Genomic DNA, 72,089 nt, shown 5'->3' on the forward strand with positions numbered 1-72,089 from the left:
CCAAAGTCCTTGAATGGCAAAAATGATTCTCTAAGAGAAGAAGAAGAAGGATTGGCAATTGTACATGTACAAGCATATTTGAACATATGTGAAGACTGCCCAGCTAAAACTGGTCGATTATACTCAGAATAGTAATTATATTTCAAAATCAAGGTTGATGATAAAATAGGGAGGATGTAGTCAAAATGCTCAAAGATTAAATATCTGTCAGCAGCAGCATCAGTTATCTGTAGTGCCTGATAAGAAATATCTTGTACTAATTTCAGGAGTTTGCAAAGTATTACAAATGTTAAGTACCTGTTATTCTGGATGTTTGAGTTGTAAACTGTTAGACTAGGAAAACATAAACCTCCTTTTAACATTATCCAGTTCAAAGATGGTAGCTAAGAGAAAGTCAGATTCCATACTGAGAGCAATTGAAAATAGGCAAGAAGAGGATGGAACAGGGATATTTATTGAAAAATATAAACCAAGATTGGAGGTATATTGAAATATAGGGGATTACAAAGAATTCTGAAAGCATTTGGCCAAAATTCTTAGAAAGGGTGTTAAAAGACTGGAATATGTTAAAATATTGATTGAAGGAAGGACATCAGAGGCAAACAATAAGAGACTGATTATGAGGATTAATACAGCTATGATAATTAGCAAGACAAATTTAAGACAGAAACAAATCCACGTTTGGCAAAAGGCATTTGAGTGGGTAGTAATGGAGGAAATATGGTATGAAATATGTAAGTACCCTAATCTAGTGACCAAGTCAAGGAAATTTTGAATATTTGCATAGAAATGACTGCACAAGTAGTTTTATACTCTAGACAGAATGTATAAAATGTTTTCAGGGCTAAGTCAAATCTGTTGGAGATACAGTCTGAATCAAAAAGGGGATTAGCAACATATCTTCCTGAAATGTGACAAGCTGGATATATTTCATGAGACGTTGCAGACTTTACTTTAGAAGCTAGTAGGGTATGAAGAGCAACTCCAAGAAACAGACTTTTATTTAAGTTGAGATGGTCACCTTCAAAAACCCTTATATATATTAAGACATTAGTAACCTTATTACTGATTGTGGCAAAAAGGCCATAACCAAAAAGTGGAAAAATACATGAGCCTAATACAGAAGAAGTGATATAGTTAATGAATAGCTTGAACTGAATCTAAATAATACTCAGCTAAGTTACATAAGAGTAACTTGGTGCACTGGCACTAATTACAAAGGGAGGAAATATGCATTTTGAGGGGTATCAGTATTAAACGGATTAGATTACCCAACTACTGAATTCATTTCCCAAGCTATGGAAGAAATAAGTGAGTCTAGGTTGCAACTGTATTAGAGAATCAGAAAGAATAGGTGGTGCCTAGTTGGTTTGGAAGGGGGGATGTTTTTTTCCAGTTACATGGTGGATGTAAAATGTGAAATTATGCAATGTGACCCTTGGTACCAGGATGGGCCTGCTGTTTAATCAAATAAAATAAAGTCTAAGTAATGTACATTGAGATTAGTAGTAAATACTCAGGCCAGCTACCAAGGAAGAAGTAGGCCATTGCACGAGGACTGCATAGAATGTTGGTGACTGATGCATTTTAATAAAAGAGCTGATAAAAAGGCACCAGTAACCAAGAGTTATCAAACGTGCAGTTTTTATTTTATGATTAACTACAGACAGTGGTGTAGATTCTTTCATACAAAACCTAGTGTACTGAAATAACTTTCTAAGCAAAAGAAAATCATACTGTGTACTGTTTGATTTTTAAAGTCCCAGAACCCCCATAAAATGGGCAGCAGTTACTTCCGAAACAGTCCAGTAATTCATTTCTGAACTGGCAAGAAGCAAGGATCAAAATCCATAATATATGGATGTTCTACCGTAAAGTCTCTTTCTTCTAAATTCCTTCATAATATGATGTACAGACCTCAGAATAATCCAGAGTGATTATCCTGGAGCAGGCTAAACCAAATGCAAGTGCTTTTGAAGGGACAAGCCCTCCCCTACAACTCCCCTTGTGGGTGCTGTGTCCCCATACCCTCTGCTAATTATATATGCCAACTCCAGGATTGTACAATTCCTGGAGAAAGGGAATACTTTCATCCTATCCAGGGATGGTTGATCTCACACACCTGCTGACCATCTGTTTCAGTCAACCAAATGGAGTTGACCACACAGAAACTGATATAGCTGGCCATTCGACCAGTTGCCCTAAACTAATATATATCTTGTACAAGTAATTGGGAATACAGTTCATTGAATGGCAACTGATTGAACACAATTTGTTGATCAGCAGCCTATTGCAAAAGCAAAAAAAAGAATAATTTTTTTTTGCAGGGAGCAAACCCTCCCGCCTGTACCCTGTGCTAATTATATATACCAACTCCAAGCTCACACTACAATGGGGAAATGATACATTCCCCAGTCCTCACTGTACTATGATCTTGCACAGAACAATTTCCGTCATTTTCAATCAGCTTATTTTTGATCAGTTGTGCTGTCATTCTTCCAGGTTCAACAAGTTGCTGTTTGACAATTTGTTGGCAACCTATATATATATATATATATATATATATATATATATATATATATATACAAATCTACATCTATATCTATATCTATATATGTGTGTGTTTGTGTGTGTGCATGTGTATAAGGGTTTATTGTATTCTGTATTATTGCACTATTTATTTTCACCTCCCAGACCAATAAAAACGATTTATCTAACCTGATTTAGTAAAACTCCCTTGCAAGTGCTACCACTGATCCTATTGAGGGTCAAGTCTTACCTTCCAGATGCTAGGACTCAGTAAAGTGAGATCACTGAATCAGGTCTTGATAGATATTTTACTATCAATTAAAAACTAATGGAAGGCAGTTTAATAATGAATGGTAACTGTATATATATATATATATATATATATATATATATATATATATATATATATATATATATATAGACTTAATTTCACTGAAAGCTCATTTCACTGAAGCTCAGTTGCCTGCGTACAATTCATTGAAAGCTCACTTCACTGAAAACTCATTTGACTGAAACTCATTTAGTTGAAAGTTATATATGGCCTTTTCCCCACTGTAGTGCGATCCTGGAGTTAGTATATAAAGTAAAGGGGGGGGTGTGGGGGGGGCGCAGCCCTATGCCCCCCACATAGTTTGGTTATATATTGCATTCTGGAAAGATTTATTCATTGGACTTGTAAGTATCCATGTCTATGGTTAAAAACATTTAGGATTGCACTACAGTGGGGAAAAGGCCATATATAACTTTCAACGAAATGAGTTTCAGTGAAATGAGCTTTCAGTGAAATGAAGTAGACCCATATATATATATATATATATATATATATATATATATATATATATATATATATATGTGTGTGTGTGTGTGTGTGTGTGTGTGTGTGTGTGTTTTGTGTATGTGTGTGTGTGTGTGTGTGTGTGTGTGTGTGTGTGTGTGTGTGTGTGTGTGTGTATATATATATATATATATATATATATATATATATATAATCTTCATAATGCTTTAGTCAGTTACACATTATATATAAAGTACTGCACAATTCTCCGCAGTTATTTTGTTGCATCAGGGGCATTTCTGCATTATGCCCACCGCAGTCTGTCTTAGATTTCCACATGCAGCTTTGGACACCAAAATTATGGTCTTGAATTTCTACATATAGTTCTCCTTTCCAGATTCAGCACAGAACTTTTTCTATTGCATTTCCATATGTATATACATTTACACCTTTACCATAACAGTCGTGTACAAAGCTGAGCATTTTTGAATTTTCCATGTAGCTGTACATTTCTCAAGTCTGCATATAACTTTTCCATTGCTGTGAATTTCCATATTGCACAAAAATATAGCATAATGCAGAAAATAAGTTTATTGGAGTCTCTGTCTCTCTGTCTTCCCATCTTCATTCTATTTCTTTTCTCTCATTCACTTTCTCACCACATACCTCAGCTCTGTAGTTAAAAAGTGCCCACTATTTCTAAGCATTATTTCTGCATAAAGAATATACAATTATTGTACAACAGTATCTTTACAAACTAGGACAGAGAAGAAGCACAACTAATAGAGCTGAAACTTGCAATAATGTCTGTTTATACTAACAGCCCAAACATATAACTCATTAGCAAGATACCTGCCTCCTGGGTAAAGAAAAATGTAAAGCTACTTTATCAAAACTACCTTATGCTTCTGAATCGTTTATATTTGTCCTTGCTCCTAATCTGAAAACAAGATGATCTGATGTTATCCTTTGTCATCATTCATCACCATAGGGTCTAGGATCCGACATCAAATCTGAGCCATCAACCTTCAACAGATGGATCCAAGGCTCTAGCTCCTCCCCCTCCCATAATGCTCTGCTGTCCCATAACTCCCAGATCTTGTTTGCTGTGCTTCCTCTGCAGATGCATCTTCCTGGCTCTAGTTAGATAAGTGAATTTTTCCTTTTCTTGTACCTTAGGTCAGGTAGTTTTCTCTAGCATATTTTTTTCTAGTGTAGTTTGGGTTTGTTAGCTTTCCTGTAGTTTTAATTCCTCTCCTCTCTTAGCTTAGTTTAGGTTCTTTGTGTGTGTTGGGTTTGGGTACCCTTTCTTCATAGCTATTAGGGTGTAGTGTTTTAGTGCTTACTGTTTGAGTGTTTGAGTGTTGTAGTTTATGATTATGTCTGATAAGCCTGCTGGCTTTAAAAAGTGCTCCTTGTGCGGTTGGAAAATACCTTATTCCGACATGCACGAGGAGAGTATGCATTGCTTGGGCACCCCACACCTGGTGGTTGAATGTGACCTTTGTGATGCATTTAACCCCAGGGCTTTGGCAGAGCACCGTAACAAGCTCCTTCTAAAGGGTGTGGCTCAGGGGGGGCCTTTTGTTTCCCCCTCAAAGGCTTCCTCTTCCGATCCAAAGTGGAAAACCCCTTCTCTCCAGTCAGCTCTCTCCAAGACACCTTGTCTGTCAGATCCTAAGCCTTCGGATATGATTTCAGCCCAGTTCGTCTCAGACCTGAGCTCTTTGGACCTGAGAGCTGCAGAGCAGTCTGTCAGATCCAGGTCCTCTCTGGATCAGAGGTCCTTGGATCTGATCAAGGTTATGCCAGCCTCAGAACCGACCAGTTCATAGGATCCAACTGCTGAGTTGACTTAGCTTTTGGATCCAACAAGACTGTCAGATCTGATTACACTTTTGGAAGATGCTGCCATCCCTTCATCCTCTAAATAGAGGTCTCAGTTGGCTCTAAGACATCCGATCCATTCCCCAGTACCTGGCAGTAGGTCAGGGAGGTCTCCCTCCAAGTACACTCACTCCTGTTCCACCTCCAGATCTTCTAGGAGTCTTTTGCCCTCAGACATGGACAGGATAATGAGGAGCTTCCTCAAGGTCCAAATAGAGTTGGGGCTCCTGGCTTTTCCTGCCCATCTGGCCAGGGGAGTCTCACCCTTCCCGGTTTCTCTTTCTCCTTATGCAATCCTGGTGGCCGCGGATTCTAGGGACCAGGATTTCTGTGTCAGATTCTGGTGAGGCAGATTATTCCCCCTTTCTTGACCCCATTGGGATCCCAAGCTTAATCTGCTCCCCCTCCCTTGGAACAGGGTCAGCCCCATACTGGAGTGGTTGATGCCAGCTCCACGGCAGGGGATCTGGTACCATTTACTCAGACTGGACCCTTACCCTCATTTTTTTGGCTTTCGATAGTTCCAGGCCAGTATCATCTAGGGGCCACAGTGCTGTTTCCGGACATGCTCCTTCTCCCCAGGGGACTTCTCCCTCAGACTGGGGGGGGGGTGGGCCCACTTCTAGCCCCTTGGCTCTCTGGGTGGTAGAGAGAACATTCCCCCAGGTCTGGAGTTCCCTCTGCTGCATCTCCAGGCCCCTCTCTGTACTTCAGTCAGTGAGGCCTCCCATCCTGTCTAGGGTCAGCCCTCCCAATTGAGCCTTCAGGGGGTTTCTTTCCCTCTGGGAGTCCCTGTCCCTTCCAAGTCCTCCCTGGACCCCTGCAATGGAGTAGGTTCATTATAAGAGAAAGTGCAGGAGTTACTTGGACTCCTCCACAGAGCCTCTCACTGAGGATACGGACCTTGAGGAAGGAGATGGGTTCCCCCAGATCTCTGCCAGACAATGTCTCCTTTGGAGACATCCTTGAGCTTTTAAAACAAAAGGGCAGATGGTCTCCCCAACCCCTATCTTTGGAGGAGTCCATATTTCTAAAGGCCTTCAGAACAGACCCCTCTACCTCTTGGGTGTCCGCTTTGCTGATGAGTTAGTGGATCTGATCGCCAGCAAGGTCTGGAGGAAGCAGACATGATGGAGCCTGTTCCAAAAAGGGGTGATAAGTTTCTGAGCACTCGTGCAGACTGTTCTTTCTGGAGGAAAGGAGTTCCAGTCTATGCCATCATGGTTATTGCCACCACAAAAAAGGAGCTAGCAGAACAGAGCTCAATGGTCCAGCTCCAAACAGGGAGTCCCGGGTGACAGACCATTTTGGGAAACTGGTGAATGCTTCAGCTACATTTGGACTGAGCATGACAAATTATTTGGCACATTTTATTTGTCTCCAAAGGGATTTGGTCCAAGAGCTTTCAACTTCTCTCACAGAGTTGTTGCCGGTGAGGACTTCAAGAAGGTGTCTCCCAAGCTATTCGCTCTGACTTCCCTTGTGAATTCCTCGATGAGGTTAGTTTCAATGTGGTGGAAGCTACCTCTCAGGCAGCTGGCACAGGCATTGCTTTGAGGTGTCATGTCTGGTTGTGTTTAAGCAGGTTCACAGAACCCTTCAAGGCATCCTTTACCAATGCCCCTTTTGATAGTTCCACTCTTTTTGGACCATCTGTGTAGGACACTTTAACTCACAATGAGCAGGAAGGGAAGACTCTGTCTGCAGTTGGGATCAAGCTTTCTGCTCCCCAGAGGTACTTCTCTAAGACCCAAATGAGAACTAGGAAGATGTGATTCCGTAACACAGTCTCCCTTTCAGGATGCACCTGATGAATCCTCTTCCAGAGGCAAGGGGAGAGGTTTCAATGGATGCCGATGATGCCCTCGAGGCAGTGGGGATCCACAAAATCAGGGCTACAGGGAACCTTTCTCTGAGCAGCCCTACCAGTGCTCCTGAAGCATTGTGTGACTGCTCTGTCCTGGAGGCAGTTGGGGGTCGAATTTCCCCTACCCCCATAAGCCTGGACGAGAATCACTTCAGATCAGTGAGTGTTAAGTATCGTTTCCAGGAGCTATTTCATTCCCTTTTCAGAACCCCCCTCCAGTAAGGTATTATCTCCCAGATGTTCCACCCAGTCAAAGGGAACTGGCGTTTAAAAAAGGTCAACAACTTCTTCTAAAGAGAGCAATCAAAGAGGTCCCAGCAGGAGAAAGAGGATCCAGCACTTATTCTTGCTTCTTTTTAGTGCCAAAAAAGATGGGGGCCTACATCCTATTCTGGATCTCAGTGAGCTCAATCTTTCATTGAAGAAGTCAAAGTTCTGGATGGTCCCTTCTCAGTCCATTCTGCCACTTTTGTGCAAGGATGATTGGATGTGTTCGGTGGAACTCCAGGATGCTTACTATCACATCAAAATAGACAGGCATTCCAAGAGATGTCTTTGCTTCTGGCTGGGAGACAATAATTACCAGTTCAGAGCCCTACCCTTTGGTCTCACCACAGCCCCCCAGGTATTTGCTAAATATATGGCAGTGGTAGTGGCTCACCTGTGACTGCAGGGGTTCCAGGTCTTTCCGTACCTTGACAATTGGGTCCTCATGGCTCCTTCGAGGCATCGACTGATACAGACAGTTCATTATGTTCTCTCCCACTTCTGTCATTTGGGGATAACTGTCAACCTATGATTTTTAAAAACACAAAGAAAGAACTCACAATCTCTAGGAGGTTGAGGGGCCACATCTATGAGCATTCTCGAGATATTAAAAAACATAAAAGTGCCAATGCCCTTTATAGACATTTAGTTTTTAATATGGAACATTCTTTTGGTTTTCTTATTATAAAAAAAATTAATAAGGATGTGCCATGTGCTGGGTAGGGCTGTGGAAGAATATCTTGATATTTATGAATTAAAATACCAAATTAGGTTAAACGCAACCCAGTACACTGGTTTAAATGAAGCACTATCAATTAATCCTGTATTAAGGATGAAGCACATTAACTCTAGATGAGTTTTTATTGGTTAATTGAATGTAATGTGTTTTATTGGGGGATATATTAATGCAGTGAGTGGTTTTGTAATTTGAGTTCTGAAGAAGTTCTGTCTTGGAATGAAAGTACTAAACTCTTTGTATTTTAATAAAGTATTTTTTTTCTCGTGTAGTCCATGGTGAATTGCTGCTTGATTGATTGGACTTCTACTGGTGTCTTCATGCTGCCTAGCTGGTTTTCCTATGGATAATTGTCAACCTGGTGAAATCCAATCTGATCCCCACTCAACAGTTGGAATTTACAGGGGTTCACTTAGACTCTGTTTCAGAGATTGCAGCCTTATCCTTGTGCAGAATTCAGTTGATACGAGATTAGGTCTCACAGATTTTAAATCAGTCATGCCCCTCAGTTCATCTGGTTCTTCGGGCTCTTGGGTCCATGGCCTCAGCCATTCATCTTGTTCCCCTGGCCAGGTACCACATGAGAGTGCTGCAATGGACATTAGCTGTCTAATGGTCAGCTCTGCTTCATCCCCGTCTATGACCATAAAACTGATGCCCATGTGCAGATGTCACCTCCAGTTGTGGCTTCAGTCTCAGGATCTCTCTCTAGGGAGGCCTTTGTTCTCTCCCACTGCACATGGCTACAGTGACCACGGTTACCTGCCTGTTGTGGTGGGGGGCATTTTCAGGGGAAGACTGTCCAAGGCATGTGGTCCCCATTAGAGACAAGTAGAGACCAAGCTGCATATAAATGATCTAGAGATGAGAGCAGTTCTTCTATCATTGCAAGCCTTCCAGGACTGCCTCCGTCTAGAGATGACTGCAATTCAGACAGACAACATGGCACTCATCTGGCACATCAACAAAGACCGGGAACATGTTCTTACCAATTATGCAGAGAGGCCATGAGAGTGTGTGAATGGGCAATATCCTTCTGCTTCTTCTTTATTGCAATGCTCATACCTGGGAGTTCCAACATGTGGCCGACCAGCTCAGCAGATCTAACTTGAGTTCTCACGAATGATGGTGAAGCAGATTTTCGACTGTTGGGGTCAGCCAGGTTGCAACATTTTTACCTCCCCAGCCAACCGTAAATGCCACAGGTACTTCACCCTGATCCCCCTTCAGGGTAGTTATAACTGGCCTCCGGGTCTCATTTATGCCTATCCTCCTGTTCCCTTAATACCCAAGGTTCTGCAAAAAGTGTATCACCTGAGGACATCCCTTATCCTAATTGCCCCTTTCTGGCTTTGTCAGCTGTGGTTCCCCTTCAACAGGTCTCATCTGAAGTACCCACCTTGGCTATTGGATCTCCGTCAGGATCTGATTTCCCATCCGTCGGGGCTTCCTCTCCCAAACCTTCGGACCCTTCATCTAACTGCATGGTTTCTCCAGTTCCATTGATCATAAAGCAGTCCAGACTAGCTTCCCCCATTAAACATATAATTCTGGCTTCCCAGAAACCCTCCACTAGAAAGGTATACAGTGGTAAGTGGAGAGGATTCTCTATCTGGGCTAAGAGCAGGAATCTGGATCCCTTTTCTGCTTCTGTTTCTGATATACCTTTGTGCTTGTCCTCCCTTTTTCAAGCGGGAGCAGGTTTTTCACTATTAAGCTTCAGTCTGTGCCTATTTCCAACTTTCATGAGAGCTCTGAGTCTCTTTTTTCATCTAGGCTTTGTAAAGCCTTTATGAAAGTTTTTTTTCTGCTTTGACCACCAATTAAGGACCCTTCCTCTCCTTGGAACCTCACGCTGGCTCTGCAATCTCTGACAAGGAGTCCTTTTGAGCCTGCTAGTTCCTGTGATATCAAGTTTCTGCCTTGGAAGAGGGCCTTTCTGATGGCTATTACATCAGCTAGGAGGGTCTCAGAACTGCAAGCTCTCACCTTACTCCTCCTTACATGATTTTTCACAAGGACAGGGTCTCTCTTAGAATATAGCCCTCCTTCTTGCCCAGGATTGCCTCTGAATCATTTCTAAATCAATGTATTCAGCTTCCAGTATTCTTTTCCAACTATTCCAACAGAGGGGAGTATATCCTTCATACCTTGGACATTCACCGACAGTTACTGTTCTACTTGCATAGAACAAAAGGTTTTCATAAGTCAGAACAGCTTTTTGTGGCTTTTTCTCCTAACAGATGTGGCCTTCCAGTTTCTAAGGCCACTATTCCTAATTGGATATCTAGCTGCATCTCTACAGTCTATGACATTAACCACCTTGAGGTTCCAGGAAAAGTCAAAGCTCATTCTGCTAGGTCTGTGGCAACCTCTTTGGCCTTTGTAGCAAGATTTTCTATTGATGGCTTTTGTGCTGCTGCCACTTGGTCTAATCCTCACACCTTTATATCTCATTACAAGCTGGATTTGATTTCTAGAAGCAGGGCTTCCTTTGGCTCCACTTTGTTCCGGCATGTCCTTCCTTGAGGCCTCCCAGGAAACATGGTAGCTGGGGACTCTGGCCCTATGGTGATGAATGATGACATAGATAACATCAGATAAAGAGTTATGTACTTGTCATAACTTGGTATCTATGTTATCCTATGTGATCATTCATCACATTTCTCACCCGCTACCCCCTTGCCTTGTTGGATTTCGGAGGAAGTGGAGTGGTTTCCTTCCACCTTGCAGGAGTAGCCTTTAGGAATATGGGTACTTATGTATTATCGCAACCAGATTTGGAAGTTGTGCTACTTCGTAATGTTATGCCAAAAGATGTTTATCCTGCACTGACAAGGTTTATTTAAAGTCCAAATCACTGTCCTATCACCTCTGTTCTGGCGAAATTCCACCTTCCGGGTTCTGTCATTTACTAACATAACAGAGACTAAGAATTGGTTAAGGCATACAGTTCCAGCTTGCCTCTAACACCAGGTACTCAGACTTTTCATTAATGTGTTTATTTATGTGTGTATATGTAAAGCTTTTATTTTGCTGTGGCTCTATGTAGGGCTGAAATAAGGCACGGAACTTGTTTATCTTCTGTGCTTTCATGTCTTATTTGTAAAGATTTTTTTTTTTTGTGGTTTTACAGCACTGCAATCTTGACTAAGAGGCTTTGGCTCAACACAGGCTAGAAACCCCTTGTTTTATCATGCCCAGTCAAATGTAATTCATTACATTACTTGCTTCTGTCCTGTGCTGCAGGTTATCCAGAAACTAACTGTAATGGACACATTTGACAGGGCTATTATTTCCCGTTAAGTGACACAAACATGCTTACAAAAGGTGTGTTTCCATAGCTGGTTTGTATTCAAAAGAAAGTTACAGGAAAACATTGAATAAAGTGCCATGAGCGTGTCCTGCTCCTATCGGACATCAAATTAATGTAGTTTGCATTACACCGCTCTGAGATTAAACAAACAGAAGCAGCAGAAAAAGTAAAGGGACTGCTGTCTTTTGAACTCATCAGCCTCCGCTCTTCAATACATTTTTTTGCAGAAGTGTACAAATTTAAAATTTGAGTAGTGGTCTTAGAATAACATGTTACAGTGTCCTGCACTCATTTCGATTCTAGGATGCGAATTTTGCAACCGCGAAAATCTGATTGCGATAATACATAAGTACTGGAATATGTAAGCAAACTCGATCTGGGGGTTAGAGGACAGCAGGGAATTATGGGAGAGGGAGAGCTAGAGCCTTGGATCTGTCTGTTGAAGGTTGCTGGCTCAAATCCGATGTCGGATCCTAGACCCTATGGTGATAAATGATGACATAGGATAACACAAATGCCAAGTTATGGTAAGTACATATCTCTTTATATCCAACAGAAATTAAATGTTATGCAAAGTGCTACAAATTTTTTAAAGAACAAAACATTAGCAAATATTACAAAAACTGTATCACAAAAATGGAATTTCCTGTAAATTATTGACTGGGTCTGTAAAAGGCGTAGTGGAAGACTAGGCCTGAGATCTGCTCATTTCATCTGAACTGTATTTGCATTTCATCTCTACAAGGCAATGTGATTCTGTGGGTATATTTTGACACACCTTTTTTTGACACACTGCAACCATGCCTCTCAACTGTGTAGATTTTCTCAAAATGTTCAGATTTGTTCTTCATATTTTTGGTATATTTCGCATAAAATTGTGGATTTGATGTTGTTTTCATTTGTTCCTCAGGAAAACATTGGTTCAGATCCGACCATTGGATCCAACTTGGCCACTTTCTACAGATTCTAGGATCTGAATATCGAGCTTCTCCCTTATCCAGAATGCTCCTGACCATCACAATATGTCAGATCTCATTTATCGCTCTTCAAGATGGTTGAGATTTTGACTTCTCAAGCTCCTTTCAGGTTGTGAGTATGTTTTTTGTTACTTAAATCTAAAATATTTTTCTTTTCTATTTAGCTATCTCTCTCTCTCTCTCTCTCTCTCTATATATATATATATATATATATATATGTATAATCCCCCCTTACCCTTATATTGCTACTTTTTTGGTAATTCTTTCATATACCATCATTGGTAGTTTATTCTTTCTTCTTACACCTGCAGGCATATTTCTTAACTACCATTGTTGGTAGTTCTTTTCTCTCCTTCTCCTTACTTATTTAAAAAAATTGGTCTCTTCCCATAAAGTTTCTAATAAAAAGTTTACAGGAGTAAATTGAGGAGATTTGCTATTTGGGCTAATCAGAAGCACTTATATCCCTTCACTGCTCTAATTATAGCAGTTCTAGACTTCCTTGCTTTGATTTGGCTGGAGTTTTCATTTAGTTTTTACAGATTATTTATTAGATAAAAAAATGTCTGTGGGTATACCATGTCACATGTGTTAGGGTTGCCACCTTTTCAAATGGGCAAAGTGGGACATTTTTGGTACAAACATCAGATTTCACAGGCCGACACATACCCACGGTCAGTACAAAAGTTAGAACTTAAATTTCTTGCCTAAATAAAAGCTTATTCTTGTAGCATTTTAGTTGCTTATTCTGTTTCTTATAACATTTGGGTATTTTAGATACAGAATAACTGTTTTATGTAACTATTACATAAAATATAGGAAATAATTTTGTCCTAAAATCTCAGGACATTTGCCATTTTTTACAATTTTTTGTCAGGACACAACTGCCCAAAGAGGGACTGTCCCTCGCAAAGTGGGACAGGTGGTAACCCTAACATGTGTAGATACTCCAACCAGTTGATGAGTAGTTAAAATCTCCAAGAATGACAGAGTTCTTATTTATGGAAGTTCATACGTGATGTTTAGAAACTTAACATGAACTTCAGTGACCAAGGAAGGTGTCCTGGATCAGGCAATAAACTGACAGTTGATTTTGTTGAGTATAATTTGAAGTTCAGTAAGTTCCATTTCTGGGCCTCTCAGAATCTGGCTAGAAATGGTATGGTCTCTGACAGATATTTATATGCTTCTACAGTTGCCATTGAGTCTGAAGGCAAGGTAGGTGATAAATACAGCTATGGAGAGAGCGGTTTCTGGCATTTAAACAATTTTTACATGATTACACATATATGGATGTCCTCCAACTGAAGGAGTTCCTCAAGGTTTGGCAGCCTGTGGTTTAGGATTCTGGCACTGGGCATAGCCATCTTAATTTGATCCTGTTTTAAGACTGATATATTTGCTAAATTGGAATGTTCATTAACTGAACTTTGCCTAAAAAGGTACTATGGTAGCAGCTAGGGTTTCATTTCCTTTAACCTGGTATTTCAGAAAACTTTTGTTCTTTAAAAGAATAGAAGGTAAAATTATGTTGGATCTTTCATGGCTTGAAAGCCCAGAGATCCCCACTGATGAGGGAAGTTCAGGGTTAACAGATTTTGAATGTCCAGATAAATGAGGTTTGAGATAACCTGATAAGAAGGGATATTTCAAAGCTGCACAGCTTAGGCTCAACTATATAACACAAGCAGTAAGCTACAATTCAGTGTAGAAAGGGATGATGATTAAATGGGGGGGGGGGGGAATTCAAAGAATAAGGAGAGTGTCGTATTTTGGATCCAGAACCTTAAGGAAAATAACAACAGTCATCCAGAGTATTCTATTCATTAAAATACCAGAAAGTATTCTAAGAACAATCCAACATGAGAAAGGCAAAAGGAAATTTTGACATAGGGAGACTTCATTTAGGGGTGCAGAGAATAAGCAAGACAGGGATGGAATTTACTGGAGAAAACTGGCAAAGGAACCTATATATTGGGAGGGAATACCTAGAAAGGGAATGGTAATAGAATGGGAGGAGGCTAGACACTGCCTTTTCTATCAGGGATTAATATCAGAGTATAGCTAAAGAGAAAGGGATAGGGGAATATTAAGAGACATACCTGTTCTGGTGTTGTTCTGTCAATCTAAAACAGAAGCTGCTGTTAGAAAAGGGATAATTAGCAGGGCATATAAAATATTGTATGATGACCATACAAATCAATCAAATGATGCTAGAAAAGATTGGCAAGAAAAATTGGATAAACAATTCACAAGAAAATAATGGGGGACAAATGTATGGCTCCCAACTATGCAACAAAGTCTAGGAGATTAAGGATTTTTCTTAGACATTTTGTTCCCCAAGCAGACTTTAAAGAATGTTTTTCCTCAGGTAGATGGCAAATATTGAAGATGTGTTGGGAAAGGAAGAAATAACTGAGAACATATATTTTGGGAGTCTAATGAGTTGGCAGACTTTGAAAATTCCCTACAGAGTACTCTGTCAGAAATATTGGGTAAGCAAATAGGAGTAATTAAGGAAATGATTCGTCTTAGCTGGGACACTGGATCTGAATTGCCTAGACATAGTAAGACCTTATTAAGTTTAATTCTGGTAGCTGCCAAAAAAAAAAAAAAAACAATCACTAGAAAATGGATCTAAACTAACTGTATATGAAGTACTGAATATTGTAACAGAGATAAATGAACTGGAAGTGGGATCCTTAGAAAAGGGTAGGAGCAAATTACACAGAAAAAAAATTAAAATTGTGGAAACAATATGTGCAGAATAATGTTTTGGAGGAGTGAGGTTTAAGGAAAGGCAGGAAATTAGAAATTGATGTAATGTTGGACTGATAATAGTTATACAAAGGAACACATGTGATGTATAATGTTTATAACTGAGAACATGTTGTTATGGTTTGTTTTCTTTTATATAAATGCATGTTTGCCTATGTCTTAAGTGATAATTTAGTGAGGTTTGAGATAATATGCTGTATAATTTTACATATGAGGCCACTGAGACCAATGGGGTTCTAGTTACCAAGGTCTGTTGTTCGGTCACCATTGTGCAATAACATTAGAATGGCTGTTTTCCAGGCTTCAGAAATGTAACTAGTGAGATGGCTCTGCTTAAAGAAGTTAAGCAGGGAGTCAGATAGGCCATATTTGGCATTGATAGTCAGATAACTTAGTCTGTTATTTGAGCTCATAAATGAGGTGTTCTTATCTTTTGAGAGGGGTGACTGAGCTTATTACATAGTAACTAAATGGGATAGCTGTGACTGAGGAATCTGTGGAACAGCATTAACTGTGGATGGAATATAATTTACAGTAAATTATCTGCTAGGGTATTAGCTATTTCCTTTGGGTGAGAGCGGGTAGTATTATTGTGGATTAGCTCTGATCATTGTTGGGTTCTTAAATTCCTAACATCGTTAAAGAAAGAAGGAAAGATTTGTGGTTATTCTTAGCTTTAGTAGCTGGCTTAAGTTCATATTCAGCTTTGAGCTACCCAATGGTTCCCTTAAGCTGTTTATCAGTTTGATTGAGTGTCCTCTTAAGGTAAGTAGAATGAGACTTCTTATAAGCATTAAATAATTCATTTATTTTGGTATGCAATTTATATACACAAGCATTCCACCTTAAGGGTTTGTTTTTAAAATTCTCAGTGGAGAGGGACCGCTTTATATCAATACTACTATTTAATTTGGAGTAGACTTCAGAGGCACAGGCAGCAGCTTTAAAACTGCATCTGTCAATAGAGGATTAGAGCAGAATTTATTTAGGTCATAAAGTAACTGAAGAGAGTTTGCTTTTGAGAAGTCCCTAATCATAGAGCTATTAGCAGGGATGTACCACCGGTTTTAAATGAAAAGATCGACGATTTATTGTTTGATTTAACGATACAGAGGTGTGCAACAAGTGACCATATGAACGAGGCTATGATCAGTGGTATTGGGACACCTAGTAGGGTGGTTAAATAACTGCATAAGAGTATTAGCACTTATGATGTCAAGGCATGTTAGGTATGCAAACCACTGGCAGTGCGGGTCAGCCAATTTATTGATGAAGAGTTGAAGTTCCCCAACAGAAAGGAGTTTGTTTTTAATGGGCATTTCAGTTATGGTGTTAAGATAATCATCATCCTCAGAAGAGGAAATGGGTGTTTTATAGCAAGCTACTATTAAAATAATAGTACATTTATTCAAGCTCACAATAACAGGGTATGTCCAACTTACGTAGACAGTACAGTGTATATTTAATCTCTTCATCCCCCATCATAAGACTGTAGGACTATGAATCACTGATCCCTTCCATTCCTGCTCTCTTTTACTTGAACCCCGGAGAGCATCACCATTTCCTTTGAGCAGAACAGACTGTGAAATTATGTCTATGGCCATCACTGTATCCTCAAACATGACTATACTAGTAGGAAAATACCATCAGCAGTACTGAATAAGTCAACTGAAACTTCAAGTTCTTCTTTTTGTACTGCTGGATGATATCATAAAGCTGAACTTGATTTTTTATCATTTGAACCAAACAGTCATTATCAAAAAATATTCTCCTTTTACCCAAATAACAAACCTTTCATGTTTCTAGAATTGTGGCAAACCATGTTATTTAACATACACTGGCAGGACGATCACCAAATTATTTAGAAAAAAAACACAATTAAATCCAAATATGGTAGTGATAGTCTTTTTGCACATTCTAATTTTATACAGTCTACTGACCACCCAAAGCAGTTAGTCAATGCCTTTCTCACATATGACAATTCAAACATTTTTCCTCTTATGGGACTCTGATCAAACATAAACTCCTTCTTTGAGCCTTATCCTCCCACTCAAGTAGCTAGGTTACAAAAGCCACCAATTTCATCTGTTGCTCAGTGATTTCCTCCATCAGCAGCCTGGTTTCAGCTGCAAAGACAGTACATAAAGATAAAAAAATATTACCTGAAACTCCAGCAAGCCCAACATCAAAACCCACAAAAATTCTGGACAGGTATAAATAGCCTACTCCATCCAGGGCACTCCAAAACTCCTACCCCATCTAATTTGACTCAGAATTATCCCAGCCAAATTGCCAATACTTTTAACAAATGTTTCTCTGAAACAGTCCAATCCTTAGCAAATACCTTATCTCCTGCCAGCGTCTCTAACACATGCTCTCTAACCAATATACTTCCTGCCTTACAACTGCAGCCTGTTCCAACAGCTCTCATCCATACCCTACTTCATAAACTAAAACAATGTACACCTTCAGCTGACCTCCTACCAGCTGAATTTCTGCAAATTGCAGCTGATGTACTTGCTTATCCTATCTCCATATTAATAAATAGAACCATTACAGAAGGTTCTATCCCATCTGTCTGGAAAGTCTCACATATTATCCCATTACATAAGGGAGGTAACTCAACTGAACTCTCTAACTTACATCCCATAGCTCTACTTTCTCCTTTAGCAAAAATCATGGAAAGATACATTCATCGGCAACTGCTTGATCATCTCCTACAAAATAACTTATTAGCTGACTGCCAGCATGGCTTCAGGCCATTTCATACTACCACAACCACGCTCTTATCCTTTTCAGACTGTATTAATAAAAATCGTAATAACAACTTGCTCTCCTCAGCTCTCTTTTTAGACCTCTCCAAAGCCTTTGACATGGTGAATCATCACCTAATGTTAGATACACTTAAATCACTTTCAGTAGACACTCAGACAATCAAATGATTTAAGTCCTATCTAGAAAACAGACAACAAGCAGTTCTCTGGGACAATAACCTATCGCCCCAGATCCCTATCTCCCTAGGAGTACCGCAGGGCTCTATTCTGGGACCCCTCCTCTTTTCCATTTTCATTAATGATCTGAAAACATCTCTTCCTCAAACCACCTGCATACAATATGCTGATGACTCTACATTAATCTGTGCTGCAGCGTCTCATGCTGAACTGCAGTCTAGCACCCAAAAAGCATTTACTTTAGTTGAAAACTGGTTCTACAAATGCTGTCTGCTCCTAAACCCTAAAAAAACAAAATTCCTACTATTCACCCCCACCCTAAAGTCTCCCCCCATCAATTTCTCAGTAGTATCAAATAATGGCACTGTAATAGTACCTGATACAACAACTAAACCTTTAGGCGTAACAATCGATCACAATCTTAGTTTTGACTCTCACATAAACTTAACCATTAAATCAGTCAATAGAAAACTTGGTTTCCTTTATAGGCTAAAAACCTTCCTTACACCTTCTACCAGGACTACTATAGCCCAAACACACCTAATTTTGACCCTTCTCTATGCCTCACCAATTTACACTAACCTATCCAAAAATAATCTAAATAAGCTGGCCACCTCTTATAATAACATTGCCGGATTTGCTACTGGTTCCCCATTCCGGATTCACCATTGCCAAAATCTGAAAAAGCTAGGATGTTTGGAACTGCAAAACCAGCTTCTTCTTCAACAACTAACTTTAACTCATAAGATCTTTTATCATCCTACAAATACTACCATACTCTTTAGCCTTATTAGCCCATATAAAAATCTGGCAACCCTACACTCAGCTAATAAGTTACTAGTAGCCACCCTTAAACCTAACAACACATCTGGAGACTGTCTATTTGCTAATACCATTGGAAACTCTTGGAACAAGCTTCCTAATAAACTAATATCTGTGACATCCACACCATTTTTCAAGAAGCAACTAAGAACCTTCCTAACTTCACAATGGCTATGCCAATGTACAAATCCTGACTGATATTTCCTCTTTTTAACTACCACCTTCACATGACCATAACATTCATCTCTGATGCAAAAAAAAAATATATATATCTGTATATATTTTGTTCTAATATGATCAACTTATACATGTATATATGTTTCTTTCTAATTTTGTCTAAGCTTCTCACATGTAAATCCTGGTATATGTAACCTATATGTACTTGCATATTCATGTAATTTTGTTTCCTCTTAGATTATATAAATCTACTTAAATGGATTTCTATGTTTAATTAATTTTTAAATATTATCCTTTTATGTCTTATACTTACAGATTTGTGTTAATTTGTATAATGCTGTAGTGGAGCTTTTCTCCCCGGGCCTCTACTGAAAATGGACATATATCCAGTTAGACTAGCCCGGTCAATAAATGTAAAATAAAATAAACAAATAAATAAATAAATAAATAAATAAATGCAGTCTTTTCAACTTCATTTGTGTCCAAGATCACTACAAACTTCACCAGTTTACTGTTTATTTTTCACAATCCTAACAAAGCTGCTACGAGTGACACCTCTGTCCCTACCACAAGGGCCATAGTATCCTATCCTTCCACTACAATAGTAGCCTCTGAATTTCAGTTTCATATGTGCCAGTGATTTACTAAGGACAATTTGGTAATTCTTTCTTTTTAAAAAATATACATCAAGCCCAGATCAACCAGGCCTATCCAACTTTACTAAAATATAAGTACCAAAGAAATAACTAACTACATAAATAAATTGCTAGTACTCGACAACTTTGTTATATTAACCACAGAATGCCTAGAGATGATGCCTTTCCACAGGAAGCAACGTAAGATCACTCATTACTACATTTTTGTCACCTGAAATATTTACCAAGTGATGCTGTTTCTTTGCTGTGCCAGTTTAGATAACAATAACATTTAATGTACACAGTTTTATGTTAAACTTTCTGTCTTCCGTATCGCTCATCTGTACAGAGTTTCGCAGAATGTCCAGATTTTTGCCTCATATTTTTTGGTCCATTGTTCATAAAATTGTGGTTTTCTGGCAAATTAATGGCAAATCATTTAAGATTGAAGTTAGAAAATAATGGCAGACATTTGAGTTTCAGGCTTCATGCCATTCAGAAAATGCATGCTAATGCAAAGACTGTTATTTTATCAACTTTCTAAGTCTGTAAAAGTAATATTTAAAAATTGTCCCTATTTTTGGGCCTTTGTTCCACTTTTATTTATGTCTTTGTCCAGATTTCTTGCTCTAAGAGGTTGAGAGGTATAATGTCTTCTCTTTTGAGGTCCTGAAAGTGTGCACTAAAAACTGCAGAGGACTTGCTCATGGTTTTATTTCTGTAGTACAGACAGAAAGTGGACGTCTTTTACAGTTTAGCATTGATGCTATTTGCATTTTACTGTTGTGTTTTATGTAATTTCCCCTGTAAACCTTGTACTGAAGAATTAGTTGAAGAAAAGCATTCTATAAATTTTAAGATTTGGTGAACAGATATAGTGACAAACTTGATTGTACTAAGAAGTTGGCATTGGCTATGCAAAGTCTTGTTGCCTACTGGTAATTTTATTTTACCATTTGTAATCTAAATAACCAGGTGGATTTGTTTAGGCTAATTTATGCTTAATCCCATATAAACTCTTGAGATTCTAATGAAGTTCCATTTAGAGATTAGTATTTATGATGTTATAGTATAGAAGATTCTCAAAAAATGTTACTAATTCAGCAATAGATGCAGGGCAGATCTGGGAAAATGTAAATGAGTGATGACTCCATACATTTTTTCAAGCAGCGTAATTAGTGACAGTATTGTGTCTGAAGAGAAGAAAATTAAACTAGTGCATTAAGCATGTTTCTGAGAGGTCTCTATTGCTTTAAAAATATATAATGTTAGGGTGTGTGTGGTTACACTGAGATTTACTCCTGCCTGGCTTTGTTTCAAGCCTGGCATGAATTAATCCAAACATGAGCCATATCCATATTTGGTACATTTCTCATACGCCATGACTTTTGCTTTGTTACTTTATTTTGATACTTTATGTTTTATTATTTGTTTATATGTATGTGCAATAAAATAGTTGTCAGTGTCACTGTTTCTAAATAAATTGTGTATAAAGTGCATCATTTCAGGGTGATTCACAATTGCCTACCAAATGAGGTTTTAGTGGCTATTGTTCATGCATTGGTATTATATCTACTGAACTGATGCAATGGCTTTTACGTAGAGCTGGCATTTACAGAACTTGGGTGACACCAGCTGGTGCAGAACTCCATGAGCAGATTGAGTTCAGATATTTCACATTATGAACTTATTATAGCAGTTTTTCATAATCAGCACTGGTTACCTTTTGCATGGCAAATTCAGGCTAAGGTCCTTGTATCTGTATATCTAGCCCTATTCATTGTGGGTATCAATCACTTTATGGAGCTCCTGTTCCATTACAGACTGCACTTTGCCCTCAGTTCAGCGAATGAAGAGCTGATGGTCATTCCCGTGGTGTGATTACAAACATCTGGATAGCCCTTCAGGCTCTGATCATCTAGCAGAAACATTCTGTAGGATTCTTTAGAAGGTCACAAAAGACCTAACTTAATAAATCTTTATTTGAATAAAATGATGGGAATTATGGTACCGTTTTCTGACCGTGAAAAGAACTGGCTTAGTTAGTGTAACTAATATGATTTAATTGAGTTAATGTTACTTATTTTAACTATTATGATGTCTATTATCTGTTTAGTTTGTAAGACATAGGGCCTGATTCCAAAAACTTGCTCTCAGTGTACGTGACCACTTACACTGAGAGCAGGCTTTTGCCTCCACTGGAAGCCTGTTTATACATACACCTTGCAACAAAGTAAATCACTTACACTGAGAGCAAGTTTTTTCAGATTCAGGGCAGATTTACACTGAGAGCAACTCTTTTCAAATCTGGCCCATGAAGTTGAAGTCAAAGCTGGATTTAAATATATAAAAATCCATCTACTCTGTCAGTCATCTATAAGTCATCCATCCATTTATCCAACTTCTAAACCACTTGATTGGTTAAGTCCACACAGGTAGCAGGCTGGGCAGATCTGACAAAACTTCTGTATCCAAAGCAACACTCCCCACCTTCCATTGCTGGACCTTTGTGGGCTACCTATCCCTACCAACAGTCTCCTTCTCCTGCTGTTGGATCTCAGTTGGGCAACCTATCCCTAGCAACAGCAGCTGGCAACCGTTGATGTCTGTGCTTGGATTACCTTTCCGTAGCAGGAGTGTCCAACTCCACTGGGGTTATAAGGCAAGTAAGAGATGTGATCTCTCCAGTATATCTTGAGTCTGACCAGAAGCCCCCTTCCAGTTCACTATGTTTGGTACACCTCCCAGGGGACATCCACACCAGACCACTTCAAATGATTTTTCTTAGCCTAGAGGAGCAAAATGTCTGCTTCAAGATATTCTGGGATTGTTCATCTTCTCATTCTGTCACAGAAAGGGAGCTCAACAAATCTGCAAAGTGGCCTCATTTCCACCACCTGTATCCATGATCTCGCCCTTTCAGTCAGTATTCAAAGCCTGTGGTTATAGGTAGTAACGGGACCTAGATTTACCACTAAACTGAGAGCTTCATTCTACAGGTCAGGTCTCACTTCTCCATCACAGTGCAGTGCCATACCTGCAGTGCTGCACTACACCCTTGTACTGATTATTATCTTGAGCCTCTTCCCTATTGAACAAGACTCAGGATATTTAAACGCTTCCACCTGAGGTATCTCCTGTCCATTCAACCACAGAGAGAAGTACTGTTTTTTTCCCAACAGAGAACTATAACTTTTGATTTGGAGGTACTGATTTTCATCTCATCTACTTTGCACTCAGGAGAAAACCACTCCACTGCACACTAGCAATTTTCATCTAGCTAAGAGGGCAACACTGCCTGCAAACAGCAATGATGCAGTCCTTATGTCACCAAACTATATATGCTCCTTACCTATGCTGCACCTTGATGTCCTGTCCATGGAAATTATGCCTTGGTGAAGTCCTGTGCTCACCTTGAGCAAATCTGACTTGAAGCCTAGAATGGGGTGTGGTTCTTGATCTATAAGTACAAGATTCTAAATGACACAAAGTAGTGGCCTTTTTTAGGCTAATAAGTGACGTGTGACATACTGGTGAACATCTGCAGAGCTGATCTACTGTTTAAAATAAAATAGTATTATGATAAATTAAAAATTTAGTTCATATAAAGTATAAGGCCAATATCCACTCCAACCTAGCTTTCAATTTCCATTAGTATTTCACAAGAGTAATCTGGTCCCTTATTCTTTACAATCTTTCTTAATGATATGGTACAGTAGGGTCTATATTAGAACATCGAAGTGTCAGGTCTTTGAATGTTCTAATATCGACACCTAGTAACCGAAAGCTGAAAATAGCGAATTTTTAGATAACCGAATTCTTTCCTAGGGGAAAGAATTTGGTTGTCCGTTATTGTCGCTTCGCTATTTTCAGCTCTGTGGTGGAAAGGTACGGTCAGGTTCAGGTAAGTGTGCGACTGTGTGGACGTGAGGGTTAGAGTGGGATAGGTGAGTTAGGGTTAGGGCGCAGGTCAGGTAAGTGTGCGAATGTTTGGACATGAGGGTTAGGGTGGGATAGGTGAGTTAGGGTTAGGGCACGGGTGAAGTGTGTGTGCAATAGTGACGGACCTTAGGGTTAGGGTTAGGGTTTGGGTTAAGGTAAGTGGGTAGATAGTGGTGTATGTACAGTTTAGTGTAGGTTTAGATGTAAGAATTTATGTTGTATGTGTGTGGATTGCTGTGTGTTTGGTGTGTTTATGTTGTGTGTATGTGTTTTGGAACAGCAAATTTTTTCCCTAGGAAAAAATTCGATGTTCTAAATTTTCAGTCTTATCGGTTTTCGGTTACTAGGTGTCGATATTAGAACATTCGCAGACCTGAAACATGGATGTTCTAATACAGACCCATACAGTACTATGGCCCAGCTGTTCACGTACAGTATGCTGATGAGTCAGTATTCTTTTCTTCAGCTCTAAGAAAGTTACTATAAAAGGTACAGTCCAGGTTCACCCTGGTCTGATGCTATATGCTTCAAAGACAAAGACCATATTTTTTTTTCATTCAAGTCTTGTGATGGGAGTCCTAACTTTTGACAAGTCATACGTACCTGAATTTTATTTCCCCTGCTACAACACCATGAAGATGGAAAGCCTGAAATTATTTTGAACTAATTGGTTACATTGTGAGGCTGCCAGTGTGAGAGCTTTGGTTTTCCATCCTTTTATGGGTTTTCTCTTTTCCGTGTGGTTATGTGACCATAGAGTTAGTAAGTAAGGGGGTGTGCGGGCAGAGTCCCTCATGGAGTGCATTGTTTGACATGTTTGAATTGGTCAGTTAATTAATTAGTTTTCATGCCAGCTATCATAGTGGATTATCTTGTGAGGTGCCCAAATTCTTTAAATTGTCAACTTCTTAGGGTATTCTTTACTGAGGTCTGATTTACACTCAGGCTGTTTACATGTGTTCTTAGAATAATGCAAGACAAATTCACTTTTATGTAGGAGTTCTATAACACTGTCAGTTTTGATTTTTTCTGTGAAGGCTAAAGACAAAACAAACAAACAAACAAAAAAGAACCAAATGATTCTTATTTGCAGAAAATGCAATAAAAATCTGCAGTGCATATATCTCATAAAACAGCTTCCTGATATAATGGCTGAGGGGAGCCTCTGAGCTACTCCACATTGCCTGACTTAGCTACTTTGCTGTGCTGAAAGGCTCCATCACTGAAAGTAAATTTTCTGAAGTGTGATATTCTGTCAGTACAAAACAAAAAGCAAAAATACCACTGTTCATTAGATTCTCTCTCTATCTCTAGCTAGAAATGAAAATTTTAACACCCTACTTCAGTGATTATGTCCCTTTGGGATAAAAGGAAGAATATTTCTTATTCTTGAATGGAAAGCTATGTCAGAGCAAGCAGTGAGGTATCTCTGCTGTGGATATAACAGGAATACAGCTACATGCCTTAGCAGCAGGTATAAAATTGTTTTTTTCTTACACTAAGCCTTGTTTTACTGGTCAGTAATGGAAGATGGCAAAGACAGCAATACTTCTTAAACGAAACATGTAATGACTAGATAGCTAGTAATAGGTGAGAAAACATTATAGCAATAACCCATGCCTGGGTGTGGGTAATGTGGGATTTACCCACGGTTGGCGTGGTTTGGTCCCGAGGGCGAAGCCTGAGGGACCAAACAAAGACAACCGTGGGTAAATCCTGCATTACCCAGACCCAGAAGTGGGTTATTGCTATTATACTATGACATTATTTAAGAAAAGAAATAATTACTTTTCTTAAATAATGGCATTGTATAATGCCTCTTTGCTGCCCTTCCACAGCTGGCTGGTATCCGCGACAGTTCTGATTTACTGCGCATGCCTACGCAGTACATCAGAGCTGTGGCCAAAAGCAATGGAGAAAGCAAGATCTCCATTGCTTTTTACTGTCTCGCTATGTTAAACCCATTTAACATAGCGAAACAGTAAAAAACAACGGAGATCTTGTTTTCTCTGTTGCTTTTTTTTTTTTTAAACCTGTCTCGCTATGTTAAATGGGTTTAACATAGCGAGACAGCTTTAAAATAAGCAACAGAGATCTCCATTGCTTTTTTTTAAACCTGTGTCGCTATGTTAAACTCCTTTAACATAGCAGGACAGTGTTTAAAAAAAAGACTTATACTAATGAAAAAAGTCCGGGCGACCGGACCTTTTTCCATTAGTATAAGTCGATTTACAATGTGCATGCTGGCCAATCAGCGTGCACATTTTGGAATATTAATGGGGGGTCATGGTATAATATGTAATATTAAATTATATAGTATTAAATTATGTAATATTAAATTATGTAATATTAAATTATGAGAGACTTCAGACTGAAACCAAGATGTACTTTATAAACAACTGCTTTCATGCCTGATGGGGGTAAATTATACTTATGCTGCTAATGCATATCCTGAAGCAAAAATGCAGCCCAATGGCTTTTTCGGGTTGGTTTTAGCACTACCATGTGAAAAGTATATGTTGATAAAGTATATGATTATACAACATTAAACACATAATTAAATAATTAGTTTAACCAAAGTGATTGACTCAAGACATTGTAGTAGAAACAGGATTACAGTCTATAAAACATTATATAGATTAGCTTCATGCTAAAGTTTAAAAATTACCTTCTATGTAAGACATCAGAAGTTGTTGCTATAGAAACGTTTAGCATCTTATCAGTGGAAACAATGCAATATCAGCTGGACACAAAGCAGCAAAGTAGGTTGAGGCTGTAAAGGAAATATCAGTTAATTAATCTCTTGTTTGGATGGAATCCTAAGGATCACTTTTTGAAAAGCCAGAATTCAGAAGATCAGTATTGATACCTTTGTACCTTTGCACTGTTACCTGAGATTGTCTCCATACACACAAAACGGGAGGGGAGACCTTTTGTAAACAGTGCAGTGTTTACTTGTTATGTTAATATTTGGGCAAATTTCAATTTCAAATTTCAGTTTCAGATTAAAATTTCAATTTCAGTCAGTGCTGAACTGAATCATAACAACTCTTTTTTGTTTCAAATTTCTAATTTTTTTTTTTTTTACAAGTAACAAGCATTCCATTCAATGGAGAAATTTCAGAATAGAAACAGTAAAAGAAAACATTCATGTGATACACATTGCTCTGTATATATAAATCATGTTTCTTTTGCCTTCTGGTTGTTTCAGAAGTTATTTAATCCTGCACTCTGCTTTACCATCTGTCCTGTTGAATTAACAAAACAGTCCCATCTAGGCAGTGTGCACTCATGGGATGAGTGCAGAAGGAAGTTAATGCATCATTACAGCATTTATTTTCCATTTTAGTGCTGGAGTCGATCGAAGACAGGAGAGTGTATCTACATTGTCATGCAGCTTACTTTCTTTAAAGCATGTTTACCCCTTCTGCCTGATGATTGGAACCTCTTTTCTGTGTCTAGCTCTTTGAGATTTGGACCCTGCTGTTTCCCAGATCAAAGGCCATGTGAAGGTGCCTTATAAAAAATTAAGATACCAAGTGAGGCAATCAGAAAATGCTAGTGCTTCTCTGAAGCTCCTGTCTTTTCTTCTCCTTAGGGGCTCTCATTTTACTAAATATAGTGCATATAAACAAATCAGTTAAAATTTAGCAGATTATTTTCTGAGGAGAAAATAAATCAGATTACTCTTATTTAAAAAAGTATTTTAACTATTTGCTATGTCAAGCATACAATATATTATTCAGAAACATGAAGATATCTTTTGGCAGGCTTGGCAAGAGCACAGAATAGCATATGTTCATCTGTAAATTATATTTATTACTAGTAGTACAGTGCCCAGACCACGCCTGCATTACCCATGTTTCAAAGTGTAGCAGAACACTAAAGATTCACAAGATTACTTTGCTTTCTTCCAGATACATGGCCATTGCAACTGTAATGGTAATGCACTTCAGAAAGCAACGGGTTGAATAAATTCCTTTGCTAAAGCAGCTGATTCTATTAATTAAAAAGAAAGAAAAACATTACACAGTGGCTTGCCTCTTGTCCATGCCATCTTAGAGAAGTAGAGACAAAGCAGCTGTAGCCTATATGAGTGCATTCCAGGCCAGAATTTCACCAGCCTGCTGAGCTCTGTAGTACTGTTTATCCAGGGATGGATCAGGCTTGGGAACTGCATACATATCTATATCTTGTGCTGTAGCCCACTACAGATCAAAGGAAGCCAGTTCGTTAAAACAAGAATTCAGTGAATCCATTTTAAAGAGCTCTGTTTCATCAAAAAATTATGAACTGGAGAAAACACCCCAGGGGTGGTTTTAGCTAAAATGTGTCTCTAAACAGAGATCAAAGCAGGGTCCCCTATAACGAAATACTGTACTAGTAGCACGGTGTCATGTTATAAGTACATACAATTACTATTAAGATATTTGTGACTGACTAGGCATTGAATGAATACCTAAATTATAGCACACAACAAAAAGGGCTCAGTGCAGAGCAGCAATACTGACCATCTGGATTTCTATAAAAGATTTGCACCTGAATATGAGAGATCATGTTGTCTGATGCTACTTTAAGACTCCAAATGGTATCCTCAGATGGGCCATACAGAATCCCTTCTGTAATACATTTGTGAACACAGTTTACTCTACCTATGAATAGAGTCATCCCCGTATGTTGAGAAACTTTCAAATCAATTAAATAAAAATGAATAAAAAAGATGCTGCAGGAAATGTTCTAGATTCCTTTGTGTTGAGCCATGCCCTGCCATGGGAAAGTGGTGCTGATGCCTACATGAAGAATATGTATCCGTATAACTTGCTTTGCCTCTTCCATAAAATATGTATAATTTAGAGGTTTTTGTCCAAACACATCTGCAGATGCTGTTAGTCCACAGAAGAAAACATGGTCACAATTTGTGTAAGGGTGATTAGTTAGCCACACCTATATTCGAGTTACATATCTTAACCATTGTCTTCCTTACACAGTGCACAGACTGGTACAAAGAGAATCATGCAGCTCTTAATGAACCACTACAAGTTTATTTTCTACTATATATACCACAAAATAATCACTGGTCCTGCAACTATGCTTTCTGTTACTTAGCTTCTCAATGAGAACAGCTCATAGATTCATAGATTAGTACTAGGCTAACTGCCCTTGCGAGCCACTTTAAGCCTAGCCAATTATCCCCTGTGAGATTCAAACCCTGTACCTTGTGTTTGTAAGGCAAACACCTTAACCATTAGGCCACCCTCCTACCCTTGTGTTACAACTGTACATTTCACTGCCCAGTCTTGAACCCAGAACCCTGTGCACTACAGTCAGAACAACATACCACTAAGCTAAATCAGCTGCTGATTCACATCATAAAAATCTTTAAGGACTGCAAGATATTTCATTGTACTTAGATGTAATCCTGAAGTCATGCTTTGTAACACACCATGATTACCTATTAATATTCATAACAACTGCTAAACTAAATATTAGAGAATTTCTGAGGACATTGATTTTGAATATGGTCAAGAACATAATCAACAGCCAGCCAGGTCATATAAATATGATATACTTGCATGCAACATGTTTCATAAGCAGTGATGCAATATAACCACTCAGTAATAATTTAAACTGTACTGAGAGGTAGTTTCTCCTTCATAGTAACTGTGATTATGCTTTATGGGAATTTGTGAGGATCTGACTAACCAAAGCCTTGGCGTGATTCATAGAGGCAGACTGTGCTTAGACGTAGTCAGTTTAGGCAGTTTAAGAAAAATTTACGCAAATGAGACAGTAATGAAATTTAAATGAGAAATGCCTTAACATCTTGAGACAAACTTATGTAAATTAGATCTTTCCTGCTTGTTTCTGATTCACAGTCACTTTTTAAGTGCCTTTGTTTAAGCTTGCTCACGCTCAACTGCTGATTATGAAAATGGCTGAAATCAATCGCCTGTTCAGAATCAAAAGTTTAAATTTGCATATAACCATACTAGTTTTAATCCACTTTATGAACTTACAGACAGCTCAAAAGCTTGAGAGTGTGTCTTTGCAGCTCTTCACTTTCTCATAGTCAGTGCTGTTATCTGGCATTCGGCCTATTTGCATATATGTTTAGTAGTGATTCTCGCTGCTTGGCCTTTTGCACATACAAACCCTGGGACTATAAATGCTACCTTTAGACTTAATAATATAGCTTAATGATACTTTGCAGCTCATATGATGTACACATCTATTTCAATGCTTTTATAGGTCTATATGGAGCACTACTGTAATTTCACAGCCTAAATCTGGAAGTCCTGCAATTCTGGAAAGGAGCATTTTAAAAATGTTTCTCTTGTTGGTATTCTGCTGTGATATCTAAAAACCTCTAAATGTATTACATCTGACAGTACTGTATCACATAACAGGGAGCAAATCCCATACTATCTTTTTACAGTTTTAGAAGTCAAAACCTGTGAGAGGCACATATCTGCTGCCTCTTGTATTGATCTAAATGTTATAACTATATGTTTATCTATATTTCTACCAGTTATAGCTTATTTACATCTGTAATGTCGGCTACATTTGTCTATGGCTTTGCCTGCAGTAGAAAAGATTCCATGTTGGATCGGTCCACAATCAGTCAAAAGGTTAAAAGAAACATTAATCTCTTAATTGTGGGAAGGAAGTAAGGAAGGAATGAAGTGGCCCTTCAACTGTTAATGGATCACAACCAAAATTAAAAACAAATAAATGTATTTTTCATAAGGGAGATAGTGTGGGCTCCTTATACAATATAATCTGTGCCACAGGAATTTTTGCTTTACCATATTACACATAATTGTAATACTTCTTAAAATGAGAGTTACATGCTTGGTTGGTAATTGGCAGATCGTAAGACAAACTGCAAACTAAAATGTCATATGTCAATTAACTGTAGAACAACAGGGACTGACTTAGATTAAGAAATCTAGAAGCAGCCACTGCTATGTCACTGCTGATGGGTAGCTGAAGTCGATTGCCAGCAGATCTAACTGAAGAAGAAATGACTTTCAAAGTGGCGCAGCATTCACACTCTCTACAGTTGCACTGCACACTACAGCACTATGTAGGCCAAGTGACATGCACATCATCTTCTTCAGCATTGCATACTCACACAACTCTCAAGAGAGACACAACAAGTAATTAAAATAACTGAATAGCAAACATTTTGGAATACATTCATCTAAAGAAAGCTAATGCAAAAGCAAGCATGGCTTCTTACTGCTTAAAAACTCACTAAAAAGGAAATGCTAGACTGGAGATTTTTATCATAATGTGTAAAGTCAGACAAGTCTAGAAAATAAAATGCTTGCAATATCTCATTCAATAGTTATTTTTGATTCATACCACTCCTATTTTGCAGACTTCAGTCCATACCAGATAAATCTTGTTTTACAGGCCAGCTTATATTCACATGTATTTCCGAGTGATGACTATAGAAAGTCTTCTCTTAATATGAAATGGAATGTGATCTGCAGTTTCCCATGAACATAACATGAATGCATATTTCAGCATGTTCTATGTAAACCTGTCTTTTTTATGTATTCTTTTCAAAGTATCAGCTACAACAATTGTTAAAATAATTTATCTATAGGAATTTTATTGATCAGTAACAGAGCATAGCTTCTTTTTAACAAGTACACGAAAAAGGTGTGGTATGGTGACATTAATCTTTCCACTGTGAAGCAATGAACTTGCATTTTTACACTCTTTGCAACAAGAGCTAAATGCTGATAAGTTTATATTACTATTTTCTCAATTTATATTTCAACTGTCTACCGAAGGCTTCTGATATTTCCATATAGTGTGTGGCACACATGAATTATTAAAGTGACTATAGCATCGTCTCTTTGCATGGAAAAAGGGGCTGTGTAGGAGATTAATGTGTGTGTGTGTCTGTGTGTGTGTGTGTGTGTGTGTGTGTGTGTGTGTGTGTGTTTGTGTGTATACATACATGGATCTACCTGACTTTGTCAAAATCTCATATTATAGAATCTCAGTTTGTTGAGCCTCAAAATCTCGAACTCCCACTTCATCGAAGCAGTGGAACAATGAAGATCTTCCTGGGGTAAGTAACCACTTACCCAAAAGAAACAAAACTCAAACAGCACCATCTGTAACCCACCCAGGTGGGGAGCTATGCCCCCACACCCCCCTTACTAAATATATCAATTCTAAGATTGCACTACAGTTGGGAAAAGTGCAAAGTTCACTGTCTCACACAACAGGTTACTTACCTGGGAAGATCTTCGTTGTTCCACTGCTTCGATGAAGTGGGAGTTTGATATTTTGAGTGTCGACAAACTGAGATTCGATAATATGGGATTTCAACAAAGTCAGGTAGACCCACATACACACATGTGGGTACCATCCTCTTTGTTGCACACCTGGTAGTTGAAAGCTGGCTGATCATAAAACATTGGCTAAGGCACTCTTACTGATATGCAGTCAAAGCTTATTGGACAAAAGTGGCAGTTAAACCAGTACATTTATGGGAAGCTCCTTAAGACTATTTTATTTTACTTTATTTTACTTTGAATTTGTTAACCTGCATAGAGCACTGATACTGTTGGACCTGTTTCACTCTCAGCCCGGGGTAAAAACAATAGATATATGCCATTATATAAAGAGTGACAAAATGCTGTATATGCATATATTATACACAGAGTGAATATCAGAGTTGGCTTGAAGGTGCAAAATCAATAGATAAATAGCATTATATACAGAGTGACTGACAAAACACAGTATGTACATTCATTGTATGCAGAGTGACAGTTAGATATGTCAGGCTAAAAATAACAATAAAAAGTAGAGTCACAAAGGGAGGAATGGTAGGAAGAGCTTAAGTTATATAACCTGAGAGACAGCAGTTGCATTTTACTGTTGTTATTTAGACTATTATTCCACTTATCTAAACCAGTTAGTGGCCACAGCCAGAGCAGGCCACTATGTCTTTTAAAGCTCATTCAAGAATTGTTTTAATCATGGGTTGGTTATGTGGCCTTTTAAATACTTTGTGGGGAAAAGGGTGCCCTACAAATTGTGACTGGAATGGCAAAATATAAAATGAAAGAATGAGCTAAGTTCCTTAATGTGAGGAGTTCCTATGGCTTAATAATTATTTACGTTGTAGGAAAGATACCTCATTCACACTGTGGCTAGTCGGGCCAAATTTAACATCAAAAGAGTGGCAAAATATTCTGAAACCTGTGACTAGTATGGCCAAAATTAAATTGTTACTAAAGAATAGTGCCCTATGCCCAATGCCAGGAAAAGTTGACCATTGTCTAGTGCAGTGTGGTCATTATGGTCAAAAGTGTTATTTATTTTTCAAGTTATCAGGGTATTTAGAAAAGTTTAACCAATATGAATAAATGGACATCTGAAGTGCTTCATAGCCCTGTGACTGCAGCAGTTTCATAACAGGCTAATATGGCAATGTGTCGTTTTCTAGACATCCTTTGGGAGAGAGCAGTATTGTATTAGTATACATAGGTGGCAACATAACCCATAATGCATTGCAAGTGGAGGGTAAGGGATATCTGGTTTCATAAAGTGCTAGCAGGTATAAAAGTCAGTGTCTCCTCCTCCTCATGTGCTCAGTATAATTTAAGATGTAAGAGCTGATGTAGGGTCTGGTATAGTTCACGCTGAGTAAACAGGGCTTGATGTACAGAGTGATAAACATTAACTGTACTAAATGCACATAGCAAAATGTGTCATTTCTGCTCCCTGTGTGGTTATTGTTCAAGTAATTCCAATATGGCTTATTGATACAGCTGTCTATTCTAGCAATTTTGTACTACATTCTTTCTTTCTGAAGCAGGAAAGTTTTTATATGCCAGATTGTACTAAATGTCTGTGGGTAGAAGCATCTGCCAGTTAGTGCAGAGGATTAAAGTTATGAGATGTTAATGAGCTGCTTCCTGTCATCCATGTTTGATTCTCTCCACCCCCATTTGCCTGCCACGTACCTCTGAGCATGTCACTTAACTAGGGCTCTTCTCCTCAACTGTTTCTCGGACCACATGCCTACCAATGAATCTATGAACATATGAAATCTTCTTAACACTGGTAGTACACACATCAGAATTGCTTCCTTGATGACAAATGGACTCTAGCCAACTACTTAACAGTTCCCATTGTGTAGGTTTGCACATTGTGACAGATACCAGAAGTACCATATCTGATAGGAGCTAGTGACAAGACAGACAGTTGTTGTTCACATCAGAGGGTTGCCATGTTCTTTACCAAGAAAGCTGCAATGTTAGTGAGGAAACATCAAAAAAATCATTCGATGATACAAAGATAGCATGTCAGAGTGAAATGCCTACTGTCGATTTTGTTAACTTGTGTACAACACCTAAATACAGTTGTTGAAAAAGGTTCTACTATTATTTACCAGTATGTATGGCTTCATTTGCTCACAGACTGATACAAGTTAGTGACTCCCTTAGACTAGGCTTGACTTCAAGTTTTTGCCCGTATCAAATCTTTGATTGAGGATGTGCCACCTGAGGTCAGAATCTTGGCTGAACCCACTGAAGTCTTAATCACGAATACAACAGAATAACCAAAACAGTGCAGCTCCTTTTGGTTGGAACAAGATGTGTCTCTCAATACTTAGATCAAACTGTAGCAGATAACAAGTGTTAATACTCAAATTCTTTTGCCTCAGGTTGCAGCAGACCTAGGGAATCAGCATACGTACGGGTGTTTTTTCTTCTGATACTACAACTGTTACATGTTATAAAAGATAAGAAGCTAGGCACAGCTCCTGGAAGACCACGACAAATTGATAGTGACCAGATTGATAAAAGCTGGACATATTATTTATGATCTTACTACATATTGCTGAAGCCAGTCAAGCTTTCTAGAAGTGTATGCATTTTCTTGCATCCTTACTAGGCAGACCACAAGTGCCCTTAGTATGGGGCTATTGGCCATCCTGTTTGGCAACAGTGAATATTTGAAAGAGATCTACCTCATTTTTCTGATGATCTGAATATTTTTCTAGCCTTGAATTTTCAAGCTTATGAATTCTGTGTGGCTTCTCATTGGTAAAATCGTCATTAAGGAGCCACTTCCCAGCAAGATGATAAAAACAATGGCTGCTGTTTACCACATTCAGATCTTTGCACAAAGACTACATGGTAAGAAACTTTGGTCTCTGCTTCCACTCACTCACCATCTTCCTTCACAGTGAAGAGCCTGTGGTGACTACATCCAACCTTGATCCCAATACTGCAGGAGCTCTACCACAAGACCCAACTCAAAAACATTTTCACTGAGAATTTTGTCATTCTGCAATAGCCTAGGGTCACTACATCCAACCCTGACTCCAGATGGGGTAGGAGCTCTGCAAATCCATAGTCTCTTGCTCTGATTCACTGTGGTCTTTCTTCCATCCCTAGGAATAAATATTAACTTTATTACCTCAATTCAATATTACAGTTTAGTAGAGTTTTTCTCTTTCCTTTCCTTTCAAAGCCTGTGGTCACTACATCCAACCATGACGCTGCTACTCCAAGAGCTGTGCCACAAGGTCAAACTCCCAAAAGTTTTCACTGAGAATTCTGTCATTGTGCACTGTAAGCACATTTAACATAATGAGCATTGCTGTATATTAACTTGAGCTAGTCAAATATGTGTCGGCACAGTGCTGTAAAGTAGCTGTGACATTCCCCCATAAGAAGTAGTCCTTCCACTCTAAGGACCACTTACTAAGCTGGATACTGTCCTTTCTCTTGACTAACAGATCAAACTGTTTATGCCAGTTGCTTAGTTTCCCATTTCCTGATTTCTGTATTCAGTAAATGAAAGAAAATCTGTTCTATTTTGTGCCTCCTTGTTAATTGCTTTGTACTGGCTATAAATTGATTACTCTCTGTAATAACTGTGCTGAGGGTGGGAGGGTCACTATAGTAGAATGCATTACAAATCTCACTTCACTTTGGTCTGCACTTCCACTCAGTCACCATCTTCCTTACAGTGCAGGTATGTGTCACATGTTACTATATTTCTTTTTGTTCTAAGACTGTTCAGAACAATGAAAAGACCTTTGTAGTCTCTTTTATTTGTATCGGTTTCATTCAAGTCAGATAAGATTTATGCATGTTGAGCATGTGGCCTTTAACAAGTATGTATGTAATATCATTTGCTGGTGGTTTGGTATGTGAAGCACTCTACTGATGAACTAGTTAATGCAATGAATGCTTACTAAGTGAGTGTTTTATATTGTGCTTATCAGTATAGTGCTATGTTAGGATAATTTGCTGTATACAACTCTATACCCTGTATTATTGTGGTTCTCTATCAGTATACCTTTATTGTGGTTCTCTATCACTATACCTTTATTGTGGTTCTCTGTCACTATACCTTTATTGTGGTTCTCTGTCAGTATACCTTTTTTGTGGTTCTCCATCACTATACTTTTATTGTGGTTCTCTGTCACTATACCTTTATTGTGGTTCTCTGTCAGTATACTTTTATTGTGGTTCTCTATCACTATACCTTTATTGTGGTTCTCTGTCAGTATACCTTTATTGTGGTTCTCTATCAGTATACCTTTATTGTGGTTCTTTGTCAGTATACATTTATTGTGGTTCTCTATCACTATACCTTTATTGTGGTTCTCTGTCAGTATACCTTTATTGTGGTTCTCTATCACTATATCTTTATTGTGGGTCTGTATCAGTATACCTTTATTGTGGTTCTCTGTCAGTATACCTTTATTGAGGTTCTCTATCACTATACCTTTATTGTGGTTCTCTGTCAGTATACCTTTATTGTGGTTCTCTATCACTATACCTTTATTGTGGGTCGCTGTCAGTATACTTTTATTGAGGTTCTCTATCACTATACCTTTATTGTGGTTCTCTATCAGTATACCTTTATTGTGGTTTTCTGTCAGTATACCTTTATTGTGGTTCTCTATCAGTATACCTTTATTGTGGTTCTTTATCAGTATACCTTTATTGTGGTTCTCTATCACTATACCTTTATTGTGGTTCTTTATCAGTATACCTTTATTGTGGTTCTTTATCAGTATACCTTTATTGTGGTTCTCTATCACTATACCTTTATTGTGGTTCTTTATCAGTATACCTTTATTGTGGTTCTCTGTCAGTATACCTTTATTGTGGTTCTCTATCACTATACCTTTATTGTGGTTCTCTATCACTATACCTTTATTGTGGTTCTTTATCAGTATACCTTTATTGTGGTTCTGTGTCAGTATACCTTTATTGTGGCTCTCTATCACTATACCTTTATTGTGGTTCTCTATCAGTATAGCTTTATTGTGGTTCTTTATCACTATACCTTTATTGTGGTTCTTTATCACTATACCTTTATTGTGGTTCTTTATCAGTATACCTCCTGATATAAAACAAAACCACACAGATAAAATTGGCAGCATATTTGACCAAAACCAACTTAGAAAAGCAATTCACTGGGTCCATACCATAAGCTCATTACATAACCGGACCAAAATTCTTAAGAACACACTTTATTCCAAACACAAAGAAAGTTAAGTGCTTTTGTCTCCCTCACCAAAACAGAGACTTCTTCAGAACTAAGTTATTATTCCCATACGCACCTCTTACATAATAGGTGTCATTTACATTCTAGTTAATTAATTAGACATTTACAAATTAAAATTCTATAGTTAAAGTGATCCACACCTCTCCATAAACTGGCAACTTAAAACATTTATATTAAAAGTATAAAATGTTGAAGCTTTAAGAAAAATACTATGTTACATCCAGAGCTCTCTTTTTTAACACTGGAGCCAAAAGAATGTTCTCATTAATACCTGGTGGTGTGTTAGTTTAATTTTATTATCCAAAAAAGTTTTCTTAGCTCTAACCAGAGCTCCCACCACCCACCTTGGGCATTTAATGGAACTTGTTCTAAGATCCCAAATTTAAATCTAGTGAAGTCCTGACACTGTAAGGAGTGTTTATACAGTGAATTATTCACATTACCCCTTGATACTGCATACAAATGTTCATAGATCCTTGTTCTAAGTTTTCTTTCTGTCTTACCTATATAATGGCTGCCACAAGTCTGGCAGATTGAAATGTAAACTATACCCTTGGTGTTGCAATTTCCTTTGTGCAAATTAACCTTGTATCCATTTTCCTTTAATACTATATTATTAGATTCAAGTATGTAGGGGCATTGCCTGCATGTCCCGCACTTGGTAGTACCTTTATATAGTAGAGAAATGATTTTGATATGTTATTCAAATGTTGATTTTAAATTCCTCCTCATCTTGTAAACAAAGTTTGGCTCATTCCCTGGAATTTTTAGTACATCAGAATTGCCCTTAACAATTCTCCGGTTTCTAGATATAATTTGTCTCACCTTCTTTTCCCCTACACCAAATGGTATTACCATACTATCACTGTGTTGAGAATTGTTCTTTGTCTTCATTATAGTATCACCAAGATTAGTTTCACCTAACAGGGGCTTGAATTTAGTTCTCCACTCATCCAAATTTGAGCCCTTATGGGTTCTAATACTTTGTTGGGGTACCCTCTGTTTTTAAACATGCTTGTAATAATTTCCATCTCTTGGTGGAAACTGTTGATGTCTGAACATGTGTGCTGCCCTGACAAGTTGCTCTTTGAAAATGTTACGCTTGGTGAATTTAGGGTGACAGCTTTTGTAATCTAGGTAATCATTAGAAAATATGTTTTTCTTGAATATCTTTGAAGTAAAACAACCTGCTTCCTGGTTCTTTGAGACTGCTACATCCACTACATCCAGGTAGTTAATGGTTGTGTCACAGGCTGTGGAAGTAAATTTAAAATACGTACATATATTGTTGAGGTACTCTAAGCCGCGGTGGTGCAGTGGTAGCATTGTCGCTTCACAGCAAGAGGTTCTCCCATTCGATTCTCAGCTGGAGCACCTTCTGTGTGGAGTCTACATGTCCTCCCTGAGGTCAAGTAGCGTTCAAAAGACATGCGTGAATAGGGCTGCCTTCGTTGAAGGTTAGGCATCGAGCTGGCACCTTGGCATCATAAAAATCTACTGCTAATCATTAGCGGACCGGAGTTCCACTGTGGCGACCCCTAACTGGGAAAAGCTGAAAGAAAAACAACTCTACAAACACTACGGGTTGGTTATCTGACTCCTTCTATATGATAAACACATCATCCAAAAATCGTAGATATTTGAACCATTTTATATGGAATTCAGATTTAAATACATGTTTACCTTCCCACGTGTACCTCCTGATATATTTATTTTGACCTTACATTCATAAACTTTCCTACCATCTCTCTACTTTACAATACTTTTGCTCTGACTCACAGTGGTCCTTACTCCATCTCTAGGAATACGTATTAACTTTGTTGCCTTAGTATAATAATACAGTTTAGTACAGTTTTTCTCTTTTGCTTCCTTTCAGAGCCTGTGGTCACTACATCCAACACTGAACCCAGACCTGCAGGAGCTCTGCCACAAGGCCCAACTCCCAAACATTTTCACTGAGACTTTTGTCATTGTGGAATGTAAACAAGTTTAACGTGATGGGCATGCCTGTTTATTAACTTGAACTAGTCAAATACATGCCTGCCTTGCACTGGAAAGTGGCTATGACATTCTCCATCCTTGCACTCTATGAACCTCTTAGTAAGTTGGTCACTGTCCTTTCTCTTGATCAATAGACTACACTCTGTATGCCAGTTACTTAGTCTCCCTAGCTTCCTGATGTCTCTATTCAGAAAATGAAAGAAAACCTGTTCTACATTGTGCCTCCTTGTCAGTTGCTTTGTACTAGCTATAAAATGATCGCTGTCTGTAATAAATGACTGAGGATGAGAAGCCTGCTAACTTACCCTACCTCCAATTCCCACCCACTACCTCCTTCTCTACCATTACACTTCCCACATACACATTTCACCTGTGACACCCTCCCCAAATGACTTTATTGCTATCGTGCAAATACTCCTGTTTTTATTTTCCTGTTTACCAACTTCCATTTGACATTTAGCATCACTCCCAACAACCTTTCTTCCTCCCTTATTGCTTCATATTGTATCCATTCATATTCAGACCCTACCCCAACAATACCTATCTGTTATACATTTCAGCTTCTTTCCCAAATAAACCCTCACTACTTCCTATCTTAACTACATCCTCATGCTCTAGCCTTTCAAACCCTGCTATTTCTTTCATTTCAGAAACATAAGAGAAGATACCAGGCCAACCTAGTTCTGTCCCTTGATAGAAAATACTTCCTTCCTACATACCTTCTTCCATCTTTCAGACTCTGCCGCCACTAAATATCCTATAGCCCTGTAACTTCTTGCTTCTTTCTTGATTCCTACTTCCCCAATACAGATCCCTTTACTTATTATGTGACTTCTCAGCTTATCCTGTATCACCTGTCACAATAAACATCAAGACAATTCTCTTTGGCATACTACTCTAACTCCACAATGGTCAACTCCCAACATCGGTAATGTAACTTTTGCTTCCATAAATATTTGAAGCATAGCAAACAAAACTACTGAACTACAAGCTTGGATTACCCAACACAAACCTGATATTCTCAATATAATGGAAACATGGCTTAAACCTAAAAAGAAAAAAAGACTCTAAAATTACATCCCCTGCTTTAATATCATGCATAATAACCATATAAATAGGAAAGGTGGTAGTATTGTTTTAATATTTTCCAACAACTACCACATTTCCCCTTATAACAAGCCAATACCAAAATTCAGTTCAGGAAAGCTACTTATTACTTCCCTGAAAGTAAACAAATATAAAGAAATATGTATGTGTCCTTTACATACCTCCTGGTGACAATACGGCTATACTGGAGCATATCCTACACTGGATATCCATAACAATTCCACAAGAAAAAATACTACTAGGTGATGCCAATATCATTGGTTGGACATAACCTCTAACTCCCATAGATCTAACAAGAACTTATACAGTTCCACACAACTAATTAATAACCCCACACATTATATGAAGACATCAAATTCCTCATTAGACTGGATCCTAGTATCAGACCATAACAAATTCACCACCACAGGTACGTTGTCAGACTCTCTCAGTGTATACAACCAGACACCTCACATATTCACATAAAAAGCATGTTTTTAAGCAATTTGCTCAAGTTTAACCCAGAAATTTCATTACTAACCTATCATCTATTAACTGGAACATCCTAAAAATCCTCTCCTTAGACGATGCAGTAAATGAATTCAGTACAAGTTTCCTAAATATCTTAAATAGCCTTGCACCTCCTAGAAGGAAAATACTAAAAACAGATAATTCCTTTTGATGGAATACTGTAGTAACAGCGCCAAAAACATGGTCGCAAACCACAACACATCCACGATCTCATTGCTGCAAACAAATGCTGAAGTTCTAACAAGGGTGACCTGAAATCCTCTCATGCTAGGGTAGAAGCCAAACATGGTATCACAACAGGAATTGCAGGCAGCCCAAAGCTGGCAAGGACAAATGGTAGGTTTAGATAGTTCATTCTGCCTACCCCATATCCGTTGATACTTGCCTACTTCAGGCTGCCTGCAATTCCTTTACTATTATGTTTGGCTTCTGCCTGGCATGGGAGGATTGCAGGTCACCCTTGTCAGATCTTCAGGATTTGTTTACCACAAAGAGATCACAGAAGTGTTGTGGTTGGTGATCATGTTTTGCTGTCATTACCACAATGTTCCCAATCTGGCTATCCAAAAAGTGTAGAATGCTAATGCAGGATAGAGAAAAAGGTGTGGAAAGAATATCAAAAATATAAAACTCCACGATATCTCAAAAACTTCAGAATGCTCTGTAACCATACTAAAAAGCAAATAAACAAAGATAAAAAACTATGCTGCAACAACATTCATAGCAATAATAAACACAACCGTAAAAAATTCTGGTCATCCATTAAAGAAATCTTACATCCTGGCCAAAAATTCATCCCTACCCTGTCTCCCAATAACTCACCACTCAAAACTGCAATAGAGTTCAACTCTTATTTCATGGATAGTATAGCTTCCTGAACTAAAGATTCCCTAACATTTAATCACAATCCTACCCAACAGCCATATATCACCGCATCCACTTTCACCTTCAAACCTGTGCCCATATCCTATATAAAACTACTCTTAAACAAACTCAAACCATGTTCAGCTTAAACTGATGACCTTCCAAGTGAGTACCTTAAAGTTTCAGCCAGTAACATTGTCTGTCCTGTCTCAATCCTTATAAATAGGTCAATCCAGGAATCTTATGTTCTTTCTTTCTGGAAAAAATCACACATTAGCCCTCTACACAATGGAGGAAATTCAACAGACGTTACTAGCTTTAGACCTATATCAGTCTTATCACCTGTCCAAAATACTTCAAAAATGTATTCAAAAACAATTAAATAATAAAAAACACAGAAGTCTAACATCCAAAGTTTAATAAAAACAAAGTACAAAATAACAAGGCAGAGCTTTCAAGTTCAAGACTCTTCTTCAGTGCATACCATAGACTGTGCATGTTAGTCTTATATATAAGACACCAGCCAATAAACAAACAAGAATAATCATATGACAAAGAATCATGTGAACTAGAACATATGACCATAAATAACTAACATAAGAAATAGCATTTTACAAGATGTAAAAAAAATCATAAAACATCATGCGTCATTTTTAGTATTAGTTTCAAACTATTGCTAGAATTTAAAGCTGGTAACTTATCAGCCCCTAAAAAAGTTAATCCATTTGTATTCCACGTACTCAGTCTTAGTCAGTAGATCTCCTCCACATATATCTGGGGGTACATTTTGTAATATCCTGAACTTAAATCTGTGTTATTGACCATGGGTGATGATATGCTTTGCCAAAATGTTAGTCTCAATGCCTCTCTGAATATTGGATAGGTGAGCGCATATCCTTTCTTTTAGTTTCATATTAGTTTTCCCTACATAGAGACACTGGACTTCTGTTTTTTCTAATTATTTAATTAGCTTCTTTCTGCTTTGAAGTTTTTCAACCACTTGAGGAGTTTGTTTTTGCTAATGTATTCAACAATTACTAACACTCTCTTGCACGAAGAACTCCTATCCCCCACACAGCAGGACTTACATCCCTCCCATAGTGGTAACACTGCACTTAGTTCATAGTTCATAGTTCATAGTTTAGTACTAAGCTAACTGCCCTTGCGAGCCATTTTAAGCCTAGCCAATTATCCCTTGTGAGACTCAAACCCTGCACCTTGTGTTTGTAAGGCAAACGCCTTAGCCATTAAGCCACCCTCCCAACTTCTAACTTTTATCCATATGTCAGTAAGGCTAGAGATAATGGGAATCTGGTCTTCTCCTTATTTCTAGACTTGTCTAAAGCTTTCAACACGGTTTGCCATAGTAAACTTCTACTTCAAAAGTCTATCTCAGCCCACCCTTCTATGGTTCAAAGGTATCAGTAGGTAAAATGGCACTCCACCATCTCTCTCCATACCTCCCAGCCACCACTGGTGTACAACAAGGCTCTATCCTTGGTCCCCTCCTCTTTAACATATTTACTAACAACGTCCACACATCCACACATCAGGCCTCCCTAATAAAAAACACATAGGACTCCACACTCATCTGTACATCTGGCAGCATGGCACATTTCCAAACAATTACTCAGGAAGTTTTAACAGTCACTCACACATGGCTTTGTAATTTACAACTCATGCTAAAAAAAAAAATACTTATTTTTTCCCCAAATCCCTCTGTCATGAAACAACTAAATTTAAAATCCTCTTTCTTAATAATGCAACAATTGAAGTAACTTCCAATAGAAAATTATTAGGGACGATGGTAGACGATAATCTTAAATTTGATCTGCATATACAAAATTGCATAAAAACTCACCAAAAAATTAGGGATGCTTTACACAGCTAAAAACTTCCTAACTAATGCAATTAAAACTATACTTGCCATTACTTACCTCCTCCCCTCACTACTATATGGAACTCCCATCCTTACTAACCTCCAGGTATCACAAAAATCAAAACTTGAACTATACTATAATAATAAGTTTGCAACAAATACCCTTTTCAGAACCCAGCAATGTATATTACTAAAAGGTCTAAACTGGTTAGAACTATCCCATCAACTAACACACACATAGCTTCTTACCACCTATGAAATTATCCAACATCCATCTGCTTGTTCAACACTGAATTCCATTCTGCACAACTATGTTCCCAACTGGTCATTACAATCCAATGACAAAAATCTCCTCTTTGTCCACAAATCTATGTTATCTTCTGGGTATGGTCTATACTCATACCATGTTGCTAAGACCTGGAACAATATCCATCAGGCCAATAGTTCCCTCCAGTCCTTTAAAATCATTCTGAAAGACTTCCTAATCAAAATTTGTCTCTTTTCTTGTTCATCTCCAGGATAAACTATATCTCTGAATATAAACAAGTACGTATTTATATCTTATACCTCATTATTCTATTTTCTTCACTCACTTCCTTCAATCACTTTTTAATAAGTTCCTCTCCCCTGACTCTTTCTAAATATGCCATAACCCTGTTTTTTTTCTCAGTTCATATTGCAATTTCTGTTTGTATTATACTAACTTATCTTTAATTTTTCTATAAACGGGCTAAAATTTCTCTAAATATTAATTCATTGTCATATAATTTGTATATATTTTTAACCAATGTTTTCATGTTATAACTAATTTGATATAATTATTTAAATTGTACATGATTTATATTAAGATTGTAAAATTACTGGACTTTAAGGGTGACTGCACACTAAGTAATACACCTTATCTCTGCAACACAAGCATCTTTTAACTCAGTCAAATCCTGGGTCTGTGACAACCAGCTAATTATTTATCCTAAAAAGAGAAAACTCTTACTATTTCTCCCAAAGAACTTCACCCACCTTAAATCCACATTTGCTGTACTGTCCCTCAATAACACCCCCATTAATGTTGAACCTAGTACAAAACTTCTAGGAGTAACAATAGATGACAAACTCAAGTTTGATCTACATGTAAACAACTGCATCAAAAAGACACACCAAAAACCTAGCATTCTTTATTGAAACAAAATGTTTCTAACAAAGCAAAAATAACCCTCTCTCTTGCTTACCTCCTACCTAGCCTTCTGTATAGCTGCCAAATTCTTACCAATCTTAACTCCACACCACTAACTAAACTAGAGTCTACCTATAACAAGGTTGCCAGATTCGCTGCTCACCCAACTTATAAATCGCATCATTGTCTTTCGCTAAGATACCTAAACTGGCTGGAATTACCTTATCAGCTTCTACTCTCTCAACTACAAATAATTCACTCATTACTACACCTGAAATCCTTCTGCCCTAGCCTATGTACCTCATCTATCAATATTCCCCCTCTAGGTCCCACCTCTAGGTCCCTCTGACCTTAACCTACTACAAATATTCAAACCTAAGACTAAAATCGGGCTGCAACCTCTACAACTACAATCCTACCATATCATGGAACAAATTACCACTAGAAATCAGGTCCCTCAAACATCCAAATCAATTTAAACTGCCACTCACCTCCAAACTCACTGGTCCTGCCACTGCACTCATCCTCCCTGCTCTAGTCCATTAATTCATATGTAATCACCAAAACTTCAAACCTTTTTAGCTCATAAACTTCTTCAAAGTATCAGTCTTCTTCTCCATCTCATATCTCCATTTCTAATGTCACATAAAGCTCTCTCAACCCAAGACTGGAACTGACAGTCAAGAGGAGAAGGAAAATACTTGCAACTTTCCACCAGTCTCACACAGACCTACTAAACCAACACCGGCAAATAACACACATAAATACATGAAAACATACTCGGAGGCTCTAAATAAAAATCTGCGAAAGCAACAGAGATGTCCAAAGCAGGCACCCAAGCAACCTCCACACCCCATCACAAACCATGAAACACATACTTCACATAATCAGTGTGCCACGCAATCACAGCCCTTAAGGCAAAATAACATACCCAACACACTATTAATAGGCGACTCTATAGTCAGGCACACTGATGTCCCACTCACTAGGCTGGACAAGCAGAAGGTTACTGTTAGCTGCCTGTTGGGTGCCAGGATCGGCCACATAACACAAGCACTCAGGTCACTCCAGAACAAGTACAAATACGATTCTGTCATTATCCATGTTGGTGTGAATGACCTGAGACGTACCTCCCTGGACTACATGAAGAGAGACATGGAAGAGCTCTCTGATCATGTAGCCCAGGCCAGTATGACCCTGACCCTGAGTAGCATCCTGCCCTCACCTAGAATGATGCCACAGTATAAAGAAAAAATGATCAATTTCAACAACTGACTAAGTTTCTGGTGTCATTCAAAGGGGATCCAGTATCTGTCCACCTGGGATGACATGCTCGATAAGCCACTTTGCTTCGCAAGAGATGGCTTGCACCTATTGCCCTTAGGCTTTCAAATACTGGCCAAGGCTTTGGCCGCCCCCATAGTGCCTTTTTTAGGCAAGGCTCTAAAGACAAACCCACCACCGTAAATAGCACAAGTAACCAAAAACTGAGGGTAATGCTACTCAACGCCAGAAGTCTAAACCTCAAAATGCATGCACTTGAGGCACTCCTCAGTATGGAGAACATTGATATCTGTGCAGTAGCAGAAACCTGGTTTAAGGCTCCAGAGAGCACCCCAGCACTACCAGGCTATAACTCATACCATACTTTTCGGCCAAAGAACCTGGACCGAAACACAAAAGATGGGGGTGTATCCATATTCATCAAGGATACCCACACCTCCAGGTTAGTGGCACAGCACAATGCCTCAGAGATCATCCATGTGCAACTAACAATGGGCAAAATTGCAATTCAAATTGTAGCTTGCTACAGATCACCCACCAGGACCCAGGACCCCCATTTCCGCATTTCTGGAGACAATGGAAAATATGAAGGTCCTACCAAATGCCATTGGGTGATTTCAATTACCCAAACATTAACTTGGAGAACTACTCAAGTACTAACTCCCTTGCCTAACGCTACCTAGAATTTATAAACTTGAATGCCCTGGATCAACTGGTCAACACCCCCACCAGAGGTAACAACATATTGGACCTGGTCATCACCAACATGGGTGACCGGTGTTCTACACTGGAGGTCAAACCCTCGTTGGTTAGATCAGACCATAGACTAATCACTCTGGATATCCACATTCCGCCCCCCACCCCCAATCAAGGAAACCACTGTGAAAAACTTTTCAAAAGCAAACTTCACGTTACTTAAGACCGAGGTGGAAAGGTTCACAGCCCCATGCTAAAGGACAATGCTGTCCAAGCTGCTGAATCCCTTACGAAGGCACTCTATGAGCATCTGCAAGAATGCATGGATCATGCTATCCCATGCAAAACCAAGACTCACTCCTCCAAGAAAAGGGAACCAGTCTGGTGAACCCCTGCCATAAACAAGCTATACAAAAGAAGGAGGAAACTAGTGCAGAAAAGAGTAAAATCCCAAGAAGGGAAGACATCCCTGATCAGTATCAGCAAGAAACTATGATCCCTCATAAAATTATCCAAGGCTAGCTTCAAAAGAAAAATTTCCAAGGACTCCAAAGATAACCACAGAGCGTTCTTTAGCTATGTCAAGAACCTAAGTGGAAACGCTCAGATCTGCTCTGAGTTAGTGCAGAATGGCACAAAATACACTGAACTGACTGATATTGCCAACATTCTGGCAGACAGGTTTAGTGCAAACTTCACCCCCCCTCACCCCCTAAAGGGCCCATAACCATAACAGAAGAATGTAGTGCCCCAGCAATCACTGGCACATAGGTTAAAACAGCCCTATCCAAAGCCAAAAATACAGCTTCAATGGGACCAGACGATGTCCCAGGCTGTGTCTTACATGAGCTACAAAATGAACTAACTCCTCACCTAAACACACTGTTCAAACTAAGCCTCTCTACAGGCTACATACCCATAGAGTAGAGCACAGCAACATTTATCCTGCTCCATAAAGGTGGAGCCACAATGGACCCCGGGATCTATCGCCTTATAAGCCTGACTAGCTTGCTCTGCAAGGCTATGGAGCTCATCATCATGGAATTCATTAACAGAGATATTGGGAACCTTCAAACATTGTACCCTACCCAGTTTGGCTTTGTTAAGGGCAGATAATGCCTCCTAAACCTGGTGAACTTCTTTGAGACAGTCACCAAGGCTTTAGATGAGGGAAAGGAGGTCCACACAGCCTACCTAGACCTCACAAAGGCTTTCGACACCATTCCCCATTCTGTTATTATAGACAAGCTCACCAGCCTGAACATAAACCCCTATGTCACAAGATGGGTTGCCAATTGGCTCATGGATAGAACCCACACGGTGAGAGTTGCAGGCTCTAGGTCCGACTCTAAACCAGTTACAAGTGGCATGCACCAGGGCTCAGTCCTGGGACCCTGCCTGTTTGGTATATATTTCACAGAGGTACAGGCAAGCACAGGAGGACTATGGCTGACCAAGTTCACAGACGACTGCAAACTGGGGCCATAATTGACTCTCCAGCTGATACAGACATCCTCTAGAAGGGTCTCACTGAGACGGGTACCTGGTGTCAAAATCATGGCCTCAAGCTAAATGCCAAAAAGTGCATAGTCATCCCCTTTGGAAAAAAATAAGTACCCGTGAACTGCCACATACACACAGAAAAATGTATTAAGGGATCTGGGGACCCAAGTAGATAGTAATCTCTTCTTTGATAATCATATTGCCAAGGTGGTTAGAAAATCCTTCTATGTAGCCCACCTAATCACAAAAGGGTTCGCATCTAGAACAAAAGAGGTCATTGTGCCCCGCTACTCATCACTCATCAGACCCATCATAGAGTAAAGCACCCCATTTGGGATGTACCTTACGAGACACCTGCAACAGCTGGAAAGAGCACAGAAGTACCTCACCAAGAGGATTACTGGCCTCAAACATATGCCCTATGCAGCCCAACTGAAGAAACTCCAGCTGTACTCGGTTGCATACCACTTACGCAGAGGTGATCTCTGCCTGACATACATGGCCATGTCCAACCCAGAATTGATGGACATGCTCCACCTAAAAAAACAAATCCCCAAGAGCCACACGCTCTAGGAATCTAAACCTCACCTCAACGATAAATAGGACGTGCTGGAGGGATAGATTCCTGTCCCAGAGGCTACCCCTGCTTTGGAACAGGATTCCAATCTATATTAGGCAGAGTCCCTCACTAACACTCTTCAAGAGAAACCTTGATGAGTGGATGGGAGACAGAAAGTTTACCCCGGGGATCACTGCAGTGGCTGTGCTGAACAGAGGCACAGGGAACTAATGGCTCTGCTGGACTGAGGCACAAGGAACTAATCTAAGGGGTGGCGGCAAAAGCCAACACATTCTGGCTAGGCTTATAAATGCCCTCGGACAGATAGCCTAGTACTTACCTATGAACCTATAAACCTATATCTCATGAAATAGCTACATATACTATGAACTCTTTTCACTGTTTATTGAAAATGGTTGAATCGAATAATTTCTCTTATGTATGCTTATTATGTTTTTTTCCAATATTATTTTTCTGATAATATATATTTATTTGTATGTATACATTGTAACCCACTGACACTGTTAACACTAAAATTGTAAAACTGTGGAGCTTTTCTCCCTGGGCCTCCGCTGAAAAAGGGCTACTTAGCTCAATTGGACTAATCTGGTCAACAGATGTCAAATAAAATAAATAAATAAATAAATGATTTCAGCTCTCTGGGTGTGAAAACAGAAATTCAGAAAAGAGAATAAAGTGAACTCATCTTGTTGGGTAAATTTCAGTTATGGGCTAGTACCTGCACTGCCTGGATTCCTGTAAAGAAGAAATTTAGAAAACCTAAAAGAAAATCAACCACAAAAAGGTAAGGAGAAAACATTGACTGGGAAGAATCCTGCAGCTGTTCAGCAAAAAGCAGTTCAAGCTCCAGCTTTGGTGCAAGACCTGACTTCCAGTAATCTACAGGAAAAAAATAAGTCAAATGTGTTCAGAGCTGATTAAAATAAATGAAACCCTGAAGGAGTATATCAACTCAAGTAACAAAAGTCTGGAAAAAATGGAAGAGGCTTTAAACAGATATTCAGATGAGCTGATAAAACTGCAAAAATCAGAGGTTGAAATGAAGAAAAGTTTGGCTGAGTATGAGGCTGCTCAACAAGAGATGTTTCAAAAAATGGTAGAATAAGACTACAGAGCATATAGGGAAAACTTGAGATTTTCTGATGTACCAGAGAAGCTGGAAGGAACATACTATATTAATTTTATGAAAGCACAAATAAGCAACTGGACTGGTATTCCACAGCAGGAGTTAGCTCATTACTGTCGGGTGCAACTCCAGGTGTTTCTGCAGTTACCTCCTACTGATGCTTTAGGTGTCAAATATTGCTTGTTCATATTTGCATTAAAAATTCCAAAATCATGCTATATACAAGGTAACAGAATATTTTATCTTTAAGCATGCATGATGGCAAGCACACTTGAATAGATGTTTGACCTCTGTCAATGAGTATTTGTTAGAACTGTAAGTTGATAACTTCATTTTTAAAGGCTCAAGCCACACCAATTGGGAGTTAAAGGTACACACTCAAAAGAGCTGTACTGGAATAAATGAGTTAGTTGAACAAGCACATCATGTCTTTACTCCAAAACTGGCCATGAGAAAGCAACCAAGACCTATAATGGTAAAGATACCTATAATGGTAAAGATGCAATCCTACCAACAGAGCAAGATGATTCTGACAAAAGTAACATAACATGTATTTTCAAACTGAGAAACTATAGGAGGTAGCTTTTATAAAATTTCCAAGCTAGTGTTTAGATTTCATACCAAGCTTGGATTTGTTAACTATAATCATACATATATTAATTATACATATATATACTTTTTAGTATTGACTAGTTTCACTTGAAGTTTTGTTCTTTTTTACACTATTGCCAGCTTTTTAATATAGGGAACTGGTAATTTCCTTCTTTTAATTAGACAACTTGAAGAAATGCACACACGACTAGCTCTGGGTGTAAAATACACATATTACTTTGTGTGTTAGAGGAAGGAATGCTTTAACAAGCACATTAAAAGAATAGTAAAAATATATATTATATTTTATTTTTATTTTATTTCTGTCTTTCATATATATGTTTTGTAATAGCTTTAAACATGTTTGAACTGCACTGAAATATTAATTTGAAGACATTTTTCAATGCTTGAATGCTTAATGATACTGTTTCTTTAAGGTAAAGATTGACGCAGATAGTGGGTGTTTCTTAACATTTTTTAAAAACTGTGGCGCCTTTTTTACTGCATCTCTGAAGAAGCTACTACTCTGTCAAGTGGCGAAAACGTTGGTTGTATTTTGCTTTTTCAATAAACCTACATTAAGAGGAGCTTGGCTGGTCTTTGGTGCTTGCTGTTTTCCCATTTTTTACTGTTTATTTGTTTTCGCTAGTTGGTTCGTGTCTATGGCAGCAAGTAACCTGTCTAGTCCAAGAAGCCCTAACTTATTTAACACAGATGTTAACAACGATACTGGTCCACGAGAACAAATGGACCTATCAGCCTTACTAGTATCTCTTTCTCAATGTATGGACAGTATGTCAGCCAGGCTTGATGCTATCGACAAGAAAGAAAGAGGAGTACTGAGACAAGGTTTGGATGCAGTTACTGGTCTACCGGCTAATACTATTGACAATGGAGGCGAACGTATTTTAGCGTCTAACTTTGGGAGCGCTACTGGCAGTTCTTCTATGCCATTGGGCCAGTTACTACCAATGGAACAGAGACAGCTCCCGACTTCTCAGCAACCACTTGTCGCTCTTTCTTCTATACCACCAGGACAGGCAAACAAATTCCATCAATGAGTGAACAACGGTCTTTGCCACTATTAGTGGAACAACCAGCCCAACTACATGGGCAGAACACACCGCTAACAAATACGGGCTGTTTACCATGTACACGCTCTTTTGCGCAAGTTGCCCGTCACCAAACAGAGACAGCTGGTGATTGCAGTTCCCTCGGGCTTATTGGAGTTCCTTCATGTAAAGACTGGGTCGAAAACATCGACAACCTCATGTTTGCTGTAAGTGACCAGCAGGAACAACCGGCCATGGGAATTCCTATATCAATAGTAAGTACTAACACTATTACAGAAAATCTGAAATTATTTGACACTAAGCTTGTTAAACTAAAAAAGCTCCAATTGGAGGCAACATACTTCAAGCAATGCTTAACTGAAAAGCTTATACCCAAGGGCTTACGAAACAACTTTTGCCCCACGGGTTTATTTGTTGATGCTACATTTTACCATGAACTGTCTACGTTATTTGACAACCAAGGGCTACAACTTCTTGACGTGATGGTGAAACATTACGTTTTACAAATTAATGCACTCACCATTGAAGTCAATACTCTGGACAATAACATAAAAAAAGACTTAAATTTTGAAAGATATAAATACGACTATAGTCGCATTTTTTCAAGTATTGACTTGCTAATATCCAAGCTTAAGGACAACAAAATAAAGAAATTGTCAAGGGACAGGTTATCATACGGCCAAAAAACAGTTTACCCTAAACTTCAATTACCCCCTAATAGAAACCAAACGGCCACTACTAATACTAATACTTGGCATTACCATCTACTTCTAACTACACTGATTCCAACTTTATGGAGGAAAACAACGAGGATGAATTCACTGAAGTTCCTCGACGTAGTAACCGAATTAAAGCCCAAAACAAAAATAAAAAAGGCTTTCAAAGGAATGGTTACAATAACAACAACTACTCTGGTAACAACAGTAATAATAATAATAATGGACATTTTTTAGGGGGGCGCAACAGTTACAATCAACAGTCCAGGAACATGAACTGGAACAAACCACGGAAGTGAGTGGTACTTCTGACTTGGCTGACATTGCTGACCATTTTAACGTAGAAATAATAACCAATTCTAAGGGGGACTTTACAATTTATAACTTCTCCAGTTTTGTATTTGAACCATGTCTCATTGAACTGTTAGCTTTTGGCAGTACGTTTGTACCTACTAGGAAATGTAACTTCGCAAACACTATTATTGACCTAAAATGTTTTGTCCGCAAATTGAACTTAGACATTTTATTTAATAGTGTTATGCAAGGAGATAATTCAATTCTTAAACTTGCCAGTACGTTCAATCCTCCCCTCCACCCTGACTTGCTCTTATTTGAGAGAGTTTGCAAATTAGATTTCAGGCATTTGAGTCAACGAAACACCTTTGGTAACTTGACAGGGAAACTAAATGTCTCTGATGAACAAATGAATGCCTTGAACCACTTGTGCAACTCTCCTGTAAGAGTGATTAAACCTGATAAAGGTGGAGGACTGGTCATATTTGACAACTTTGATTATATAGAAAGGATGTCATCAGTGCTTAGAGGACCAGCTTATATACCATCATCTTTGAATGAAATGAACACAAGTTTTGGTAGAATTAGAGGGTACTTCAAGGATCTCTTTATTAATGCTAAAATTGACTTAGACACATATAATTATATTGACATATCGATGCCCAAGACTCCTATTATCTTTGGCATCCCGAAAATTCACAAGAGCCTTACTAATCCCCCTATGAGGGCACTGATAGACAGTCGAGCATCAATGACTTACCCATGTGCTCAACTGGTTGAGTCAATTTTGGCAAAATACTTGAAATATCTCCCAGAAATTTGCAAAGACTCATGGTCTTTCCTTCAGAGTATTAATAATATACCATTTGATAAGTCAGCTAACTTTTTGATGATAGACGTCATTGACTTATACACTTCAATCCCACATGGTGAAGCTATCGAAAGGCTGACCTTAATATTAATAGAACTTAAAGCAAGTGAAAGGGACATCTATATTGTGTCAGAACTACTCGACATCATTCTGACTTCTAATTTTTTCACCTTTAATGGTAACTTCTACTTACAGAAACAAGGGATAGCTATAGGGTCACCATGTGGTGCAAGTGTAGCTAATCTCTTTGTTGCATACTGGGAGAGACATTTCTTACTTAACTCAATTTTCAAGCCTTATTTAAAATTTTATATGAGATTCTTGGATGATATTTTTATCCTATTTCAGGGTAATGCATCTGAAGCAATTAACTTAGTGGATTATTTAAATGGGACCACCGATTTTCTCAAATTCACTTACAAATTTAATGAAAGAGAAATTGACTACTTGGATGTAAAATTAGTAAAAGACTTAAACATAGGTGAGTACAATTCATCCATCTTTAGGAAGCACACATACTGCAACTCCTTCCTGCACTTTGATAGCTCACACCCCTTTAAGCAGAAGAGATCTATTATTAAAGGGCAGCTTATAAGAGCAGCCAGGATGTGTAGTAGTGAAACTTCATTTAAGGAAGAATGTCAAAATTTAAAGGACATGTTTACTAATAGGAAGTATCCAATACAGCTTATTTTAGAGCTCATTAATGAAGTTGAACTCAAACGTATTAATGGAACGTACAAACCTATTTTACAACCATGTTCTCTTCAGATGTTTACCACTGTTAGTAGTATTTTTGGGGACAGTAACCCCATTACCATAAGTACAGGTACCATAGATGGTCAAATTAGTGTGAAAGACAAATACAAAACCAGCTTCATTACTTCTTTCAACATTAATTCTACCAACATTCGACTTATACTGTTTAAGAACTGGCAGTTTATTACAAATAATGGACAACTCCTGGACAAGTTAGGAGATGTCCCTAATATAGTTTATAGGAGAGGTTGTAATATTAAAACATTATTAGAAAGAAACCTTGACGTAGATGTGACTTCTAGACATACAGGCACGCTTCAGTGCGGTGCTTGCAACTGGTGCAAATATGTAAAAGTAGCTAATACTTTTACTATAGGAAATAGGAAATTACACATCCGACGTAAATTTAATTGTGAGTCCAAATCAATAGTATACTTAGCTCAATGTAACTGTTGTATGGCATTTTATATAGGCAAGACTGATCGAAGGTTACGTGACAGACTTTATGAACACCAATATGCTATTAAGAAAAATAAGTCTGACAATGCATTAGCTAAGCATATAACCAAATGTCCTGGCCATAGTTTCTATTTTTTAGCCATCGATCAAGTCTTGCCTTCAATTAGAGGTGGCCCTGTTGCATTGTTACTAGAAAGTAAAGAATTGGAATGGCAACTCACTCTCAATGCTTTTAGTCCCCCAGGACTTAACGAAAACTGTAACATAACATGTATTTTGAAATTGAGAAACTATAGGAGGTAGCTTTCATAAAATTTCCAAGCTAGTGTTTAGATTTCATACCAAGCTTGGATTTGTTAACTATAATCATACATATATTAATTATACATATATATACTTTTTAGTATTGACTAGTTTCACTTGAAGTTTTGCTCTTTTTTACACTATTGCCAGCTTTTTAATATAGGGAACTGGTAATTTCCTTCTTTTAATTAGACAACTTGAAGAAATGCACACACGACTAGCTCTGGGTGTAAAATACACATATTACTTTGTGTGTTAGAGGAAGGAATGCTTTAACAAGCACATTAAAAGAATAGTAAAAATATATATTATATTTTATTTTTATTTTATTTCTGTTTTTCATATATATGTTTTGTAATAGCTTTAAACATGTTTGAACTGCACTGAAAGTTTTTAACTTGTCTGTTGAAATATTAATTTGAAGATGTTTTTCAATGCTTGAATGCTTAATGATACTGTTTCTTTAAGGTAAAGATTGATGCAGATAGTGGGTGTTTCTTAACATTTTTTAAAAACTGTGGTGCCTTTTTTACTGCATCTCTGAAGAAGCTACTACTCTGTCAAGTGGCGAAAACGTTGGTTGTATTTTGCTTTTTTAATAAACCTATGTTAAATGGAGCTTGGTTGGTCTTTGGTGCTTGCTGTTTTCCCATTTTTTACTGTTTATTTGTTTTCGCTAGTTGATTCTGACAAAAGTAAAGCAGAAGGACAAAGTTCTAAAAGTTGAAGACAGTAGAGTCTTATGGAAAATGATTACTCACTGAACACCAGGCAGAAGAGGAGTAAATTTATTCCAGCAATCAGGGAATGTTGAGAAGCAGATGTGAGATTCAAGCTGCTTTATCAAGATGTCTTCAGAATATTTTTTTCCTAGAGGGTTAAAGTACTTTTGTGCTACAGAACACGCTAAGGTGGAAATACAAACGTTTGTCCAACAAAAAGTGAGCTATCAAACAGAAGGGGATTCTGCTTCTTATTCTTCTGATAATAAAACTCACAGAGAGACTACAGAAGTGAAACCTCTTCTAATGTTCCAAAGGAAAATGCTTGAGAGACAGAAAAAAAAAACAGAGGAGTTGACTAGAACCATGAGTATATTGGAAATTAACTAGAGACTGGAGTTGGGAGAGGGAGATCAACAGGTAGAAAACCAGCAACTTGGAAATTAATGAATAAATGTGGGATTACAGAGCATCAGTCATATTTCTGAAATATGGCAGAACAGGAAAACCTGGAAATATTGGTCTTTTCTGACTTTGTTAAACTTGTAGGCTAATCTAAAGTATATGCCCTACTTAATGTCATTAATGTCTGAAAGAACATTAGGAAGAGGGGAAGAGAAAGGAAAGAAGCAATTGTAAGTAAACCAATTTTTGTTCTTAATATTTTTATAAAACATAACATATACTGCATGTTATAGAGTAAAACTGTCTTCTTGTTCATTTTAAGAAATGTAGTCATTGCAATGTAAAAAAAGAAGATGGCCTGGATAAAAGAGCATGATATAAGTAAAACTGATATTCTTTTTCTTAACTTTGCATAGGGTAATGACTGGATTAAGGCCTTGGATTGATTTAGCAACAAGTTTTAAATGGAAGTAAGTTAAAAAAAGAAAACCAAATTTAATGAAAAGTTTTCCTATAGCAAATAAATGTTCACAGTGCAACATGAAAAGCTTGTAGCTGAAGGCAATTATGTATCTGGTTTTCATGTTTCTATGGGAACGAGCTGATAAGGGCAATACAAACAGAATGTTTTTTCTTTCAAAGGCTAAAAGGTAAAGTTTTCTGCAGCTGTGCTAGCCATCTGGCAGTGTAAACCTTGCCTCCAGATGATTGTCATTGTTGAAGTGACAACCCGACCCCATGTGCACAAATTGGAAACGTGGTTGTGGATGGATGGATAAAAGTTAAGGTTTTCTGAAAGCATTCAAATTGTTTTCTACATTTGGGAGAGGAAAAGGATAAGACAAAAACAGACAGCAGTTAGTGTAAGTAGAATCACAGGTTGTAACATGTGTCTTAGCATGGATAACCTTGATTATAGGTCACTTCAAACCTAAGAGTGTAGCCGTCAGTCTGGGACAATTGCTCCTATTAGGAAGGTTAAACATCATTATTTGAAGCTATATGTAGTTTTGTGTGTTTGTATTAAGTTAATAGGGAATGTATTTTCTTTTTGAGGGTTTTCATTGAAACAAAATGTCTTGGGTAAGGTATGACATGGATTCAAATGGATATAACAAGAAACAACTGTATAATAAGACCAACTTGCCAAGCATTAGTATATGCATGTAATACAACACAAAAGCTGAAACTAGACAGTTAAAAAAAAACTGTTATACATAACAGGTGGGAATAATAACCTTTTGCCATAATGGCAACACTTTTCATATTATATTTTAATGTGAATGGTCTCACGGGTATATACAAAAAAGAAAGAATAATGAACTATATTAAAAATGCACAGTGCAAATAGCTATGATACAGCAGGCTCACTCAGAAAGAAGTAAGCATGTAAATATGAGAAAGAAGGGATTTCAAGATGGTTATTTGGCAGAATATCTGTGACAAAGGAAAAGGAGAATTCTTATATTATTTGCTAGAGGAGCTACAACAGTGATTGAAGGAGAAAAAAAAAGATGATAATGGTAGATTTGTAGTAGTAGTAAGGGGCTACCAGCAAGAGAGGAGGCATATATTTATATTCACCTAAATCAGTTTTCAGCAGGGAATATTACTTATAGGTGGGGACTGGAATTTTATTTGCAACAGTGAATATATATCTGGGGGGCCTTGAATGGAAAATATAACAAAAGAGGGTAGATTTTTGAAAAAAAAGTACAAAAATATTTGGTATGAAGATGTGAATTCAGTAGTAGGAACTCAGTGAGAATTTACATATTATTCCCAAGGTATAAAAACTGGGCTAGGCCAGACAGACAGACATTATATTTCACAGGAACATACACATTTAACTAAAGGTTTTGATGCACATCCAACAACTATTTCTGATCACGAGCCATTAATAACTAAAATAAAATTCAGGGTAATGAAATAAAAATGACATACTTGCATTTCCCCACCTATCTGTTAAACAGAGTGGAATTTATGGAGTGGGTAGTGGAAACTATTCAGGAGTTATTAGGGAAGATAATACTTTCTTCAGAAAATATAGCTAGGGAGTAGGATATAATGAAAGTGAATTTTAAAAATAGGATAGAAATAAAAGAAAAAAGATATATGGTTAAGAAGTAACAAGAATTATTTACATGGGCTAACAAAGATTAAAGTATTGCAGAATAGGGAGATCTCATAGAACAAGAGGTACAACTGAAGAGTGCTAAAGAAAAAAAATAAGGGACTACCTCAGTAATATGCATGAGTTTAGAAAGCTTGCTGTTAAGCAGCTGTTTTTATAATAATTCCAGAGCACTAAAGCTTTTAGTGCAATGGCTCAGGCAACAGAAATTAGAAAGGGTTGTGGCTAAGCTTAGGGAACATATAACAAGGAAAATAACCAGAGATCCTGTAGAGGTATTTGAAATATTTTGGAAACTTTATAAAATTCTGTATAAAGCAGAGAAATGGGGAAAATGAGGTTAGACGTAGATGAGGCTCAAATACAAATAGGTAGGAGGAGATGAGATAAAAATGGTGATGTATAGCTAATGTACAGGAAGACCTCCTGGAATAGATGGTATTCCTGTGGAAGTTTATAAGCTAGGAGGGAAGAAGATGATAAATATCTGGAAGGTTTTGTTTAACAGTATTTTAAAATGAGGAGAAGCACCAACATCCTGGAAGAAAGCTGTGGATTTTGTAATACCTAAAGATGGTAAAGATCTATCAGATCCAGCTTTACAAAGGCCTATTTCAATTCTAAAACATGATTATAAACTATTTATGTCTGTAATGGTGAAAAGAATGGCAAAGGTGATGACAAAATTGATAGATATGGATCAATGTAGTTTTGTGTAGGGGATGCAAACATTTTATGAGTAGGGCAAAGGAATCATTTGCATTCACTGACAAAATAATAAGGCTAATTAGGAGGATATATGACGGCTCAGAGGTGAAAAACTGTGTGTGTGTGGGGGGGATCCTCTCTGATACGTTCTGTTTGAAGAGAGGAACCAGACAGTGGTGTTCTCATTCCCATTTGTTATTTTTGTTATATTTAAAACCAGTGGAGGTAGGAAATTCTGCTGATAGGGGTACAGAGAATAGGTAAGAGGGGGCTGGATTTTACTAGAGAAAATTGGCAAAGGAACCATGGTATTGGGAGCAAATAATTAGAGAGGAAAATGTAATAGAATGGGAAGAGGCCAAGAATTCATTTGGACTGCAGGCTAGAGATTGCCTTCCCTATTAAAGATTGATACCACAGTGTAGGCAAATAGAAAGGAATAGGGGGATCCTAGGTGAAAGTGGAGGAGGTTTTTAGTAGAATCTAGAACAAAAGCTTCTTTTAAAAAAGGGATAATTAGTAGGGTATATAAAATATTGCATGATAACTGTGAGAATCAATCAGAAGAGGTTAGAAAGGATTAGGAAAAGAGACTGGATAAGCAATTCACAAAGAAACAATGGGAGAATATATGTACGGCTCCCAAATATGCTACAAAGTCTAGAAGATTTAGGATCTCTACTTGGAAGTGTTTGCATAGGTATTTTTTACCCCATGCAGACTCCAAAGAATTTTTCCTCGGGTAGTTTGCAAATGTTGGAAGTGTGATGGGGAAGAAAGAGATGATTTGGGAATGTAATGAGTTGGTAGACTTTTAAAACCTCTCTGCAGACAATTCTGTCAAAAATACTGGGTGCGCAAACTGGTGTAGCTAAGGAAGTGATTTTTTGAGCTGTGATACTGAATCAGAATTGTCTAGACATAATAAGGCCTTGCTGAGTTTAATTTTGGTGGCTGACAAAAAAATCAGTTACTAGAAAATGGAAATCAAAGTCTAAACCAACCATATTAGAAGAAGTGAATATAGTAACAGAGATAAAGGAAATGGCAGTGGGAACTTTAGAAAAGGGAATTGTAGATTTAAGGGAAGGTAGGAATTTGAATGAGCTATGTAATGTTTGACTGACAATAACTCTATAGAAGATTATAAGAGATATAATGTTTGCAACTGAAAATATGTTACTATGTTTTTCATGTATATAAATGTATGATTGCCTGTTTAATAACTGAAGATTCAATAAAGATGTTTTTTGTTTTAAAAAAACATTTTAAAATGATTGTTCTTAAAATGTTTTTATAATACTTTGGAGCTTTTCTTCCCAGGCATCTGCTGAAAAAGAGCACCTACTCAGATGGACTTTCCTGGTAATTGAATGTCAATCACTCCATCAATCAATCAGTCACTCAGTTAATCAGTCAATAAATAAATATGCTTTAAGGATTGCTTACTGCTTCATTCCTTAGTAATGTTCAATAAATGTACTGGCCTGCTTTGAATCAGCTTCACTGTTCATACTTAGATTGTCCATTAGTTACTATATTCATTTTTTTTGGTAGCAGTTAAGTGGACCTTTGCCCTCTTCTTACATAGTCCCATCCCACTTTTTGGGTACACCTCACAGGAAAAATCTCAAAATGAGGAATAAAAACAGAAAAAACTGACAGAACCGAAGTCCACACAAATACAGTGAAGAAGCTATGTAATCGTATCTGCACAAAATTTGTAACAGTACTTAAGCCGCGGTGGTGCAGTGGTAGTGTTGTCGGCTTTCAAGCAAGAGGTTCTCCCGTTCGATTCTTGGCTGGAGTGCCTTCTGTGTGGAGTCTGCATGTTCTCCCCGAGGTTGAGTGGCGTTCAAAAGACATGCGCGAATGGGCGTGCCTTCTTTGAAGGTTGGGCATCGAGTTGGCACCTCGGCACCATAAAAATCTACTGCCAATCATTAGCAGACCAAAGTTCCGCTGTGGCGACCCCTAACTGGGAAAAGTCGAAAGAAGAACAACTTCACATAACAAAACTACACATTGTTAACATTCGCTTATTTAAACATACTACAGATATACAACTTTTTCTCTTTATCTCTCCTGCTGCCCCCACTTTCTCCCCCCTTTATATATTAAGACAAAACTCAGCACACACAAGAAATACAAACATATAGATCCAAGAGCAAATCCAGACCACGGACCCAATCTTTTGTAAGGATGAAAACATTCAGCATTAAACTTCTTTGTTTCCTGAGAATAAATGTGGATTTTGTTTATGGCTTGATATACATACATACATATATATATATATATATATATATATATATATATATATATATAAAAGACATATATAGAACTAGATATATAGATATAGATGTATACACACATATGCTAGATATAGATATAGATAGTATAGGCAGATACCTATCAAGAATGGGATGCTGACACTTTAAGTAAATAATATGCAGTTATGCAAACAACCTCAGACTAGGAAGATTAATGCATGATGACGTGTGCTTGAGGAAAAAGCAAAAATTAAGAGGGATAGGATTGCTTTATTCTGTTTATTGCACTTCTTTTGATAAAACTAAATCCTTTCTGCAGCTTAAGTCTGTGGAGCAATGCTATTTTTATCTGTCATGTGGAATAGTTATTTGAATAAATATTTCATCATGCAATTGAAAAAGGAAATCTATTTCTAAATATTTAAACGTCATAAATATTTAATAATGATCTGAACCAGATTGTATCCTACATTATTAGTTCAATGACATACCCTTAAAGAAATATTCAGAATTGATTTTTCCTTAATTTCTGGAACTAAATGAATTTAGTTTGTGCCCTTTATCTGTAAAACATCTCTGGCCTGTGATTACATCTGGCTGTTGCACATTTTGTTCTGTCTTACTGCTCTTTACCTTACAAGTTAGGGGACAGTCATATGAGTCGGGTAAGAAACAACAGAGACTACATCATGGCAAAATAATTTCTTACATCTGGTTTAAAGCACTGTTTAGTTTCATACCAGTAATGGATTTTGAAACCAGGATGACTGCACTGTTATAGAGCATGGTTCAAGACTAATTTTAAGTAATTAATGTTTGCAGTAATAACAATAACTAGATCATCAGCAGTCATAAATCTTATTAATGTGACACATTTTTCAATTGAGATGTAACAAAATGCATGAACGGTACTTTCTTAAGCACCATTTAAAGACTTCTAAACAACAGGAGGCCCCATATTTACAAGAATGGATTCCTGAATTTCTGTCTAATTCCTGGAACCTGTAATAACTGGATGCCTGAGTGGTAGTAAATGTAATGTTTTAGCACAACAAAAATAATGGAAGACCAGGATACTCTGATTAATATTCTGGCACAAACATTTTCAACATGGCAGAGCTGTCAGACAACTACTCATAGCAGCATGGGACAGAAGACATTGTTGTATCCCTAATGGGAACCATGGCTGTCTGTAAGGTGAGCCTGATGTGATATCAGCTTATACATCCCCATGATGGTATTCAGGCTACAGCAGAACAACATCACTGTGCCTATCACTCAGTTCTCAACTACCAGTTCTTCCTTTTTTCCATTTATTTATTGATTAAATACTTAACTGGGCTAGTGCTAGAACACTTCCAAGCCATGACCTGGAACAAATGGTACAAAGAAAGCACAATGCATGGCAGGAAGTGTGAATGAAGACGGTATCATAAGTGTTATGTAAAGAACAACAGCAAGATAAAACAGAATGCATCCAGTATTCGAGTGCCATGTAGACAGCAAAATTAATGTCAATAATACAAATGACAGAGCACAAAGGATGTGTATGAAGAGTGCTTACAGTATTTAAATAAAGCATAGATTTTGTAAAGAGACAATGGTATAAAACCAGCACATTCCATAGACGTAGTGCTATAAAATATTTCCACTGTTACCTGAAGATGCGTAGTTGCTTGATATTGAGTCTGTTACCCTTTTTCTTTATAAACGGCAATTATAGCCCATAAGTAGATGTTTCACTACTTAAGATTTGAATAAAGCATAATTTTATTGTTCCTTTTGTTATGGCAAAGCATTCCACACAGCAGTGAGTAGTCTTATTAAATGCTTCTTCTCCAAAACTAGTTCAAATGCCCTTTTAAAGGTTTTATGTCACTTGGTTGCCGGATTTCAGTGGATTGTATTGAGCTAGGATACCCAATATATATGCTCTATCCCACCTCTATGGGGTAATTCAATAAAGCCTACACTGAGCTATTCTCCATGTAGGAATAGTGTTAAAGCTCAGACACAGAACATGTCTGCCGAGCGATCTAGGAAACAAGGCTGGGGTGTGCATGAGCCTCCCATCACTGTTCAGGCACGGAGGTGATTGCATAATGCAAATCACCTTATATGATGGTGAAAAACATGCAGATGAGGTGAATTTGCAATCCAGGAACAGACAGGCATCCATGTAGGAGACGTGCCTGCAGAAAAAAATGTATGTGGTTACTAACTGTGTACCGAAACGTAAAAATAAAAAAGAGGCTGTGACAACTCAAATAAAAGCATGTATTAGGTGCAGTAGGCATGCCAATGGCCAAAACTATGGCCATTGACATTTAAATGTGATGCAGTTAATGGAAAATCAAAAGTTGTTTTTTTAACACGTCATGTTTAAGCAGTGCACAGCAATGCACAAACATAATAGGTCATAAAATAAAAATTAAAATAGTAAAATATGAGACAGAAAGCTATATTGAAGTTTACCATTATACTGGCTAGTAGACAGAGTCATACAATGGCAGGTTACAGTGGTCCCTAAGGACATGGGCTCTGGTGAAGTGCAGTAACTAGGGTATATGCAGTTAGGTGTATGTAAATGAGCTAAGTTTATTGAATAGCAAAATGGGCCACCATGTCTGCAGGTACCTAACTGTGCAAGGGCTACAATGTGGTAGTGTAGGCAGAAAAGGCAGCTAACATGAAAAGGGTGTGTGTCACAGTTTGTGTAAGCACATTGGGGCTCAGCGGCTCCTGTTTGCGCTCAGCTAAGCACAGCTAAGCAGGGGTGTGTGTCTGAGGCTGCTAAGCTGTGCTTAGCTGGTTAAAGGAAAGCCAAGCATGCTCATGTACAGGGGAGGGCCCTTTCTGCTCAGCAATGTTTACACTAGCTCCACAGGTTTGCACTGAGCGATGCAGGGCTTAGAAGTGGAAGTGGAAGAAATTGAAAAAATAAAACAAAAATAAAAGGAAATAGCTTAGAAATCAATCATCTCTAAATGACTAATGCACCCTCTGCCACTCACAGTAGACCATTCAAACCCCGCAATAATGTAGCTTGCAGGTGGAATGTATCATAGTCAGCCAATCACACAGGCTGCATCTGCAGCATACCAGTATAAAGTATGCAGGCACCCTTCATTCTGATTTTCCCACATACTCTGCACCATTGGATTACACACTTGGGAATTTTAACTGATAGTCTGCTGCTGCTTTGCTACATCTCTACATGCTACAGGCTGAGGTAATTGATGAGGATGATGCTGACAAGTGGCGCAGACTGAGGAGGAGAAGAGTGTTCAGACCCAGGGTAACCTTTCAGGGGCTACATTAGCTGGAGACAGTAGAGCACTACAGGGTGGAAAGGGACATACTACAGCAACTTGCCAAGCTCTGCTGGCCTCTCCTCAGACCCAGAGCCAACAGAGGAGAACCCATCCCAGTGGAAACAAAAGTATGTGTCACCTTAAGAATACTAGCTACAGGTACTTTCCAAAGACCTACTGGGAACATCATGGGGATCTCACAGGCATCTGCATCCATGGTAGTCCACCAGTTCCTAGATGTCATGCTAACACATGCCAGTGAGCACATTTATTTCCCCAACATCCCTGAGGAGAGGACCAGCAATATACATCTCTTCCGCCATGTAGCACACTACCCAGAGGTACTGGGTGCCATAGACTGCACTCATGTGCACATCAAAGCACCACCTGGTGAGGAGGGTAGAGTCTATGTCAACCACAAGGGCTATCACTCCATCAACTGCCAGGTCATGTGCAATGCCCAGGGCATTATCATCAATGTGTGTGTTTGCAGCCCTGGCAGTTATGATGACTCCCACATCTGACATGTCTCACAGCTGTACCAGGCATTTGCCAGGGGGCACATCCCATGCAACCATCTACTGGGGGATTTGGGTTACGCACTGAATCCATGGATGATGACACCCATCAGAAATGCACACAAACACCCACTGAAGAACACCATAATGAGGCACATGCACAAACTAGGAACATCATAGTGCATGTGTTTGGGCTAATCTAGTCATGGTTCCACTGCCTTGACATAGCTGGTGGAGCCCTGCAGTACTCTCCAGCCACATGTGCACAAGTGCTCATAGTACCTGCCATGCTACATGATATGATCCTGCAGAAACAGCTGTGGCAAGAACATCACAGGAAAGGGGGACACAGCCCTGCCACCAATGCCAAGGTCCCCACAGGCACAGGGGGACATAGAGGAGGAACCACCTGAACCAGTCCCTGTAGACAGATGTAGGTATGCCCTGGCATTGGCAAAGTGGTAACGCATAGCACATACACTGACACCCTAGGTGCCCAAGGACTGACACCTCACGCTGACTCACATGCACACAGTAAAATAGATGCCAGCCACATCACATTACCTATACCTTACCATGTATAGGCCGTGTACTGCCTGCATCTGACAAAGTCGGCCCTGAAGGACTGTCCTCTCAACTGCTGCTGGCACAAGGTAAGTCACTCTTATTAGCAATAAATGAATGAGATAGTAGGCTGCGGTAGCATATGTATGCCATTGCTGCATGTATGCCTGGGAATGGATTGGGGTACCAGGATAGGAGCAGACAATGGACAGCTATTTGGGACAACAGGAACTCTCTCCCAAATATTGGCTGACCCAAAATATGCAGTATGCCCTAATCCAGTAAAATCTAATGCACTATGTGAGGGACTTACAAACAGCGGGGCAAAGGACACATGTATGGACGTCAATGTTGGAGTCCCATACATAACTCTAAACCTCTTACAGCAAGAAATCTGTACAAAGCCATAAAGAAATGTGGGGCAAAGGCCCAAAAACAGGGACAAGTCTTAAATATTTCTCTTACAAACATAGAAAGGTGATAGAATAACAGCTGTTTCAGTAGCATGAATTCTCTGAAGGGCAAGAAATCTGAAACTCAAATGTCTGTCATTACTTTCTAACTTCGGACTTTAATGATTTTACTATTATTTGCCACACAATCACAATTTTATGAAAAATGGACCCAAAATATGAGCCAAACATCTAGACAGTCTGTGAAGATGTGTATAGTTGTGAGGTATATCCCCCTCCCCTCAACACACCTGTGTTTACATAGAACTGCAGTAAGATTTATGTCTGTAAGGTGATAGCAGCAGATCACACATTCCCAGGGCTGTCATAATTAACTTGATAACTTGTTCCATTTGTACAATATGCAGGGGTCAATGTGCTATGTATGTTTGTGGTTAATAGTGTCAGGAAGACAGTACTTATTGGTGGCTGTTGTGGTTTCGTGGTCTAGATAGAGTACTATAGCTGTCAGGGCCCATAGTTCGAGACTGGCCATGGCAACTATTTTGCATGTTAGGTACACCAATGGTAGGAGTTGTACACACTGGTCAGAACTCAATATTTGTTACTGCAGGAAAGCTGGGCAATGGAGAGACAGGGGGCCACACATACGGACAGTGCACAGTTCTGAGTAACCTACACAGTGCCTAGTAGAACAACAGGTTGTGACAAGTCATTTGAGTGCCAGGATATAAAGGATGCCCTGTCACTGTGTCAGTACTGACAAGTCAGTGGGCACCATCCATACCCTTGGAATGATAGAGTGTCACAGAATGCCCACACATATGCCTCACATATCTGTTCTGCTTGTCATAACTTTGCATTTGCCTGCCAAACTATTTGCAAACCAATAAAGGCTGATGTGAAAACATCAATGACAGAGAGTTGAGAGGCAGATGTCATACCCATAAGTAAATTCAAGATAATACAAAACCTTTCTACCAACTGTGCACATTTGGAAGAGCAATATTAATAGCCTGTCCCCATGTCTGGGCCTGTGTCTGCTTGCTATATATAAGCCTGCCCAGATATCCATCTGTAAGATTTTGAGAGCTATGGACAACCTGTAGCCTTATAATAGTGCAACACAAACCGTCTGAGGACCACAGTAGATGTATGGGGCACAATGATGGACAACCTGCTAAACAGGTGCAGTCAGAGGTATGAAGTCTGTAACCTTGTGTGTGATGTTACAACTTCTACCCAACTCACACCATAATTACAAATACATAACAGCAGCAACTATAGACAAAGGCTGTGACAGGACTACAGAAGGACAAAGAGACACATATAAGGGGAAGGGGAATCACTGGCCAGGCAAACATAGAATGTGCACACTAGAACAATTTCTGCTGTAGCATAGTTCCCTGCAGTGTATGGGGTCAGTAAACAAATGTCTGTAAGTGCTCCCTCACATTACTCTATATTCATCTGCCACTGACATAGCAGGAAATCACAGTGCTATGTAGAGTATACCACACATATTATGAAAAACTCTGCTCAGTCCAATGCAGTCTGTGCCCACACCAGGATAAGACTCAGTTAATAAGGATACCACACAACCAGAAGATCCCAAGCCAGCATATCACTGAGGTGCTGGACTGTTTACACAGGTAAATCAGCCAATTGGCTGTAGCACACAAAATCCTGGACTGGAGTACAGCTACCTCTGGAATGGACTCCCACTCTTACTATAGAAGGTCATAATGGACATGCTGCTACACATAGAGAATTACAGCCCATGTCTAAACCCACATCTGACTGTACAGCTGTGTTGTCCAAATATGTCTTTGCATGCAAACAGCTATGTACACCTTAACTGTGTCTCCCCACCCCCATCACACAGGATTACTCTCAGCTATCTGCAGGTGGCACATATGTGTTATATCTGCATCTGTTGAGTGTGATAGAAATACACACACACACACACACACACACATATATATATATATATATATATATATATATATATATATATAAGTAACATATACAAATATATCAATTATAGACAGGCAAAGACAGGGGGGAGAGAGACAGACAGAGACACATAGACAGAGAGAGGCACAGGGAAAGACAGAGAGAGAGAGATAGGCATAGAGAGAGAGGCACCCTGAAAGGCACAGAGTGATGTCCTGCTGCAAACATTTGCACACCAGTTGTAATCAGTGGCATGTGCCAGTATGAAGATGAGCTTCATTGTGTAATAGTAGTGAGGTAGGGGTTGTAATCTCACATCACCCTTCTTGTGTGTGTGTGATTGCAGGTGAAAGCATTTTGAGGCCTTTTCCACCGAGTAAACTTCCCATTGCTCTACTTTACAAGGTCTGCTGATGTCATTCACCTTAAAAGTACCTTTGGACACTCTTTAGCCCTGTAAGCTCTGTGGCGCATTTGATAAGTACATAGCACTATAGTACATATAACTAGATAGGTAGGGGTTCTAAGTTTAGCACTGGCAACTGTATGTGTTTGTAGGTGAAAGCATTTTGAGGCCTTTTCCACCAAGTAAACTTTCTATTGTCCTACTTTACAAGGCCAGCAGATGTCATTCACCTTAGAAATACCTTTGGACACTCGTTACCCCTGTGAGCACTGTGGCGCATGCAATAGTTATGTAGCACTATGATACCAATAGGTAGGGGTTCTAATCTCAGCATTGGCAACTGTGTGATGTCCTGCTGCAGACAGTTGCACACCACTTGTGACCAGTGGCATGTGCCAGTATGAAGATGAGCTTCATTGTGTAATAGTAGTGAGGCAGGGGTTGTAATCTCACATCACCCACCTTGTGTGTGTGTGTGTGTTTGCAGATGAAAACATTTTGAGGCCTTTTTAACCCAGTAAACTTCCCATTACCCTACTTTACAAGGCCTGCTGATGTCATTCACCTTAGAAGCACCTTTGCACACACTTTAGCCATATACGTTCTGTGGCACCCGTGATAACTATGTAGCACTATAGTACAAAACAACTAAATATGTAGGGGTTCTAATCTCAGTCCTGGCAACTATGATAATATCTGTGTATGTGTGTGTGTGTGTGTGTGTGTGTGTGTGTGTGTGTGTGTGTGTGTGTGTGTGTGTGTGTGTTGATTATACCATTTTAAGGCCTGTTCCACCCTGCTGACCCCCCTCCACTGCATTACTTTACAGGGTCTGTTCATGTCATCCACCTTAGATCCACTGCTGGACACTTTCGAAGCATATAAGCTCCATGGCGCATGTGATAAGTAGGCAGCACTATAGTACATACAACTAGGTAGGTAGGGGCTTGAATCTCAATACACTCAACTATACTACTGTGTGTGTATGTGAAGCATATCACCTGTGGCTGTCATGTGTGCTGGTTATACCATTTTAAGGTGTGTTGACCCCCATGGCATTACTTTAAAAGGCTTGTTGATGTCATCCACCTGAGATGCACCACACTAAACTCCACAGGCCATAACAGTCATCTGTACAAATGTATGCAGAATGTCCAGATGTTTGCAACATATATGTGGCCGGTGTCTCATAACAATGGGTTTTTTGACAAATCATTGGCAAATACATGACAGTTGCCATCACAAATAGTGACAGACATGTCAGTTTCAGATGTCATACCCATCTGAAACATCATGCTGATGCAAAACCTGTTACCCTATCATTTGTCTAGGTTTGTAAGAGCAATATATGAGAACAGTTCCTATTTTGGGTAGCTTATCTGACCATTCATGAAGGCATTCCCAAGATTAATTGGTGTAAGGGGTTGTGAGTTATGTCCCTGGCACATAATCTCCATGATGCATGCAATATATACGTAGCACTATAATACATACAAGTAAATAGGTAGGTGTTCTAATCTGACAATTGTCAACTGAGTGAGTGTATGTGTTTCTGTATGCATATCCCCGTGACTGTCTTGCCTGTGTGTATGCAATGTTTATATCATTTTGTGTGCCTGTTCCACCCTATTAACTCCCCCATTGCCAACCTAGTTAGGGCCCCTAAATATGCCATTCACCTTAGAAGCACAGTTGCACATTTTCTAACACAAAGGCACTGTGGCATGTGCAATAGTCATGTTAGTCTGTATTGTACATAAGATAGGTAGGTGTTCTAATCAGAAAAGTGTCAACTCTGTGTGCATGTGTGTTTTAATGCATGTCCCCATGCAGCAGTGTGTGTGTGTGTTTGAGATGGCTATACCATGTTAAGAGCCTGTTAACCCCCCATTGGCAATCCTAACAGCCCCTGCAATTGTCACCCACTTGAATAGTAGTGGCAGACTCTGTGGTGCTTGTGTTATTTATATAGCAGTATCATTTGTAAAACTAGGGAGGTAGAGGTTCTACTGTCAACAAGGGCAGGTCATGAGTGTGTGTGTGTGTGTGTGTGTGTGTGTGTGTGTGTGTGTGTGTGTGTGTATGTATATCTCCTTGCAGCGGTCTGACTGTATTACTGCCACCAGCATACCTCTCACCCTCTCACAAAAAGACATCTGGTTAAAGCCATACAGAAAAGTAGGCAAAGGCCAAACATTGAACACACCCTTCACATATTGCTGTGACACACACATGGAAAGTAGATATCAGAATAGGTTGTGCATTTGAATTATCGTTTCCTAAGGGTATGTGTTGTGACATGACAATATCTGTCATTAATCTGTAATGTTAGTCTGTCATGATTTTCTAAAAATTTGCCAGAAAACAACAATGTTATGACAAACGGAATAAAAATATGTAGCAAACATCAGGACATTCTGCAGACATATGTAGAGGTCAGAGGTATGGCCATTATCTGTACCACCCTGCAGGTTGCAGTCCATGTTTGGCAAGGTGTGACCTGTGACAACAACTGAAACAATACAGAGGTCCCCAGAGTGTAGGAAACAAACTTTTCATAAAGTTGTCAACTAATTGCATAGAGCAGGTATTTCACATCAGAAGCACCTTATTGTTATGGCAAATAGCATAAGCTAAGGTAATGTCACACAAAGAAGGTGTCAAAACAGCAAACTAAAGGAAATCCCGTGTGTTGCACTTGCCATGGGTATGGTATGTCCTACCAACTGTTACGTTACTACAAGATGTGTCCCACAGTCCACATTTGATAAGGTGGCAACCACAATCTGTGTTGCCTATGTGCATGCAATATGTAGACATGTGAAGGCCATGTGACTAGCTGCTGTCCCTAATGACCCACATGTATATAGGCATGAATGCTAACTGCCACCATCCACATATGTAGGTACTGCCTAAGGCTGTGTCAACTGTAAGTAGTGTGCAGTCAGTCATTGAGCCACAAACTGCTGTTAACAGACTGCAATGGGCCATACAGTGAGTATGGAATGGTGACTAGGTTCTGGCCTCAAGCTGAATACAGACAACAGTGTCAACATACCATATGGCAAGGACATAGCCCCACTATTTTCCACATCATCTCCAACCTCTTAAACACACAGACTGCGATGACAGACCTGGGTACTCAGGATGCCAACAATGTTGCATTCAGGCAACAAGTAGTGGCAGTGGTCAGAAAATGCTTGTATGTGGTTCACCACATAGGTTATGGGACTGCATCCAGACAAAAGGTGGACATTACCTCTGAATAGTCCTCAGTCAATACAACAATACATTGCATGTCTGGACTGCTATGCACCTATGCAGACATCTGCAGAAACCGTTAAGGCTATGTTAACACCCACAAAGGTCAGCATTGGGCCTCAACACCTGTTCCATGCAGACAGCCTGTAATCAGTACTGCCCCCCTGGTTATCAGTCAGATTTTCCACAGGTGTGGCATGCCTAGATGGCAACGTTGTGCTCAGCCCTTCAACAGTTGCCCCATACATGAGAGCAAAACTCTGTGCACATTACCAGCACAAGAGGTCTGAATCACACATGAGATAGCATAAACACATGCTGGAAAGTCAGGTTTGGCTTCCAGATGCTGCCCTGTGTCAGAAATACACTCCCCAAACATGCCAAACACAGTACCATGCATACCCTC

This window comes from Protopterus annectens, chromosome 12.part0 (assembly GCF_019279795.1).
Source record: "Protopterus annectens isolate FY-2018-M chromosome 12.part0, PAN1.0, whole genome shotgun sequence".
In the NCBI taxonomy this organism is placed as follows: domain Eukaryota; kingdom Metazoa; phylum Chordata; order Ceratodontiformes; family Protopteridae; genus Protopterus; species Protopterus annectens.